At 35.2% G+C, this 64,889-nt stretch overlaps 2 protein-coding genes, 3 non-coding genes and 19 pseudogenes across 6 annotated transcripts; 2 read left to right on the forward strand and 22 right to left on the reverse strand.

Moving 5' to 3' along the window:
• Window positions 1–21,179: 21,179 nt before the first annotated feature.
• Window positions 21,180–21,305, reverse strand: LOC128859426 (5S ribosomal RNA; annotated as a pseudogene).
• A 2,331-nt stretch (window positions 21,306–23,636) lies between these two features.
• Window positions 23,637–23,762, reverse strand: LOC128859427 (5S ribosomal RNA; annotated as a pseudogene).
• A 1,574-nt stretch (window positions 23,763–25,336) lies between these two features.
• Window positions 25,337–25,462, reverse strand: LOC128859428 (5S ribosomal RNA; annotated as a pseudogene).
• A 2,830-nt stretch (window positions 25,463–28,292) lies between these two features.
• LOC128859429 (5S ribosomal RNA) lies at window positions 28,293–28,418 on the reverse strand (annotated as a pseudogene).
• Window positions 28,419–29,853: 1,435 nt separating this feature from the next.
• LOC128859430 (5S ribosomal RNA) lies at window positions 29,854–29,979 on the reverse strand (annotated as a pseudogene).
• Window positions 29,980–30,783: 804 nt separating this feature from the next.
• LOC128859431 (5S ribosomal RNA) lies at window positions 30,784–30,909 on the reverse strand (annotated as a pseudogene).
• Window positions 30,910–32,488: 1,579 nt separating this feature from the next.
• LOC128859457 (5S ribosomal RNA) lies at window positions 32,489–32,614 on the reverse strand (annotated as a pseudogene).
• An 804-nt stretch (window positions 32,615–33,418) lies between these two features.
• LOC128859432 (5S ribosomal RNA) lies at window positions 33,419–33,544 on the reverse strand (annotated as a pseudogene).
• An 804-nt stretch (window positions 33,545–34,348) lies between these two features.
• LOC128859442 (5S ribosomal RNA) lies at window positions 34,349–34,474 on the reverse strand (annotated as a pseudogene).
• A 1,573-nt stretch (window positions 34,475–36,047) lies between these two features.
• On the reverse strand, window positions 36,048–36,173 carry LOC128859439 (5S ribosomal RNA; annotated as a pseudogene).
• Window positions 36,174–36,977: 804 nt separating this feature from the next.
• LOC128859434 (5S ribosomal RNA) lies at window positions 36,978–37,103 on the reverse strand (annotated as a pseudogene).
• A 1,578-nt stretch (window positions 37,104–38,681) lies between these two features.
• On the reverse strand, window positions 38,682–38,807 carry LOC128859436 (5S ribosomal RNA; annotated as a pseudogene).
• Window positions 38,808–39,611: 804 nt separating this feature from the next.
• On the reverse strand, window positions 39,612–39,737 carry LOC128859437 (5S ribosomal RNA; annotated as a pseudogene).
• An 804-nt stretch (window positions 39,738–40,541) lies between these two features.
• LOC128859443 (5S ribosomal RNA) lies at window positions 40,542–40,667 on the reverse strand (annotated as a pseudogene).
• Window positions 40,668–41,475: 808 nt separating this feature from the next.
• LOC128859400 (5S ribosomal RNA) lies at window positions 41,476–41,594 on the reverse strand. Its single transcript, XR_008454144.1, has one exon. It is a non-coding gene; the product is annotated as a 5S ribosomal RNA (ribosomal RNA).
• A 1,571-nt stretch (window positions 41,595–43,165) lies between these two features.
• On the reverse strand, window positions 43,166–43,291 carry LOC128859406 (5S ribosomal RNA; annotated as a pseudogene).
• An 803-nt stretch (window positions 43,292–44,094) lies between these two features.
• LOC128859435 (5S ribosomal RNA) lies at window positions 44,095–44,213 on the reverse strand. Its single transcript, XR_008454164.1, has one exon. It is a non-coding gene; the product is annotated as a 5S ribosomal RNA (ribosomal RNA).
• Window positions 44,214–45,017: 804 nt separating this feature from the next.
• LOC128859418 (5S ribosomal RNA) lies at window positions 45,018–45,143 on the reverse strand (annotated as a pseudogene).
• Window positions 45,144–45,947: 804 nt separating this feature from the next.
• Window positions 45,948–46,073, reverse strand: LOC128859438 (5S ribosomal RNA; annotated as a pseudogene).
• Window positions 46,074–47,650: 1,577 nt separating this feature from the next.
• LOC128859446 (5S ribosomal RNA) lies at window positions 47,651–47,769 on the reverse strand (annotated as a pseudogene).
• Window positions 47,770–48,569: 800 nt separating this feature from the next.
• On the reverse strand, window positions 48,570–48,688 carry LOC128859451 (5S ribosomal RNA; annotated as a pseudogene).
• A 1,879-nt stretch (window positions 48,689–50,567) lies between these two features.
• Window positions 50,568–50,640, forward strand: Trnar-ucg (transfer RNA arginine (anticodon UCG)). Its single transcript has one exon. It is a non-coding gene; the product is annotated as a tRNA-Arg (tRNA).
• An 874-nt stretch (window positions 50,641–51,514) lies between these two features.
• LOC128858162 (gamma-tubulin complex component 2 homolog) lies at window positions 51,515–55,959 on the reverse strand. Of its 2 annotated transcripts, XM_054094196.1 has the most exons (12): window positions 55,784–55,959; window positions 55,444–55,596; window positions 55,228–55,378; window positions 54,671–55,165; window positions 54,446–54,574; window positions 54,131–54,384; window positions 53,583–54,073; window positions 53,259–53,430; window positions 52,919–53,093; window positions 52,702–52,848; window positions 52,357–52,461; window positions 51,515–52,103 (listed from the first exon to the last, which is right to left on the reverse strand). In XM_054094196.1, the coding sequence occupies exons 1-12, from the start codon at window positions 55,846–55,848 to the stop codon at window positions 51,876–51,878; spliced, it is 2,565 nt and encodes an 854-aa protein (XP_053950171.1). In that variant the 5' UTR covers window positions 55,849–55,959; the 3' UTR covers window positions 51,515–51,875. The 2 variants fall into 2 exon arrangements, with proteins under 2 accessions (XP_053950171.1, XP_053950172.1); XM_054094197.1 differs by lacking the exon at window positions 52,357–52,461 and having other exon boundaries at window positions 55,784–55,958.
• A 2,721-nt stretch (window positions 55,960–58,680) lies between these two features.
• On the forward strand, window positions 58,681–60,745 carry LOC128856531 (vacuolar protein sorting-associated protein 33A). The gene is made up of 3 exons (XM_054091835.1): window positions 58,681–60,047; window positions 60,111–60,242; window positions 60,303–60,745. Exons 1-3 carry the CDS (start codon window positions 58,785–58,787, stop codon window positions 60,705–60,707), a joined length of 1,800 nt encoding a protein of 599 aa, XP_053947810.1. The 5' UTR covers window positions 58,681–58,784; the 3' UTR covers window positions 60,708–60,745.
• The last annotated feature ends 4,144 nt before the right edge of the window (window positions 60,746–64,889 follow it).

The raw sequence follows: 64,889 nt of genomic DNA on the forward strand, positions 1-64,889 counted from the left end.
AAGGAGCTATTGAAGCCTTTAAGCAGTTCGTTTTGGAGGTATATACTTCTGAGTGGCAAAAGTGCTTTGAAAATTGGTACAAGTGAATGAAGAAGTGTATTGACTTTCCACTGAAAATTTTTGAAAAAACAATAGAGCCATTTTCAAGACTCCAAATGAAATTTTGTTCATTTCGATTAGAAACAGTAGTCAAAACGGAGTACAAATTTGTTATGTGCTGCACTGTATTATTGACCTTGACTATTAAATATAGACAATTAGGACTCTTTGAAAAAAGAAATAGTCACAGAAAATAGAATCAATCAAGCATTTTTTCACTCATTTCTACTGTACATAAAACATACATACATTTCGAAGATCCGATTACCATTTCTAATGCATGTAAATATGTCAGATTACTTACATCCGTAGCTGCAAATCCTCCAAAATTCTACAAATACTATGATAACAATTAGAAGCTGATCATAAAGCCCAACCACATTGGCGCGAACGCTAGTTTTTAAAGCGGGGTTGAATCGAGCGAAACTAATGCACGAGAGGACACCACAAATCTTCAATGCACATTGACTTAATCAGGGTTGTTTGTGTCGACAGCATTAAATTCAAGTACGCATGTACTCGTACTTGTTACATTGGAGAGTTTTCAGCAAAATGTAAGCATACGACACAATAGTAATTATTGCCTAAATAATTGCAAATGATTGCTAACCCATTTCCATTTCTATTTTCAGTCGAGCCCTTGCGTCGGCCCACAGTGGGTGGGATGCTGGCTGGAAGTAGTACTGTAAGGCACACCATGCGACAAGTGTGTGTACACTTCAGCTACTGCCTGCGTCAGTAAGCCATATGCGATGGAATAAATATGTACGTTCATGCGCTTTCACTTCAAATGACGAAGGTACAGTGGTAGACGGATTTGTCAGAGGAAACCAACAAAACACCAGCCGACTTTTGGGCTTGCCCTTTTATCCTCCCCTCATTACAATCATTCCAAGTGACTGCCAACACCTTGGGGTGTCGCACTAAAACGCACAGTTGTTCAGCAGCGATCACCGCAAGGACGAACTGCTGACAACTATGCAAGTTACGATAGGCATACAGCCATTAAGTTGAATGGACAATTGAGTGCTGTATATGGAATTTTGCAACGTTTGTAATTTGAGAAAGCAATAGCAAACATACGTACATTTGTATGCAAGTATGCGTATTTATAATCAATTTCGGGGTATGCATATGCTTATAGATTTCCCAGCACACCAAATTGCCACAGCTCTGTACTGTTAACTCTTAAAGCAATTTAATAGAAACGAATGCAATTCTTTTTTTGCATTATTATTTTTATTTCTATTATCTAGTTTTCAAATAATTTCTAACTACTGCACACTGGGCAACTTTAATAGCTAAAACATCAAGGACTAGAGCTTTAAATGGTGTGACGTGTTAGCAAAGCCACGTATGTTCGAGGGGTTAGGGGTAGTCAGAGGCCCGAAAAAATGATGATTTTCAATAATTTTTTTGCTAGTCAATTGCTTTATTTTACAAAAATAAAAACATAGCATTAATACATCATGTTTCGACTTGACTTAAGCAAAATTAAAAAAAAAATTAATATATGTAAAAGGCATCGCTGTTTGTGTCGAGCCCGTTTCTCCAGAAGTCCCTTACGGTGAGCATCACAAGTCCTTGGAGATTCATCTCAAATCAATCGGACAAGAGAAATTAGTTTTATTAATAGATAATCTTGTGCTGATCGAAGCTGTTTGTTTTCAAAATTAACAATATGGCTGCCTCAGGAAATATTTTTCAGATTTTCGAGAAAACAACCGGCAATTAATTGTTTAAAAAAATCGAAATTTTTGAAAAACAAAATAACCTTCGATCAGGCACGAGTTTTTTACGTTTTTCAAAAGCAGTATAAATTTTATTGAAATCTACCAAGCGGTTTTTAAGTTACAGTGATCACTTTCATATGTGCAGCTCCAAGCTACTTGCTCTCGAACGCTCCAGAGCGCCCGAGCGCCCTTTGTTAGTTGTTGAACAACTCGAAAAGTATTTGTCGGATTCACTTCAAATTTGCACACAATATTTTTAATATATTATATCATACTTTAAGAAAATGTAAAAAAAAACACATTTTTTTTTAATTCTGACTACCCCTAACCCCTTTCAGAATCTAAGAATCGATTTCTACGTACCTAGAGTACTATTATCCCAATGTCCAAACAGCAGACATCTCGTAGCGACACATATTAGAGACTCTTGGGCGTTATTGCAACTAGTGACTACTGTCTGAATACTAGCGGTAACGTTTTTAACCAAAAAAAGTATTTAGGTGTCTGAAAAGAATTACCAACTTTCATCATAAATATATACATTCATATTGCGTAGAGAAAAAAGTGTATTTTTAATTCTGTATGATTTACAATAATAATTGTTTGTTGTTACACATAGTTCCAAATAATTATACAGGATGTTAAAAAATTATGTAAAATAAAGGGTTTTCCGATAACAGGTGTTAAAGGTGAATGGATTGCGCTATCGAGAGATGATTAACGATTAATTATCTGGACAACGTTTATTTTCAACAAGACGGCGCTCCGTGCCACACAAGCAACGAAACCCTTGTTCTTTTACGGGAAAAGTTTCCAGACTGTGTTATCTCTCGATTGGCCACCGAGATCTTGTGAGCTAACACTTTGTGGTATTTTTCTTTGGGGTCACGTGAAAGAGAAGGTCTACGCCAACAGCCCAGGGTCGATTCAAGACCTCAAAGATGGAATTCTTGAGGCTATCGGGGGCATAGAGCAGCCACTTTGCAATTCCGTTATGGAAAATTTCATGACAAGGATATTGTCCTGTAAGCGTGGTCGGGGTGGTTATTTGCCTGATATTATTTTCCACTATTAACGGTATACTTTCCTCTTTATAATGAGATAAACATCCGATAATTTATATTAAAAAAATAGCATATTTCTTTGAATATCAAAATAACACCTCTTCTTAAAAAACCCTTTATTTAAGGAGGAAATCGTAGGGACCAAAATAAGCAAAAAAGTCTCAATGCACATGGGCCCGCAAATTAACGGTTTTGGAGACATGGCAAGTTATTCTTTTTATAGCTCCTTTGTTACTTGAATGATTTTATTACTCATTTTTTTACTAGAATATTCTTATCATATTTAACTGATACTTTGTTAAATTATTCGCATGAGCTTAAAGAAAAGTATCCGTGTTTTTAACACCCTGTATATACATATATTCGGTTCGTAAAATGATAGGCCAACTTTACTTTCCCTTTCAGCGCTACAATTATGATTAAACGGCATTTAACGCCTTAACAACCTTTTGGCTTGCTGGGTTAGTAGGTCTCCGTAGTACAGCATTTGGGTGCATTTGCTGACAAACGAAATGACAAACCACTGCGTCAATTTACAATTCACTAGGCACCGTAGCTGGTACCAACGACAAATTTGTAACTCTAGATCAAAAAACAATGCTCTGCTGTGCAACAACAAGTATAACACGGACGACAACAATAATGACACAAATGAATTGTTGAACAGAGCCACAATATTTGAAATCAATTTATTGTCATGAATAGGCCGAGTAACAGCAACAAAAACAAATTTTACTTATACGAGTAATTGTGTGAGTGGATCTGCATGTAGTGAAACAAATTTCTACTTCAAAACTAGTGTTACTTAGGCAATTGCGAACCTGTCAACTAGTCAAAAGGACTTCAGCTGTTGAAATTAGTACGAAAAAAACTTAAACTAAAAAAAATTGTTTGTATTGGGAGCATAAATAAAAATTCGCTGTTTAAGAATGTTAGTTTGCTTATGTTCATTTTTTTTTTTAATTGAAAATATGTCAATACAGCGAATTTTGTACTGCAGAAGCATATTTCTGAAGAAATTTATATAATATTATATTATTTTTCATAAAAAAATTTTGCTGCCGGAGAAATCTTATTCCAGTTGAAGTTTACGGAGTTACTAGGGATATTATTATATCTGTGAGAACTTGCAGAAAAGGACTTCAGTGCTGGAAAGATGATAATTTTAGTATTGAAGACAAAAAATTTACCATTTAAGTCAACTGAAGGTAGCAAATACATTTGTCTAAAGTATCCATTGCCAGAGATACCCCAAGCTTTTTTTTCTTTTTAAATCATAAAATAAATGTTTCACATGCAACAAATCAAAAATGGCTCAACTGATTGGAGTACTATTTTTTTTTCTGTAAAACATTGAAATATTATATTTACCACCATTCTACATTAATCAAATCACCCAATTATTTCTAATTACTATTTTTTTAAGTAAAATATTGTTTATATGCAAGGCGAATTGAATACTGAAGGTGGCGTCTTCCAAAAGTAGGTACTTTATTTTTCGCGATTTTGATAAGTCTGACGTCAGGCTCCTTTCCAACACAAAGCAAACGAACAAAATAAACAAAAAGAGGAGAAATTGCATGTTTGTGAAAATTCAGTGAATGGCTTGGCAATATTGTGATTTGTGAGACTTAAACTGAACAAACGAATGAAAACGAAGTGCTGCATGTTAAATTGTGAAAGCGCAAATGAATATAAAGACTCCACATGAAGTTTTCTTACATTTTTATGAAGACGCCGTGGCCGGAAAGTGTGTGTGCGTGTATATATATATTTTATTGTGTTTGGTTGTTTCCATTGCTTTCGCCTACTCTTCCTCGACCTAAACAAGTTAGAGATCTCCGTTTTGTTTGTTTATTCATGGACCCTGTCGACACAGCGAACTGGGAAGACGCAACCTTGTATTCTATAATTCTTGGTTTGTATGTGTATATTGGCCATTTGTGGAACTCCATTAATCGACATAAGCGGGTATAAGCAGGCCAAGGAAATATGAAGAGTATATCATCTCACACTTCTATATTTGCTGATTTGTTTTTGTGTTTCTCTCTACTCTGTCGTATATAATACTTTGCAGAGCAGGACATGCCAGATGCTTACTAGTTTTCAAAATAAAAACATTTCATTTTATAGATAAATCCTCACTTCTGGAAACACTAGTAGCCGCATCAAGGCGTTTACAGAGTCTGGCACTCGAAGTGTATCCAATTAAAAAGGCCATAAATCTAGTTTGGAAAATTACTTTAATTCAATTCAAAGTAAAAAATGTGTGAAATGTTCGTCTGGCCACGGCTTCAAAGCAACCTTCAGAATACTTTACCGATAACATTTCGCATTTACCTTGACGCCAGGCTCGATGAAAATGATCGGAGAGCGCCCATCTGCGGTTACAGCGGCCCAAATCATTACCTGTGGCGGGTGCTGCCTCCTGTGGCCAATCGATGATTCAAATTCTCGTATGAACGGTAGGTCAAATAAACCCTATCGTTTTGGGAATAGACCGGAAATGTTCGGAAATAGACCGAGCGGGCGGCCAAGTGAAGCAACTCTTTCGCTCTCTCAAGTCTGGCATTTTGCTGCTTTGGTGTGAGATCATACACCTTTTCGATCTTATAAGGCTTGACTTTAAGATCATTTTTCAGTATGCGGCGGATGCAACGGTCAGATATTTTCAGTTCTTTCGCCATTTGATTGGCACTTCGTCGGATATTTCGCTCAAGCCGCTTCTTCACTTCTTGAACCATTTCACGCGACGTTGCAGTCTTTTGATGACCACCTCCATGACGTTTTGCGATGCTAACAGTATCAATGTAACGAGTAATGGCGCGATAAACAAAAACTTTATTTACTTTAAGGTGCTCGAACTCTCGAACAATCGCTGGTTATGTGTGGTCCAGCCAAATATAATGCAATCACACTATTACGTTTGAAATCCATTACTGTTCGTGTCATTTAGATGCTCGTGCATCAGCTGCGTGAGCGGTCTGAAGTAGGTTACACTTCGAGTGCCGGACCCTGTACATAAATCCTCACTTCTGGCAACACTAATAGCCACATCAAAGCGTTTAATGCTATTCAGAAGGATTGAAAACAAGAAATCGTTACTCATCAGCCGATAGCCCGAAATAAAAGCACTCATTCACTTGTGAACAGCAACTACAAAACCGGAAAAGAAAGGAGGTTTTGTATCGAATCGTCACTGAAGGTCATTACAGCTCCATAGTAACACCAAGTGCGAATACTTGGTATTGTGCATTCGATGGAATCGGAGTGCTATCATATGTTATTGTATACCACGTTAAAATTAAATGAAACTTTACTCTCTAGTGACTAAAGCAGATTCATATTGACAGTGCGAGTACACAACACTAGCGCTCGTGAAATAACTCATTCTAATTAATGGATTTTCGTAAATTATAATCGGTTTCATCAGTAATGGATTCCACCCGTGCATTACCCAATTTTAAAAATATGTTGCTTAGTAATTCCAATTGAAATATGGAAACTTATATTACGTTGGTGAATGGATTTGTACAAATTCTGCAGATAGCCTAATAAAACTTCAGACCAGGTCGTTTTAATGATTCGAATTAAATCTTTTTTCTCTTCAAATTATTGCCCATTCTCATAAACCTTACGAGCAAGTAATAGCCATAGATTTTCAATTATGTTCAGGTCTGGGGAATACGGTGGCCATGCTAGAATTTCAACGTTTTGGGACGCAATCCAAGTTTCGACCACACTTGAAGTGTTTACAGACATCATCCTTTTGAAAGATCCAATTAATAGGTTCAAATGTTTTAGAGCTTTATAGCTGTTTCCACGTCATTTTGTAGTCTACAATTTCCAATGCGAACGCGCCATAGTACAATAGAGCTCTCCATGATTGAATCCAAATTGAACTTCTTTTCGCACCAACCATTGAAAAAAATTCTCATTTCATAGTTATATACCTGATAAATACTACTTTTTTCCATTCACCGGGATTGTTATCCGCAAAAGACCTCCAAGCCATGTGGTCCCGTACAAAATCGAGGCTACGTTCTTTGCAAAATTTATTCAAAGGTGGTTCTTTCGTAATTTTTATGCTTCAGATGTGCCGCTTTTAGTAATATACAACCCTTCGAACAGTGGATTTGCTGGTTGCAACCTTTGCCATTACTTTGATTTTTGCTATTAGAAGGGCGGAATTTGACGCAATCCTAAATTTTGCGGTTTTCATTCAGTGTCAAAGCCATCACATTTCTGCCCTTGTAGTTCTTACCATAGGAGGCATCTGGTTTCACGTAAAGATCCCCAACGTTTGGACTTCGACCAAGTTTTTGGCAATTTACCGATTTGAAAACCCCTCTGAGGTCAAGATATCGATTAGTCCTTTTTTGCAATGTTTTAAACCTTTTTGCTTTCGCATTTTATTACAATAGAATTAAGAAATATTCGATCAAACACAATGAATGCTTAAACAAACGATTCATTAACCTACACAACAGCTTTAAGGGGGTATTCTAGTCTAGAAATTTGAAAAAATCGAAATTTTTTTTTCAAAATTCCATAGTTTAAGTATTCAAAAATATCTCCCTAAAAGGATTTTTCAAAATTCGAATTATTTTCGAAGTTACAACTATTTTAGTGACGCGACAGCTAGACTGGTTTGAGCGGACGGCGTACGCATTTGAGTTTTTCTCGAAACTACTTACTTCGACACGGTCGGCACGATATCTCAAGTTCTAATCAAGTGCTTTGCTTGAAATTTATCATGAATATTCTATCGTCTCTATCGCATGACGCACGAAAAACTGGAAATTTCAATTTTTTAATATGTGTAAACAATTCGAGAAATCTTACAAATTAGGGAAAAATCGACCTCAATTTTTGAGTAGCCGCAATTTTATGAAAAAAAAATGTTCCCCTTTTTTCTGCGCCATGCGATAATGGCATTGATATTAATTAAGAAGTTGGCATCTTTTTTTTGAAATGACCACAAAGGTAGAAATCGTGACGACAAGGACACTGCCATTTGTTTTCCCCTTCCACTTCAAGGACGCATAATTCCATGAATTTTTTTTTTTTTAATTCATTTTGTGTGCTCTTAATATATAAATAAATAAATGATAAAAAAATGGATAGTAAAAATATCTAAAGCTTTTTTTTTTAATCACCGTCAAAAAATGCTCGAAGTTCGGACCTCTAGACTAGAATACCCTCTTAATGCGCAAATAATGTAGGAAAACTGAGTGCATCTACTCAAGTGAACCAATAAATCAAGCACAGTATTACAACTACTTCGAAATAGCGTTGGATGGAATAATATTTTGATGCATATTTATTTCGTGCAAAGTACAGTCTTCACTTGAACCTTTTGTTACTAGATCAAATACAGTTGATTTAATAACAATTTTATTTCATAAAAATTATTGCCTCTAATCTAGTGAACAGGATTGTAGGAACACTACTTCAAATCGTTTTTCATACGCGGAACTCATGTTGTAAAAACAACGTGCGATTTCAAAATTTTTCACAAAACTAACAATTTTCATAACGCGTATTGCAAAAAGGAGACGCCTATTTAGCGTAAATTTTTTTTTTTTATTATCGAACTCTAAGTTTGAATATTACCGGTCACGCTCCTATTAGAAAAATTGTAAATATAAAAAAGTGCGGATTAAAGGCAACAAGATGGCATTTAATTAAACAATGCTATTAAAAAATAATATAAACACAATAAGCCACATGGCTCATTCAATAAACCTCCTTGAATACTCGCATACAAACATACAAACTACATACATATGTATGCGCACATTCATTCACTCGCCATTAAAGGTGAAATATAGGCGTCAATGTGGACTAAACTAACAATGATGCGACAAATTGGAGGTAACACCTACTCGCCGACTGTCAATTGTATGGCGAAATGACGTTTGAATAGCAACCCGTAGTGCAAAATTAGGAAGCTCTGTGGAGTGCGCTTGTGGTACTTTGGCTACCATCACATTGTAGGTACAAGTACATTCATTCGTACATATAGTAAATATGTACATAGGTATGTGTGTGTATGGATGTGTTACATTCACCCGGTTGGCCAACAAAAGGCTGAACAAACAGTGACAGAGGCAGAGACAGAGGCACGTGACGACACACTTTATAACTGGTGACGTTTTGACTTACCAACAAACCACGTATTAATTTGCTCTTTCCGCTACAAGCACATGCACACATAGACAATGAAGCAAAGAGCAGACACGTGTCCTTATTAACTATTATTTACAAAAATACTACTTGAATAAAATGGTTTGCAAATCATGTGAACGCGTTCATTCAACTTCAATTTACGAACTTTTAACAGCACTTATAAATATCAAAATATTTGCGCTTTTTATATATGTAGGTATGTATGTATTTACATATAATAACTTTGTATGAATATTTGTAAGTACATATGTACTATACAAGCGTGGATTTACTTATATACTGGCTGTCCAAGCGGACGACATAATTACAGGCAGGAGTGGTAGGGAGAAATACATACCAATGCATCCATAAAATTTCTGTATTTGCCGATGGTACTGCGGCCAGCGTTTCATATCTACATATGTATGTGTGGATGAATATTTATAATTAATGTTCTTCTAAATAACAAAATAATAATAATAAAAATTAGTATTTTACATTATACAGGAACACAAAAGAAATTCATCAAGCATAAAAAAGTAGTTGCATATTTAAGGGGACATATTCGCCTTTTTTATTTCCTGTTTACTTTTACGTTCTTTGAATGAAGATTTTGTCTGAGAATACCCCTACTGAAATTTTCCGTAGATTAAGTTTGTAGAACAAATTATCCCTCTAGCGTCCTTATAAGTGGCACTTTATTTAGGCTTTCCAAAAAATAAAGGTCTAAAAGACCCTTTTGTGAAAGAGCTAATGGGTTAAAATGTTATACCAAGTTATTCCTTGTGAAATTTTACAATATTTAAATTTAAACCTTTTTCCACTTATTCAAAAAAACATTCAGTAAAAAAATTGCAGACTTAATATGGTCATATAAAATAAACTGACTTTATTTGAACTAGGCCTTTCATATTAAGTAGGAATCATTCCGCCGCCAAAAGTGCTGTTGCACTGTGTAATTCAACGTCCCCTTAAGTCGAAATTTCAAAAAATTGGTTTTTTTTTCGAAAGTATAGTATCTTATGGCGGCCCCCGTAGCTGAATGGGTTGGTGCGTGATCGCCATTCGGAATTCACATAGAGAACGTAGGTTCGAATCTCGGTGAAACACCAAAATTAAGAAAATCATTTTTCTAATAGCGGTTGCCCCTTGGCAGGAAATGGCAAACCTCTGATAGTGTATTTCTGCCACGAAAAAGCTCCTCATAAGAATATCTGCCACTCGGAGTCGGCTTGAAACTGTAGGTTCCTTCATTTGTGGAATAACATCAAGACGCACACCACAAATACGAGGACGAGCTCGGCCAAACACCCAAAAAGGGGGTACGCGCCAATTATATATATATTATATATACAGTATCTTAAGAATATACTGAGAAATTTTCATGCGGAAATTCCCAATATTATAGCTTCTACATCCCATTAATTAGGTAGAGGCGGTCCGCGCGCTCCTGTACCTCAGGAGCCTAAGCTCATTTATCTCGAAACGACTTTTTTCCGCCTGGTGTTGTCAAAAAAAAAAATTCAACCGAATCGTCTGAAATTTTATACGTGGCTCATTTTCACATCTCTAGGCACGTAAGCAAACCAAACACTTTGTTTAAGGCAACCGCAGGTTCTCAAGTCTTCTATTAGACAAAACTCTGTATAAAAAAAGTGACTGTAAGATGCGCTGTTTGCACCAAATATGTGATTGGGCACACCTTTTTTGAAGACGACAAAGGAAGCCCGGTGGCCAGCACTGATGAATGGTACCGGATCATGGGTTGGATGTGACCATGGGTCAAAGTACTTTCTTAAAAATAACATTCGCCAAAAATCAACAATCTAAACCGGAAATCTTCGCATGAACTTTGATGGAGGACATACGAATATATATGTATCTATATAAAATATTAAGCAAATAATTCAAAACAAATATTAATTTTTTTATTTATTTAACTACGTTTTTCTGTAATATCTAGAATTACAACAAAAACAAATCAGCTGACACTTTTTGCGCCCTCTGGTAATACTTAGATGACCAGCGCACTTGAAATTGAAGTTTGAAAAACGCGAGCCAAGAAGCACCGAGAGATTGGCAACTCCTATAACACTCAGGCGCTAAAAAGCCTATGTTATTCAAAGCCCTGGAAAGTAAAACGGTAGATAGTCAAGGAGGAAAAGCGAGAAAATAACAAAAAGAAAGACATATGATGGAATAGAGACAGAGACAGAGATAGCTAGTCCTGGGAGAATTTTCCAGATTCTTTGGAAAATCTGAATATAGCCTCCAGTTTGAGACAACGAAATATTCGTTCTCATTCTCATGACATCGGGACCCAAAATTCCTAGCCTTGCACTAGCAAAGCTAGGACACCACATAGAAAATGCTCAGTGCTATCTGCCTCCTCTAAGCATGTTAGGCAAGCCCAATCCTCAATGGTTCCAATCATAGTCATATGCTGACTCTATGGGCAATATACTGTAATAATACCGACCATCAACCGAACGTCTTTTCTTCAAAGTTTCAGAAGAAAGTTTGACAAATTTCTGTTCGAGCTTGTCACGAAACTCTTCGCAGTTCTACAGCAGTCTAGTCCAGACCATCGCTCTATATTTGAATTGCATACATAATCGCTGATCCAATTAACGATTCCTGTAGAACTGATTCCGATTATTAGCTCTGGTCCCTGTGGCGTAACCGCAGATCAGCAGTTGGCCAAGGTACATAGGTGCTATTTCAAAATAAAATTGCTTTTAAAAATCACTCTTAACCCGGCGATAAGTACTTACTAAGTACTTCAAATAAAAAATAAATAGTTGGCGCGTACACTTCTGTTAGGTGACTGGCCGAGGTCCTCCTCCTACAGTTTTTAAACCGACTCCGAACGGTACATTGCTGAAACTAAGAGCACCACTTTGTTCTTTTTTGGGGCGCATGACATCTCTTTTTAATATTTTTGAAACCCAAAAGGAAACTATGATTTTATTCTGTAATAAAAGGTGAAATTTCAGTTGAATCATTCTTCAAAGTGTCAAGTCTATGTAGCTGGAAGCTTAGAATAAAAGCAATACAACTTCATTTGGGAACAATAATATTTTTTAGCTGGTAGGTGGAGGGGTTTACTCTGATAAACTTGGAGTTAGCCAATCTATTCGGAAGCCACTGCCATAAAAGAGGTAATAAGGTAATAAAAACGAGATTATTATCGACAAATGAAGTCTTCATGTACTCGGACAGTCAAGCAGCAATAAAAGCGCTAGAATTCAAAACACACTCATCAAAAACAGTGATAGAATGTTTAAACTTCTAAATGACGTATCAAAATACTACAAAGTACACCAGGCCACAAAAATATAGCAGGGAACTGCAAGGCAGATGAACTTGCTCGAATCGGTACAACGATCGACCTCCAAGTGGATAAGACGCTGATACCCATGCATTTAGCCACTTGTAAACTACAGATAGATAGGGAAACCATCAATAAGGGAAATACAAGTTGTCAAAACCTCTCAACATGAGAACTAAGCAGGCAGACATGGCCGAAATGGAACAGCGGTCGATCAAAAAGCTTGTTAAGATTTAACAGAGAAAATATAAGAAAAATGATATTAACTGGTCATTGTCTGGTAAGCAGCCACGCTAGAAGGTTAGAACTCCCGTACTTCGATTTCTGTAGAAGCAGTCTAAATACAGAAGAAGAGGAAACAGGCACCTTTTATGTGAGTGTGAAATATTAGCGACAAGGAGGCTCCGCACTCTTGACATGGCATTTTTAATTGATGTAGCTGACATAGCGCATCTAAAACTATCGAAGCTGTGCTCGTTTATTAATGCTACCGAATGGTTTGAAAAGGAACACATAGGGTAAGGATAAGTTCCAGTGGTATCACAATGGACCTACGAAAGGTCTAAGTGTGTCATTGCGACAGTTTGGGGAAAAAGAAATCAGTTATTTTCTCAATTTTCACAATTCAAGGTTAATGCTCGTTGTCTAGGTGACATTTCACACGAAAAAGATCGTTTGCTGTTTTTTGTTTGTTCCATTAAATTGTGAGTTACAGGGTGTTAACAATGGAAATCAAAAAAGAGAAAATTCTGTACATTTTACAGTTTTTTTTTATAAAGGCAAAAATGCAAGCCAGCCCCTGAATTAAGAATGGTGTTTAAGATGCGCATACTGTAACACTTAATTACGTGCAATTTTGGTTTCGTCGATTCCGTTCAATTATTTTTGATGTTAAAGAAACTGTCGAAAATGTCGATAAAATCACAGAAATAATCGAAGTTGGCTGGCATATCAGTAGACGTAGCATCGTTCAGGAGCTAGAGATCGACCGTTAAACCATTTGCGAAAAAATTTTACGCAAAAATAATGGATCTATTTTTCCTCAATCTAATATTATCAGGTCAATTTGATGCAATTCTCGAACAAATTTTGGAGTCATAAATATGGTTATTGTATGACTTTGGCATTTAACTAGCTTTGTGTGCTGGGTATAAAAAGTTCTGTTTCGCACGAGCTTAGACTCTTCTTTACTTATTTTTGATTATTTTTCAATACAGAGCGGGATTCCCTGCTGATAGCAGTAATAATAATAACACCTAATGATGCATTTAACCTTAGTAGGTACAAACCACGCGCTAGAATGTCGCCAATTATAGTGTTCGTCTCATAATAAATGCACCCCTCTTCTATTGGATAATTTATATATACTCCGTTTAAAATTCATAACCAACTGGTAATGCATGTATATGTACACACATACATACATATGTATAGACACTTCATAAAAATACTACATACAACGCCGCTCTTGGATGGGCAAATGGAAAATGCTCTCTACATACATATACATATGTATATATCTCGTGTACTTATACTACTATATGTAGAGTGGGTGAGCAGACACGTCGATTACTGCCAAAATGAAATGGGAATGGCGAATGGGGAATGGCATCAAAGAGAATATCATGCAGGGACATTTATGAAATGATACTTGTATCAAGCTGCTGGCGACTAGCAGAGTTGACTGAGGTTCTCGTTAAATTGGCAATTTGCGTTTGGATGAATTATCGAAAATCAATTACGACAAATAAACGTGTACTCGGAACTTTGTTGTTGTACACTTTTAATGCCTCAAGAGAGGCCGCATGAAGAGATCGATATAAAAAAAACACGTTTGCATAAGCATTTGCGTACAATATTTGATCATGCACTTAAATACTTATGTACCATGTACGAGTATGCGTGTATGTATGTAAATATATGGGTATACGAACTTGCATAAAATATATGTATTCGTGATATTTTATTTTCAATTCACTGCATTGGCATCGGCACATGTTTGCTATCAGATATGTGCATGCGTGCATAAGTATTTAAATGTTTAAAATATAATTTTTGAAAAACAAAGCATTATTATTCAGTAAATTTGAGCCTCCGTAGCCGAAAGGGTTGGTGCCAGACTACCATTCGGAATTCAGTGAGAACGTAAGTCGAATCTCGGTGAAAGACCAAAATGAAGAAAAAAGTTGTTTCCAATAGCGGTACCGCTCCGCGACAATGGCGACCCTCGGCTGGCAATGGCAAACCTCCGAGTTTATTTCTGCCATGAAAAAACTTCTCATAAAAAATATCTGCTGTTCGGAGTCGGCTTGAAACTGTAGGTCCCTCCATTTGTCGAACAACATCAAAACGCAAGGAGGAGCTCGTCCAAACACCCAAAAAGGGTGTACCAATTATACAAGGTGAAGTCCAAAGTAAACAAGACTGGCGTCATAAAAATGTTTTTGATGGCGCTATCTTTTTAATGAGTTAGTGCGGTGAAAGTTACATCCCTCGCTGACTTCCAGTGAAAGCTTGGTGACATTCGGTTCAGTAGAAGCGAAGAAATTGCGTTTGAAGTGTCGGTATGTTTGAGTCATCGGCACAAAAATGAGTTTCGAACAAAGAGCTAATATCAAATTTTGTTTTAAAATCGGTAAAACGTTTACCCAAACATTTGAATTGATGAAAAAAGTTTATGGCGATGATTGTTTATCTCGTGCCAGAGTTCATGAGTGGTTTACACGTTTCAGAGATGGTTGTGAGGACATAAATGACAATGAACAAACGGGGCGGCCAAAATCAGTAATCACCAAAAACTACATCGAAATTGTTCGTCAATTTATCAAAAATGAACCGAAATCATCGTTGAAATTCATGGAATCGGAGTTGAATATCTCCAAAATATCAATTTATCGCATTTTAACTGACGATTTGGGCTTACGAAAGGTCTGTGCACGTTTCATTCCGCACAAGTTGACTGAGGAGCAAAACTTGTTCAGAATTCAACATTAGAAAGACCTCATTAAAAGGGCGAGAAAATACGAGAACTTCGTGTACAACATTGTAACTGGTAATGACACGCGGTGTTTTCAATATTAACCTGAAACTAAGTGTAAAACTACCGAATGGAAGGCCCCAGACGAGCCACCACCCGAGCCAAAAACCGCGTTTGGAGAAGTCAAAAATCAAGTCGATGATCATTTGTTTTTACAATTCCAAGGGAGTTGTTCACAAGTAATTCGTGCCAACGGTTCAAAGCGTCAATGCCTAGAATTGACTAGAAATCGCATTTTGATATGGCGCCCTGTGACTTCTATCTAAAACGTCCGTAGAGGCCATTCAAAAGGCTTGTACCGACATCCTGAAGGACATTTCGGTCAATTACTGAAACACTCTTTCGAAAAGCTTTTAGATCGCGCAAATCAGTGTATCGAGGCCAGAGGGGACTATTTTGAATAAATAAACTCGAAGTTTCAGAACTAAGCTCCTGTCGTTTGTATTTTATCTCAGTCTTGTTTATTTTGGACTTCACCTTGTATATATATATAAAAATGTGATTCAAGTGTTTGTTAATTTACTATTTTTTAGTATGTTTTTAAATTAAAAAATTCCACTGTTTCTTTTCTAAACTATACAATGCCTAAAATAATGTAGCACAGGGGCTTATTGAAAAATTTTAACAAATTCATTTGTTTCCTTCATTTCAATATTAACTTCTTTATTTATTCATAAATATTGCATCTTACATTGCAATAATTTATACAATCATTCATTTAAATATATAAATATATAAAGAAGTAAAAAGTACGGCCGCCGTAGCTGAATGGGTTGGTGCGTGATTACCATTCGGAATTCATAGAGAGAACGTTGGTTCGAATCTCGGTGAAACCAAAATTAATAAAAACATTTTTCTAATAGCGGTCGCCCCTCGGCAGGCAATGGCAAACCTCCGAGTGTATTTCTGCCATGAAAAAGCTCCTCATAAAAATATCTGCCGTTCGGAGTCGGCTTGAAACTGTAGGTCCCTCCATTTGTGGAACAACATCAAGGCGCACACTACAAATAGGAGGAGGAGCTCGGCCAAACACCCAAAAAGGGTGTACGCGCCAATTATATATTATATATTAAATAATAAATTTGTGGCAATAACAATGTTTTCTATGACAGCTCAAAAATTAATAAATAATTAAACTCTGCAACAAGAAATTCTCTCGCGCGTAAGGCTGAGTATATAAAACAAGTTAGTCTTTTTCCAATTGCGACCGTTAAATATATCTATTATTTCTGCTTCATATAGCTTCGCTGCGTCTAAGTATCTTGTTCCGATTTCTTTCAGTACCGGATAATTTCCTAAGAAGTGCTGCATGCCTTTTTCTTCTTGTAAATTGCAAATGGTCCAAATTCTCTGAGCATTTCCATACGTAGCAGCATTTAGCTTTAGTAAACCACATCTTTCTTTGAAAATTGTTGAAAAATTTACAGCTTATCTTCTTTAATATATGAGTCCCCTTTTGAGGAGTCTAAGTGTTTGTAAATTCGCTTCGCTGCTTCTTGCTTTGCCATGTTTAGATCTTTTAACTTCATTTTGGTAAGAAGCTGCACACAGCGATCTTTCAGACTGATGTTTTCTGCAAACTTTAGGCAGAACCATTCCCATGTCGTTCAGATGCCTAAGCCAAAACACATTTTTATTTAAGATGCCTTGTGTTCGTTTTCGTGAGAGTCTGTTGCAATTGTATTTATAGATGGTTTTCTAAATATACTTTATGTGTAGCTCTAAAGAATATATGTATGTGGCTACCTTTTACGTTAGATTCTAGTGATACTGCATTTAAGCTCCCCGACCACTGCAGTATCTTTCAAGCAAAAGTCTTTGCTGTAGGTAAGTTTGCGGAAATAGCATTCGCAAAGACATCAAGCAACGCCAAAATAAATATATACGTTGACAGCCAAGAGGCGATAAAAGCAATAAACTTATATGAAATTTAATGTAAAAATGTTCTAAACAGCAGGTAAACCATAGAGCGACTAGTCGCAGACAGACGGTTTACATCTATTGGGTGTAGATGAGATTGCCTAGAGCGCTGTTTACAAACCGTTTGTACCAGTAAATGACATACAGAAACATTTAAATACGATATACAATGACATCGCTGCGGACATGAAAGTACGGATAGACAGGAGGTGGAATAACCTAGCCACTTGCAAAACCGCGAAAATCATGTGTACACAGAATGCAGATAAATACGTCCGTTTCGTACTACCTGCATTAGCTAGAACCTAAATGAAATCCTAAACAATATGAGAGGTTAGAATGTCTCTCGGGGTTAGAGCTTCAGAGTTTACTTAGATTCGCAAAAGACGCAGACGTATTACAAAATGTCTACTACAAAGAAACGTAATGGTCCAGCTTCATTTGGTAATACTAAGGACCAATGGGTCTATGTGATAGCTTTCAGCCTGCCAGGTCAACCTAACCTTACCTAATTCCTTTTAACCCCTTGCCGTGCTTTAACGAGTCTAACTCGTGATGAAAATGTTGGTCCAAACATGAATATGACGAGCCGTGCTCGTGAATAGATCGTCGGATCCAACATAAACATCACGAGCCTGGGTCGTGATTGAATTTTAGTTTCTATCTGTACGCCACCAGAGTTCGTGAAGAGTCTCATAATTGCTGTTACAAAGTAGTTTATAGTATTCTGATCTGTTTATCATGCGTTGACGCGTAACACTTGGGCCCAAGTTTCGTCAAGCTAAATGGCACGACAAGGCGATATGATGAGGATGAGGTATAGCCCCAAACTTGAGCGGCGTAAGTTTGTAAAGCTGTGCAAATAACTTGGAACAGTTCCCCTTTTTGATTGTAATGAGATTAATGGTTTCGCTAAGAAATTGCTCCATGTGCAAATAATACTAACTTTTGCTGAAGTATTTCTGGCTTCTAAGTGCTTGCCAAACGCCATTTTCGGTGTGAGAATGGCATCAAGATATTTATATTCTGCCACCTTTACTTTCTCCACCTTGATACCACCATTTTTCTGCCTGAGAAAGTCGTCCACCTATCCTATAGACCCTCATCTCTAATTTATTTGGGTTTACTTCCATATTCCATTCAGCGCAGTATTTCTCCAGATTATTAATCATGGATTGCATTGATTTTTGTCAATTTTTCTGGCCGACGGCTTTGGATTTTTTCCTCGATTTAAAAATTTTGAATATTCGTTGTTGGGAGAGGACACCCCGAACCGCCAGCTAAAAAAGAAAAGCCACAATTCAACGTGATTTTTCAGCCACTTCAATCTTTCACCTTATTATACCAAAATCCAAAGAGCTATGAAACTTTTCGATTATTTTTCGTTTAATTTGAATAAAGTTTAAAACGATGATTTGTGTGGTTTCATAAAAAATTACTAAAGTTAAATAAGAACCAAATACATCGTCAAAATTTGTCAACAATTAAGCTACTTATGGTGAAAAGTGCAAGGTATTGGAAAAGGGAACAACGAAAGCTAAGATAATGAAATTTGTTACAGTTACACAGATTGCCAACACCAAAAGTCAAATCTCATATCGTGTGTACAAAATAAATGAATCGACGGAAATTTCAAAATCTTTCAACATTTTTTATGGATCGCTAAAAGGGTTGGGGAAAAAAATTAACATAATTTATCACATTGTATAGTTCAATTGAAATTATTTTATCCATAATAGTTTTTATTTATTTTATACTTACAGTGAGAATTCTAAAACCACAAGAAACATTAGTACCTTTTATTAGCTGTCGAAATTTCAAAGTGGCCGAATTTCTCCTCCAATTTGTGGCGCGCTGGTGTTTTGATGTTTGCCTAGAAAACGAGCGTCTTACAGTTTTATGCAGCAACCGAATGGTTGATTGTTATTTACGAGAAGAGATGCACTTGCAGATTTGAGACTGTTTGCCGTTTGGCGACCGCTGCTGGAAAACTATTTTTCTTTAACTTGGTGTTCCATTTCCACAGTGGGTTCCAAACCGCACCCACCGAAGAGAAATCATACGCTTCTCTTTATGATTTGCTATTAATTTAAGAACATCTGTGATTCACCTGGTAAAATTTTGAAACAATTTTTTATATATAACCAATCACCTGGTATAAGATCACTTCAATAAAACTTGATTTGAAATTGAGTACCAATAAACAATACTACAAAAAATTAATCACCATATGGGTAGATTTCGAATTTTTGCAACCATTGTAGCCTTCCACCATACTACAGAGGCGAATGTAACCATGTCTTGCCAAAGGTTCTCTTGCACTTCTTGAAGACTTTTAGTGTTCGAGAAACCTTCTGCTCGACGTTCTTCTTCCAGGTAAGCTTACTATCTAGGATTACTCCTAAGTATTTAACTTCAGAAGACAGTTGCAGTGTTACCTCTTTCAATGTGGGTAGTAACAAGTATTAGTAGTAACATATTGCGTTTCCTAGTGTATAGCTCTAAGGTACTTCTTAAAGGATTCACCGAAAGACCATGCAATTCGCATCAATGCTTAATCTTATTTAGAGCTACCTGCTTTTAATTGCATATAGCTTCAAGTGATCATCCTGAGATTAATACGCATACATCGTCCGCGTATGCTTGGATGTGTCCAATTTCCTGCAGATAATTAAGAAGACAGCCCACAACAAATCACCAAAGTAGGAAAAAGAGTACACCGTTTTGTGGGCAACCCTTCTTAACCTCAACTTTGATTCCTTCATCGCTTTCTCTATCCATGGTACGCAGTCTTTTGGATAGAATAGAGTGAATCCATCTGACAACGATTTCTTCTACTCCATAACTTCTGATAGAAGAGCACATAGAGTCAAAGGTAGCATTGCCAAAAGCTCCTTCAATGTCAACAAACACACCAAGAGTGAACTCTCTTGTTTCAAGCCCTTTTTCGATTATGCTGGCACGCTTAATTTCGGTGATCGGACGAGAACCGATGTCTTCAGCGTGGTATGGTCGTTGACAATTTAAATCACCACCAGTACACTCACTTCAAACAAACCAAATATGAATACCAACTATTTTAATGATACCTATGCACATAACGAGACCCTAAAACAATCAGATACATATGTATATACATATAAGAATTATTTCAATGAGTGTATAACGATTTAATACATATCCCTACCATTTTCCAATTGTTAATTTATGCTTAAATATTGGGTTGGCATCTTTTCGCTATCTTCATGTATACACATATGGTACTATATACATATTATTTCTAAATTTGGTAGCAATGCTTAAATGGGATAGTGGTAGTTATTTTCGCTCTGCAACTACTGTCCTTCTAGTGAAATTGTCTGCTCTCATATACGTTTTCTTCTTTAAGAAACAATAAAAAACACCGCCTATGACACCAAAACTCAAAATAAACCGTTATTCCTATTGTGGTGTACTCATTAATTGCGAATTTCTCAGTTATTCCAGTTGTAAGTGTTTGCTTGTTGTATGTAGTTTTTGGGTGGCTGTTGCAAGCTCTTTCTATTCGGCTTGAATTTTATGCATAAAACATTTTATAAAATATAAAATTAATTCTTTAACTAAATAAAGTAAACTCGAAAACATTAAAGGAGTGATTACATAAATAAACGAATTAAATAATTTTACTAACCAAATGGAGTAAAAACGAGTAAAGAAATTCATTGAAATATAAATAGCAAACGTTAATATAAGAGCAGAGTATAAAATTATGATTTCAAAGAAATATTATATTACTAAGAAATGCAAAAATAAAATAAAGAAAAAAGAAGGAAAAAATTGTTGGATGTCAACAACACGCGGTGTTCCCAAGCGGTCCCCCATCCAAGTACTAACCGCGCCCGATACCCGACGCTGCTTAATTTCGGTGATCGGACGAGAACCGATGTTTTCAGCGTGGTATGGTCGTTGACAATTTAAATCCCCACCAGTACACTCACTTCAAACAAACCAAATATGAATACCAACTATTTTAATGATACCTATGCACATAACGAGACCCTAAAACAATCAGATACATATGTATATACATATAAGAATTATTTCAATGAGTGTATAACGATTTAATACATATCCCTACCATTTTCCAATTGTTAATTTATGCTTAAATATTGGGTTGGCATCTTTTCGCTATCTTCATGTATACACATATGGTACCTATACATGATGCAAAGAATAATGAGATGGCGCCCATCGTGGTCCCGTTACTTTGCGCTCAGCGAATTTGACAACTAGTTACGTGATTTTAGCTCCAGTATGGCCAGATTACCATTTTCGTAACTTGATTTATGATTTTTTTTTTTGTTATTTTTATTATTTTGTGTCTCGGAGTTTTAGTTCTTTCTTCATGACATTTTTCTAGTTGTTCTAATTAAAATGTCATGTTTATAATTTTGTAAAATATGCATTTTTTAATAATTATTTAAATAATTCACTCAGTTTTATTTAGCTTTACTTTTTTTTAACATCTGGTGGCATTGCCCGCGAGTGCAGGTGTTGTTGGTGTTCTTCTGCTTTCGGCAGTCAAATCTCTCTCTCGCTACTGCAGTGTTGCCTAGCTTTGGATATAAAAACGCATTAAAATGCCCATTCAAAGAAAATAACCCAACAAATTTTTATTGAATCACTTAAAGAACTTTGTATGCGTGACAAATTGTCTTTAAAATGTGCGTTTTTTTAAATAAATATGTCATGCTTATGTACAATTTAATTTATGAGGTTTTTCTTAAACGAGACTCTTTTGTTAAGGGAACGGCTTTTTTGCTATATTTGAAGTTATGTAACTAGATAAGGTACTCTTTTTGTAAAAATGTCAGTATGGTTTCTTTAGTATTTTCTGGTAGTTTGTGGCTTATTTTTACAATGAATACAACTCTTAATGTCCTATGTCTCACTAAAGATTTATGACCGGAAGAAACAATTACACCTCTAAGGTTTTAATTCGCATTCAATAAATTCAAAGGCTTTTTAAAATGTGTAAAAAGGTTTTCAATCTTAAGAAGAGTTGGGAGCGGGGCAAATAATATTTTTGCATAACCTTAAATGGAGCCAAAAATTAAATTTGCACTTTCAAATTATCAAATTTTATAAGAGTAAAAAAATTTTCATTAGCACTAAAATCTTCTCAGAGATCTGGTCACATTGCCCATGATTGCGGTTATTGTTGATGTTTATGAATATTCGTTTCTTATTTGAAATGTGCGTTAATAAGAACAAACGGTAACAAACGTTTTAGTGAATATTTACGCAAAAATAAGATATTTCGTGAAAGTGTACTCGTATAAGTGAAAAATAAGAAAACATGAAATGTGCAGTGAAAAATTGTGCAAGTAAGAACCTCAATAAAGCGTGTGATATAAGCTTTTTTATATTATATTTCCAAAGGATGAGGCGCTCTGCAAACAGTGGATGCATTTCTGCCGGCGAGGAAATGCCTTCAATCGAAAAACGAGCTTTATATGTATGAAGCATTTTACTAGTGATAGCATTGAAGCATTCGGTAGCTTTAAATTAAACGCAAAAAGAAACAAACACGAAACTTCAAAATTTTCGAATTTTCGGTATAAAAAAGCACTAAATTTATTGCGAAGAGCAAATGGTTGGCAATACTGCACAACTCAGCAAACGTGACGACACGTACGCTCTGATGGGCGCAATCTTGTTTATATCATTCTTGGTACCTATATACATATTATTTCTAAATTTGGTAGCAATGCTTAAATGGGATAGTGGTAGATATTTTCGCTCTGTAACTACTGTCCTTCTAGTGAAATTGTCTGCTCTCATATACGTTTTCTTCTTTAAGAAACAATAAAAAACACCGCCTATGACACCAAAACTCAAAATAAACCGTTATTCCTATTGTGGTGTACTCATTTATTGAGAATTTCTCAATTATTCCAGTTGTAAGTGTTTGCTTGTTGTATGTAGTTTTTGGGTGGCTGTTGCAAGCTCTTTTTATTCGGCTTGAATTTTATGCATAAAACATTTTATAAAAAAATAAAAAATTAATTCTTTAACTAAATAAAGTAAACTCGAAAACATTAAAGGAGTGATTACATAAATAAACGAATTAAATAATTTTACTAACCAAATGGAGTAAAAATGAGTAAAGAAATTCATTGAAATATAAATAGCAAACGTTAATATAAGAGCAGAGTATAAAATTATGATTTCAAAGAAATATTATATTAATAAGAAATGCAAAAATAAAATGAAGAAAAAAGAAGGAAAAAATTGTTGGATGTCAACAACACGCGGTGTTCCCAAGCGGTCCCCCATCCAAGTACTAACCGCGCCCGATACCCGACGCTGCTTAATTTCGGTGATCGGACGAGAACCGATGTTTTCAGCGTGGTATGGTCGTTGACCATTTAAATCCCCACCAGTACACTCACTTCAAACAAACCAAATATGAATACCAACTATTTTAATGATACCTATGCACATAACGAGACCCCAAAAAAATCATATACATATACATGTATATATACGAATAAAGAAATTCATTGAAATACAAATAGCAAACGTTAATATCAGAGAAGAGTTTCAAATTATAATTTCAAATAAATACAGGGTGGCGCACGAATCGTGCTACAAAAACAAAACGTAATAACTTTTTTTCTGTGTGAGTAATCGGCTTTTTTTTTTTTTATTTTGCAGATTAGTATTTAGATTTACAAAAAATGGAGGCTTGGGATACCGAAAAGAGGATTTGGATAGTGCAGCGGTACCATGCTTTGCAGTCCATCATTTCCGTCCAAAGGGAATTTAGGCGGGAGTTTGGCGGCACTCCCCCGAGCAGATGGACCATTATGAGGCTGGTGAACATGTTTGCTGAATCTGGAAGCATCGCACGCAGACCGTACCATCGAGATCCCCATGTTCGGGTCGAAGCCGCAATCGCGGCTGTAGCATCGTCAATTCAGGCAAATCCAAGAGTTCCGACTCGTAACTTGTCGGCGCAAATTGGAGTTACCAGACGGTCATTGCAGCGGATAGTTCATGATGACTTAAACTTGTTTCCGTACAAAGTTCAAATCACAAGCAAATTAAACCCTCTGGATTTGCCTATTCGCCTGGAATTTTGCCAAAAAATTATTGAAATGGCCGAAGAAGACAACAACTTCATAAATTGCTTGTTTATGTCTGATGAGGCCCATTTTGATCTAAACGGCAATGTAAACAAGCAAAATTGCCGTATATGGAGTCAATCAAATCCGCAAATACTCCATGAGATGGAACTGCACCCAGAACGAGTCACAGTGTGGTGCGCAGTTTCATCAAGGTGCATTGTCGGGCCATACTTCTTCGAAGAAAACGGTGTAACAGCGACTGTAAATGGGGGCCGTTATTTAAACATGTTGAAGGAGTTTTTTTATCCAGAACTGCGGCGAAGACGTATCCCTTTTAACAGCATTTGGTTCCAACAAGATGGAGCAACTGCACATATAGCCAGACCGGTTATGGAGGAGCTCCAACGAAAATTTAGAAATAAATTGATATCCAGAAATTCCACTTTCCGCTGGCCCCCAAGGTCACCTGACCTCACTGCACCAGATTTTTTTTTATGGGGTTATCTCAAACAAGAGGTGTGTAAAACAAAACCAAGTAATTTGACTGAATTGAAGCAGTCCATCACAACAATAATTGAGGCGATCCCGACTTCAACCCTTCAGTGCGCAATGAACAATTTTCTCATCAGGTGTCGCATATGCGTGAATGAGCATGGAGGTCATTTACGTTCTATTATTTTCAAAACTAATTAGTTACATAAAATAAAATTGAATTATCTATACAATAAAAAAACAAAAAGTTAAATACATTGATTAGAAAGAAAGTTATTACGTTTTGTTTTTGTAGCACGATTCGTGCGCCACCCTGTATTATGTTAATAAGAAATGCAAAAATAAAATGAAGAAAAAAGAAGGAAAAAATTGTTGGATGTCAACAACACGCGGTGTTCCCAAGCGGTCCCCCATCCAAGTACTAACCGCGCCCGATACCCGACGCTGCTTAATTTCGGTGATCGGACGAGAACCGATGTTTTCAGCGTGGTATGGTCGTTGACAATTTAAATCCCCACCAGTACACTCACTTCAAACAAACCAAATATGAATACCAACTATTTTAATGATACCTATGCACATAACGAGACCCTAAATCAATCAGATACATATGTATATACATATAAGAATTATTTCAATGAGTGTATAACGATTTAATACACATCCCTACCATTTTCCAATTGTTAATTTATGCTTAAATATTGGGTTGGCATCTTTTCGCTATCTTCATGTATACACATATGGTACTACAGTCGAACTTCTCTACAGTGAACTTCCATATAATGAAGCTCTCCTTATAATGAACTGGTTTCGAAGACACTGCTTTTTCGTTCTACTTTCGGTGTATTTTTGTCTCCTTATAATGAATTTCTATATAGTGAAGTTTTCTATATAATGAACAAATTTTACAGCTGGAAATTCAAGCGTCCTAAGTTTTTGTCTCCATATAGTGAATTTTTTCAAAAGTTTTCTGTTGCAAAAAATTACAGTTAGATGTGGAAATTAAAACAGAAAGAGCTGAGCTATTACAGTTTTATTCCGTGATTGAAGTTAAAATGATGCATCGAAGCAGCATTTCGCTTGAAAAAAAGTTATTAATGATTAACAAAGTTAATGAAGGAAAGAAAAAAAAAAGATATTGCCAATGAATTCGGAGTTCTTCCCAGCACTTTATCAAATATTTTAAAAAATAAGGAAGTGATTTTAAAAAATGCGGAGGATTTGGCAGTAAATACCAAACGCAAAAGACTTCGACCTTGCCATTTTGAGGATATTGACGAAGCAATGCTGAAATGGTTACTCGTTGCACGTGGTAAGAATCTCCCTTTATCTGGACCATTATTGAAGCAAAAGGCCAAAGATTTTGCGGAAGCACTAGGACACCACGAATTTGAGGCAAGTACAGGTTGGTTAGACAAGTTCAAAAGTCGGCATGGCATTATTCAAAAGACATTATGTGGGGAAAGTGCTGACACCAACATAGAAAACCGTGATGAATGGGTGACGAACGTCTTACCGAAATTAATTGAAAATTACAACATTAACGACATTTTTAATGCCGACGAGACTGCTTTGTTTTTCAAATGCTTGCCAACTAAAACACTGGCATTCAAAAATGAAAAATGCTTTGGTGGGAAGCAAAGCAAGGAGAGAATAACTGTCCTGGTGGGAAGCAATATGACTGGATCAGAAAAGCTAAAATTGCTGGTAATCGGAAAGGCCAAAAATCCGAGGTACTTCAAGGGAATAAAATCTTTAGGTGTCGATTATGAGTTTAACAAAAAAGCATGGATGACCAGTGAGATTTTTACGAAATGGATTGTAAAACTCGACAAAAAATTTTGTGATCAAAACAGAAAGGTGTTGTTTTTTGTTGATAACTGCACTGCCCACCCTAAAGATGTAAGAGACAAGTTGAGAAACATTCATCTCGCTTATTTTCCTCCCAACATGACTTCGTTACTGCAACCAATGGACCAAGGCATTATCTACAACATGAAACAACATTACAGAAAACGAATTTTAACGAATATATTGACTCAAGTGGATGAGGGAAATTCTGTTATGGCCATAGACTTGCTGCAAGCAGTTCGAAATCTTAGCAATATATGGAATGTCTATGTTAAACCAGAAACAGTTGCCAACTGTTTTAAAAAGGCTGGATTTTCAAAAGATGTTATGCAGATTCCATTTGAGCATTGGGATGAAGAGGACCTTCTTTTAATATCGGATTAGGCCGCTTTACAGTCTTCATTTAAAAAAGTAGCAAATATCGAAGCATCGTTTGATGACTACGTAAATGTTGATAATGGTGTGCAGACTTGGGACAAACCATCCGAAGAAGATATTCTCAACAGCATTTTTGAAAGTCGCGGAGTTCCAGCTGAACCTGGTAAGCATTTATCTTTTTATAGTCAAACAAAAATTTAATATGTAAATATTATTTCAGATAACGATGAACACGATTTGACCGTTGAAGAATTGGCAGAAACTGAGGAGGCATTACCTACGTTGATACAAGCTGCTTCATCCATTAGCGTAATTAGAGCCTTTGTGGAAATGAGGAGTGACGTGCCGATTAATGTTTTCAACTCTCTACATGATTTGGAAGCTTTTATTGAAAATGAAAAATGGAAGACTGTAATTCAAACCAAACTCACTGATTATTTTAAAAAAAATTACATAAAAAATCAATGTTTCTTTATAATGAAGTTTCTATATAGTGAAGTGATTTTCAGGTCCCGTGCGAATTCACTATATGGAAGTTCGACTGTATATACATATTATTTCTAATTTTGGTAGCAATGCTTAAATGGGATAGTGGTAGTTATTTTCGCTCTGCAACTACTGTCCTTCTAGTGAAATTGTCTGCTCTCATATACGTTTTCTTCTTTAAGAAACAATAAAAAACACCGCCTATGACACCAAAACTCAAAATAAACCGTTATTCCTATTGTGGTGTACTCATTTATTGCGAATTTCTCAGTTATTCCAGTTGTAAGTGTTTGCTTGTTGTATGTAGTTTTTGGGTGGCTGTTGCAAGCTCTTTCTATTCGGCTTGAATTTTATGCATAAAACATTTTATAAAATAGAAAATTAATTCTTTAACTAAATAAAGTAAACTCGAAAACATTAAAGGAGTGATTACATAAATAAACGAATTAAATAATTTTACTAACCAAATGGAGTAAAAATGAGTAAAGAAATTCATTGAAATATAAATAGCAAACGTTAATATAAGAGCAGAGTATAAAATTATGATTTCAAAGAAATATTATATTAATAAGAAATGCAAAAATAAAATGAAGAAAAAAGAAGGAAAAAATTGTTGGATGTCAACAACACGCGGTGTTCCCAAGCGGTCCCCCATCCAAGTACTAACCGCGCCCGATACCCGACGCTGCTTAATTTCGGTGATCGGACGAGAACCGATGTTTTCAGCGTGGTATGGTCGTTGACCATTTAAATCCCCACCAGTACACTCACTTCAAACAAACCAAATATGAATACCAACTATTTTAATGATACCTATGCACATAACGAGACCCCAAAAAAATCATATACATATACATGTATATATACGAATAAAGAAATTCATTGAAATACAAATAGCAAACGTTAATATCAGAGAAGAGTTTCAAATTATAATTTCAAATAAATACAGGGTGGCGCACGAATCGTGCTACAAAAACAAAACGTAATAACTTTTTTTCTGTGTGAGTAATCGGCTTTTTTTTTTTTTATTTTGCAGATTAGTATTTAGATTTACAAAAAATGGAGGCTTGGGATACCGAAAAGAGGATTTGGATAGTGCAGCGGTACCATGCTTTGCAGTCCATCATTTCCGTCCAAAGGGAATTTAGGCGGGAGTTTGACGGCACTCCCCCGAGCAGATGGACCATTATGAGGCTGGTGAACATGTTTGCTGAATCTGGAAGCATCGCACGCAGACCGTACCATCGAGATCCCCATGTTCGCATCACAAGCAAATTAAACCCTCTGGATTTGCCTATTCGCCTGGAATTTTGCCAAAAAATTATTGAAATGGCCGAAGAAGACAACAACTTCATAAATTGCTTGTTTATGTCTGATGAGGCCCATTTTGATCTAAACGGCAATGTAAACAAGCAAAATTGCCGTATATGGAGTCAATCAAATCCGCAAATACTCCATACATACTAAAACAATCAGATACATATGTATATACATATAAGAATTATTTCAATGAGTGTATAACGATTTAATACATATCCCTACCATTTTCCAATTGTTAATTTATGCTTAAATATTGGGTTGGCATCTTTTCGCTATCTTCATGTATACACATATGGTACTATATACATATTATTTCTAAATTTGGTAGCAATGCTTAAATGGGATAGTGGTAGTTATTTTCGCTCTGCAACTACTGTCCTTCTAGTGAAATTGTCTGCTCTCATATACGTTTTCTTCTTTAAGAAACAATAAAAAACACCGCCTATGACACCAAAACTCAAAATAAACCGTTACTCCTATTGTGGTGTACTCATTAATTGCGAATTTCTCAGTTATTCCAGTTGTAAGTGTTTGCTTGTTGTATGTAGTTTTTGGGTGGCTGTTGCAAGCTCTTTCTATTCGGCTTGAATTTTATGCATAAAACATTTTATAAAATATAAAATTAATTCTTTAACTAAATAAAGTAAACTCGAAAACATTAAAGGAGTGATTACATAAATAAACGAATTAAATAATTTTACTAACCAAATGGAGTAAAAACGAGTAAAGAAATTATTTGAAATTTAAATAGCAAACGTTAATATAAGAGCAGAGTATAAAATTATGATTTCAAAGAAATATTATATTAATAAGAAATGCAAAAATAAAACGAAGAAAAAAGAAGGAAAAAATTGTTGGATGTCAACAACACGCGGTGTTCCCAAGCGGTCCCCCATCCAAGTACTAACCGCGCCCGATACCCGACGCTGCTTAATTTCGGTGATCGGACGAGAACCGATGTTTTCAGCGTGGTATGGTCGTTGACCATTTAAATCACCACCAGTACACTCACTTCAAACAAACCAAATATGAATACCAACTATTTTAATGATACCTATGCACATAACGAGACCCTAAAACAATCAGATACATATGTATATACATATAAGAATTATTTCAATGAGTGTATAACGATTTAATACACATCCCTACCATTTTCCAATTGTTAATTTATGCTTAAATATTGGGTTGGCATCTTTTCGCTATCTTCATGTATACACATATGGTACTATATACATATTATTTCTAAATTTGGTAGCAATGCTTAAATGGGATAGTGGTAGTTATTTTCGCTCTGCAACTACTGTCCTTCTAGTGAAATTGTCTGCTCTCATATACGTTTTCTTCTTTAAGAAACAATAAAAAACACCGCCTATGACACCAAAACTCAAAATAAACCGTTATTCCTATTGTGGTGTACTCATTTATTGCGAATTTCTCAGTTATTCCAGTTGTAAGTGTTTGCTTGTTGTATGTAGTTTTTGGGTGGCTGTTGCAAGCTCTTTCTATTCGGCTTGAATTTTATGCATAAAACATTTTATAAAATATAAAATTAATTCTTTAACTAAATAAAGCAAACTCGAAAACATTAAAGGAGTGATTACATAAATAAACGAATTAAATAATTTTACTAACCAAATGGAGTAAAAATGAGTAAAGAAATTCATTGAAATATAAATAGCAAACGTTAATATAAGAGCAGAGTATAAAATTATGATTTCAAAGAAATATTATATTAATAAGAAATGCAAAAATAAAATGAAGAAAAAAGAAGGAAAAAATTGTTGGATGTCAACAACACGCGGTGTTCCCAAGCGGTCCCCCATCCAAGTACTAACCGCGCCCGATACCCGACGCTGCTTAATTTCGGTGATCGGACGAGAACCGATGTTTTCAGCGTGGTATGGTCGTTGACCATTTAAATCCCCACCAGTACACTCACTTCAAACAAACCAAATATGAATACCAACTATTTTAATGATACCTATGCACATAACGAGACCCCAAAAAAATCATATACATATACATGTATATATACGAATAAAGAAATTCATTGAAATACAAATAGCAAACGTTAATATCAGAGAAGAGTTTCAAATTATAATTTCAAATAAATACAGGGTGGCGCACGAATCGTGCTACAAAAACAAAACGTAATAACTTTTTTTCTGTGTGAGTAATCGGCTTTTTTTTTTTTTTTGTTATTTTGCAGATTAGTATTTAGATTTACAAAAAATGGAGGCTTGGGATACCGAAAAGAGGATTTGGATAGTGCAGCGGTACCATGCTTTGCAGTCCATCATTTCCGTCCAAAGGGAATTTAGGCGGGAGTTTGGCGGCACTCCCCCGAGCAGATGGACCATTATGAGGCTGGTGAACATGTTTGCTGAATCTGGAAGCATCGCACGCAGACCGTACCATCGAGATCCCCATGTTCGGGTCGAAGCCACAATCGCGGCTGTAGCATCGTCAATTCAGGCAAATCCAAGAGTTTCGACTCGTAACTTGTCGGCGCAAATTGGAGTTAGCAGACGGTCATTGCAGCGGATAGTTCATGATGACTTAAACTTGTTTCCGTACAAAGTTCAAATCACAAGCAAATTAAACCCTCTGGATTTGCCTATTCGCCTGGAATTTTGCCAAAAAATTATTGAAATGGCCGAAGAAGACAACAACTTCATAAATTGCTTGTTTATGTCTGATGAGGCCCATTTTGATCTAAACGGCAATGTAAACAAGCAAAATTGCCGTATATGGAGTCAATCAAATCCGCAAATACTCCATGAGATGGAACTGCACCCAGAACGAGTCACAGTGTGGTGCGCAGTTTCATCAAGGTGCATTGTCGGGCCATACTTCTTCGAAGAAAACGGTGTAACAGCGACTGTAAATGGGGGCCGTTATTTAAACATGTTGAAGGAGTTTTTTTATCCAGAACTGCGGCGAAGACGTATCCCTTTTAACAGCATTTGGTTCCAACAAGATGGAGCAACTGCACATATAGCCAGACCGGTTATGGAGGAGCTCCAACGAAAATTTAGAAATAAATTGATATCCAGAAATTCCACTTTCCGCTGGCCCCCAAGGTCACCTGACCTCACTGCACCAGATTTTTTTTTATGGGGTTATCTCAAACAAGAGGTGTGTAAAACAAAACCAAGTAATTTGACTGAATTGAAGCAGTCCATCACAACAATAATTGAGGCGATCCCGACTTCAACCCTTCAGTGCGCAATGAACAATTTTCTCATCAGGTGTCGCATATGCGTGAATGAGCATGGAGGTCATTTACGTTCTATTATTTTCAAAACTAATTAGTTACATAAAATAAAATTGAATTATCTATACAATAAAAAAACAAAAAGTTAAATACATTGATTAGAAAGAAAGTTATTACGTTTTGTTTTTGTAGCACGATTCGTGCGCCACCCTGTATTATGTTAATAAGAAATGCAAAAATAAAATGAAGAAAAAAGAAGGAAAAAATTGTTGGATGTCAACAACACGCGGTGTTCCCAAGCGGTCCCCCATCCAAGTACTAACCGCGCCCGACACCCGACGCTGCTTAATTTCGGTGATCGGACGAGAACCGATGTTTTCAGCGTGGTATGGTCGTTGACCATTTAAATCACCACCAGTACACTCACTTCAAACAAACCAAATATGAATACCAACTATTTTAATGATACCTATGCACATAACGAGACCCTAAAACAATCAGATACATATGTATATACATATAAGAATTATTTCAATGAGTGTATAACGATTTAATACACATCCCTACCATTTTCCAATTGTTAATTTATGCTTAAATATTGGGTTGGCATCTTTTCGCTATCTTCATGTATACACATATGGTACTATATACATATTATTTCTAAATTTGGTAGCAATGCTTAAATGGGATAGTGGTAGTTATTTTCGCTCTGCAACTACTGTCCTTCTAGTGAAATTGTCTGCTCTCATATACGTTTTCTTCTTTAAGAAACAATAAAAAACACCGCCTATGACACCAAAACTCAAAATAAACCGTTATTCCTATTGTGGTGTACTCATTTATTGCGAATTTCTCAGTTATTCCAGTTGTAAGTGTTTGCTTGTTGTATGTAGTTTTTGGGTGGCTGTTGCAAGCTCTTTTTATTCGGCTTGAATTTTATGCATAAAACATTTTATAAAATATAAAATTAATTCTTTAACTAAATAAAGCAAACTCGAAAACATTAAAGGAGTGATTACATAAATAAACGAATTAAATAATTTTACTAACCAAATGGAGTAAAAACGAGTAAAGAAATTCATTGAAATATAAATAGCAAACGTTAATATAAGAGCAGAGTATAAAATTATGATTTCAAAGAAATATTATATTAATAAGAAATGCAAAAATAAAATGAAGAAAAAAGAAGGAAAAAATTGTTGGATGTCAACAACACGCGGTGTTCCCAAGCGGTCCCCCATCCAAGTACTAACCGCGCCCGATACCCGACGCTGCTTAATTTCGGTGATCGGACGAGAACCGATGTTTTCAGCGTGGTATGGTCGTTGACCATTTAAATCCCCACCAGTACACTCACTTCAAACAAACCAAATATGAATACCAACTATTTTAATGATACCTATGCACATAACGAGACCCTAAAACAATCAGATACATATGTATATACATATAAGAATTATTTCAATGAGTGTATAACGATTTAATACACATCCCTACCATTTTCCAATTGTTAATTTATGCTTAAATATTGGGTTGGCATCTTTTCGCTATCTTCATGTATACACATATGGTACTATATACATATTATTTCTAAATTTGGTAGCAATGCTTAAATGGGATAGTGGTAGTTATTTTCGCTCTGCAACTACTGTCCTTCTAGTGAAATTGTCTGCTCTCATATACGTTTTCTTCTTTAAGAAACAATAAAAAACACCGCCTATGACACCAAAACTCAAAATAAACCGTTATTCCTATTGTGGTGTACTCATTTATTGCGAATTTCTCAGTTATTCCAGTTGTAAGTGTTTGCTTGTTGTATGTAGTTTTTGGGTGGCTGTTGCAAGCTCTTTCTATTCGGCTTGAATTTTATGCATAAAACATTTTATAAAATATAAAATTAATTCTTTAACTAAATAAAGTAAACTCGAAAACATTAAAGGAGTGATTACATAAATAAACGAATTAAATAATTTTACTAACCAAATGGAGTAAAAACGAGTAAAGAAATTCATTGAAATATAAATAGCAAACGTTAATATAAGAGCAGAGTATAAAATTATGATTTCAAAGAAATATTATATTAATAAGAAATGCAAAAATAAAATGAAGAAAAAAGAAGGAAAAAATTGTTGGATGTCAACAACACGCGGTGTTCCCAAGCGCTCCCCCATCCAAGTACTAACCGCGCCCGATACCCGACGCTGCTTAATTTCGGTGATCGGACGAGAACCGATGTTTTCAGCGTGGTATGGTCGTTGACAATTTAAATCCCCACCAGTACACTCACTTCAAACAAACCAAATATGAATACCAACTATTTTAATGATACCTATGCACATAACGAGACCCCAAAAAAATCATATACATATACATGTATATATACGAATAAAGAAATTCATTGAAATACAAATAGCAAACGTTAATATCAGAGAAGAGTTTCAAATTATAATTTCAAATAAATACAGGGTGGCGCACGAATCGTGCTACAAAAACAAAACGTAATAATTTTTTTCTGTGTGAGTAATCGGCTTTTTTTTTTTTTATTTTGCAGATTAGTATTTAGATTTACAAAAAATGGAGGCTTGGGATACCGAAAAGAGGATTTGGATAGTGCAGCGGTACCATGCTTTGCAGTCCATCATTTCCGTCCAAAGGGAATTTAGGCGGGAGTTTGGCGGCACTCCCCCGAGCAGATGGACCATTATGAGGCTGGTGAACATGTTTGCTGAATCTGGAAGCATCGCACGCAGACCGTACCATCGAGATCCCCATGTTCGGGTCGAAGCCACAATCGCGGCTGTAGCATCGTCAATTCAGGCAAATCCAAGAGTTTCGACTCGTAACTTGTCGGCGCAAATTGGAGTTAGCAGACGGTCATTGCAGCGGATAGTTCATGATGACTTAAACTTGTTTCCGTACAAAGTTCAAATCACAAGCAAATTAAACCCTCTGGATTTGCCTATTCGCCTGGAATTTTGCCAAAAAATTATTGAAATGGCCGAAGAAGACAACAACTTCATAAATTGCTTGTTTATGTCTGATGAGGCCCATTTTGATCTAAACGGCAATGTAAACAAGCAAAATTGCCGTATATGGAGTCAATCAAATCCGCAAATACTCCATGAGATGGAACTGCACCCAGAACGAGTCACAGTGTGGTGCGCAGTTTCATCAAGGTGCATTGTCGGGCCATACTTCTTCGAAGAAAACGGTGTAACAGCGACTGTAAATGGGGGCCGTTATTTAAACATGTTGAAGGAGTTTTTTTATCCAGAACTGCGGCGAAGACGTATCCCTTTTAACAGCATTTGGTTCCAGCAAGATGGAGCAACTGCACATATAGCCAGACCGGTTATGGGGGAGCTCCAACGAAAATTTAGAAATAAATTGATATCCAGAAATTCCACTTTCCGCTGGCCCCCAAGGTCACCTGACCTCACTGCACCAGATTTTTTTTTATGGGGTTATCTCAAACAAGAGGTGTGTAAAACAAAACCAAGTAATTTGACTGAATTGAAGCAGTCCATCACAACAATAATTGAGGCGATCCCGACTTCAACCCTTCAGTGCGCAATGAACAATTTTCTCATCAGGTGTCGCATATGCGTGAATGAGCATGGAGGTCATTTACGTTCTATTATTTTCAAAACTAATTAGTTACATAAAATAAAATTGAATTATCTATACAATAAAAAAACAAAAAGTTAAATACATTGATTAGAAAGAAAGTTATTACGTTTTGTTTTTGTAGCACGATTCGTGCGCCACCCTGTATTATGTTAATAAGAAATGCACAAATAAAATGAAGAAAAAAGAAGGAAAAAATTGTTGGATGTCAACAACACGCGGTGTTCCCAAGCGGTCCCCCATCCAAGTACTAACCGCGCCCGATACCCGACGCTGCTTAATTTCGGTGATCGTACGAGAACCGATGTTTTCAGCGTGGTATGGTCGTTGACCATTTAAATCACCACCAGTACACTCACTTCAAACAAACCAAATATGAATACCAACTATTTTAATGATACCTATGCACATAACGAGACCCTAAAACAATCAGATACATATGTATATACACATAAGAATTATTTCAATGAGTGTATAACGATTTAATACACATCCCTACCATTTTCCAATTGTTAATTTATGCTTAAATATTGGGTTGGCATCTTTTCGCTATCTTCATGTATACACATATGGTACTATATACATATTATTTCTAAATTTGGTAGCAATGCTTAAATGGGATAGTGGTAGTTATTTTCGCTCTGCAACTACTGTCCTTCTAGTGAAATTGTCTGCTCTCATATACGTTTTCTTCTTTAAGAAACAATAAAAAACACCGCCTATGACACCAAAACTCAAAATAAACCGTTATTCCTATTGTGGTGTACTCATTTATTGCGAATTTCTCAGTTATTCCAGTTGTAAGTGTTTGCTTGTTGTATGTAGTTTTTGGGTGGCTGTTGCAAGCTCTTTCTATTCGGCTTGAATTTTATGCATAAAACATTTTATAAAATATAAAATTAATTCTTTAACTAAATAAAGCAAACTCGAAAACATTAAAGGAGTGATTACATAAATAAACGAATTAAATAATTTTACTAACCAAATGGAGTAAAAACGAGTAAAGAAATTCATTGAAATATAAATAGCAAACGTTAATATAAGAGCAGAGTATAAAATTATGATTTCAAAGAAATATTATATTAATAAGAAATGCAAAAATAAAATGAAGAAAAAAGAAGGAAAAAATTGTTGGATGTCAACAACACGCGGTGTTCCCAAGCGGTCCCCCATCCAAGTACTAACCGCGCCCGATACCCGACGCTGCTTAATTTCGGTGATCGGACGAGAACCGATGTTTTCAGCGTGGTATGGTCGTTGACCATTTAAATCCCCACCAGTACACTCACTTCAAACAAACCAAATATGAATACCAACTATTTTAATGATACCTATGCACATAACGAGACCCCAAAAAAATCATATACATATACATGTATATATACGAATAAAGAAATTCATTGAAATACAAATAGCAAACGTTAATATCAGAGAAGAGTTTCAAATTATAATTTCAAATAAATACAGGGTGGCGCACGAATCGTGCTACAAAAACAAAACGTAATAACTTTTTTTCTGTGTGAGTAATCGGCTTTTTTTTTTTTTTGTTATTTTGCAGATTAGTATTTAGATTTACAAAAAATGGAGGCTTGGGATACCGAAAAGAGGATTTGGATAGTGCAGCGGTACCATGCTTTGCAGTCCATCATTTCCGTCCAAAGGGAATTTAGGCGGGAGTTTGGCGGCACTCCCCCGAGCAGATGGACCATTATGAGGCTGGTGAACATGTTTGCTGAATCTGGAAGCATCGCACGCAGACCGTACCATCGAGATCCCCATGTTCGGGTCGAAGCCACAATCGCGGCTGTAGCATCGTCAATTCAGGCAAATCCAAGAGTTTCGACTCGTAACTTGTCGGCGCAAATTGGAGTTAGCAGACGGTCATTGCAGCGGATAGTTCATGATGACTTAAACTTGTTTCCGTACAAAGTTCAAATCACAAGCAAATTAAACCCTCTGGATTTGCCTATTCGCCTGGAATTTTGCCAAAAAATTATTGAAATGGCCGAAGAAGACAACAACTTCATAAATTGCTTGTTTATGTCTGATGAGGCCCATTTTGATCTAAACGGCAATGTAAACAAGCAAAATTGCCGTATATGGAGTCAATCAAATCCGCAAATACTCCATGAGATGGAACTGCACCCAGAACGAGTCACAGTGTGGTGCGCAGTTTCATCAAGGTGCATTGTCGGGCCATACTTCTTCGAAGAAAACGGTGTAACAGCGACTGTAAATGGGGGCCGTTATTTAAACATGTTGAAGGAGTTTTTTTATCCAGAACTGCGGCGAAGACGTATCCCTTTTAACAGCATTTGGTTCCAACAAGATGGAGCAACTGCACATATAGCCAGACCGGTTATGGAGGAGCTCCAACGAAAATTTAGAAATAAATTGATATCCAGAAATTCCACTTTCCGCTGGCCCCCAAGGTCACCTGACCTCACTGCACCAGATTTTTTTTTATGGGGTTATCTCAAACAAGAGGTGTGTAAAACAAAACCAAGTAATTTGACTGAATTGAAGCAGTCCATCACAACAATAATTGAGGCGATCCCGACTTCAACCCTTCAGTGCGCAATGAACAATTTTCTCATCAGGTGTCGCATATGCGTGAATGAGCATGGAGGTCATTTACGTTCTATTATTTTCAAAACTAATTAGTTACATAAAATAAAATTGAATTATCTATACAATAAAAAAACAAAAAGTTAAATACATTGATTAGAAAGAAAGTTATTACGTTTTGTTTTTGTAGCACGATTCGTGCGCCACCCTGTATTATGTTAATAAGAAATGCAAAAATAAAATGAAGAAAAAAGAAGGAAAAAATTGTTGGATGTCAACAACACGCGGTGTTCCCAAGCGGTCCCCCATCCAAGTACTAACCGCGCCCGATACCCGACGCTGCTTAATTTCGGTGATCGGACGAGAACCGATGTTTTCAGCGTGGTATGGTCGTTGACAATTTAAATCCCCACCAGTACACTCACTTCAAACAAACCAAATATGAATACCAACTATTTTAATGATACCTATGCACATAACGAGACCCTAAATCAATCAGATACATATGTATATACATATAAGAATTATTTCAATGAGTGTATAACGATTTAATACACATCCCTACCATTTTCCAATTGTTAATTTATGCTTAAATATTGGGTTGGCATCTTTTCGCTATCTTCATGTATACACATATGGTACTATATACATATTATTTCTAAATTTGGTAGCAATGCTTAAATGGGATAGTGGTAGTTATTTTCGCTCTGCAACTACTGTCCTTCTAGTGAAATTGTCTGCTCTCATATACGTTTTCTTCTTTAAGAAACAATAAAAAACACCGCCTATGACACCAAAACTCAAAATAAACCGTTATTCCTATTGTGGTGTACTCATTTATTGCGAATTTCTCAGTTATTCCAGTTGTAAGTGTTTGCTTGTTGTATGTAGTTTTTGGGTGGCTGTTGCAAGCTCTTTCTATTCGGCTTGAATTTTATGCATAAAACATTTTATAAAATATAAAATTAATTCTTTAACTAAATAAAGCAAACTCGAAAACATTAAAGGAGTGATTACATAAATAAACGAATTAAATAATTTTACTAACCAAATGGAGTAAAAACGAGTAAAGAAATTCATTGAAATATAAATAGCAAACGTTAATATAAGAGCAGAGTATAAAATTATGATTTCAAAGAAATATTATATTAATAAGAAATGCAAAAATAAAATGAAGAAAAAAGAAGGAAAAAATTGTTGGATGTCAACAACACGCGGTGTTCCCAAGCGGTCCCCCATCCAAGTACTAACCGCGCCCGATACCCGACGCTGCTTAATTTCGGTGATCGGACGAGAACCGATGTTTTCAGCGTGGTATGGTCGTTGACAATTTAAATCTCCACCAGTACACTCACTTCAAACAAACCAAATATGAATACCAACTATTTTAATGATACCTATGCACATAACGAGACCCTAAAACAATCAGATACATACATATGTATATACATATAAGAATTATTTCAATGAGTGTATAACGATTTAATACACATCCCTACCATTTTCCAATTGTTAATTTATGCTTAAATATTGGGTTGGCATCTTTTCGCTATCTTCATGTATACACATATGGTACTATATATTATTTCTAAATTTGGTAGCAATGCTTAAATGGGATAGTGGTAGTTATTTTCGCTCTGCAACTACTGTCCTTCTAGTGAAATTGTCTGCTCTCATATACGTTTTCTTCTTTAAGAAACAATAAAAAACACCGCCTATGACACCAAAACTCAAAATAAACCGTTACTCCTATTGTGGTGTACTCATTAATTGCGAATTTCTCAGTTATTCCAGTTGTAAGTGTTTGCTTGTTGTATGTAGTTTTTGGGTGGCTGTTGCAAGCTCTTTCTATTCGGCTTGAATTTTATGCATAAAACATTTTATAAAATATAAAATTAATTCTTTAACTAAATAAAGTAAACTCGAAAACATTAAAGGAGTGATTACATAAATAAACGAATTAAATAATTTTACTAACCAAATGGAGTAAAAGCGAGTAAAGAAATTCATTGAAATATAAATAGCAAACGTTAATATAAGAGCAGAGTATAAAATTATGATTTCAAAGAAATATTATATTAATAAGAAATGCAAAAATAAAATGAAGAAAAAAGAAGGAAAAAATTGTTGGATGTCAACAACACGCGGTGTTCCCAAGCGCTCCCCCATCCAAGTACTAACCGCGCCCGATACCCGACGCTGCTTAATTTCGGTGATCGGACGAGAACCGATGTTTTCAGCGTGGTATGGTCGTTGACAATTTAAATCACCACCAGTACACTCACTTCAAACAAACCAAATATGAATACCAACTATTTTAATGATACCTATGCACATAACGAGACCCTAAAACAATCAGATACATACATATGTATATACATATAAGAATTATTTCAATGAGTGTATAACGATTTAATACATATCCCTACCATTTTCCAATTGTTAATTTATGCTTAAATATTGGGTTGGCATCTTTTCGCTATCTTCATGTATACACATATGGTACTATATACATATTATTTCTAAATTTGGTAGCAATGCTTAAATGGGATAGTGGTAGATATTTTCGCTCTGTAACTACTGTCCTTCTAGTGAAATTGTCTGCTCTCATATACGTTTTCTTCTTTAAGAAACAATAAAAAACACCGCCTATAACACCAAAACTCAAAATAAACCGTTATTCCTATTGTGGTGTACTCATTTATTGCGAATTTCTCAGTTATTCCAGTTGTAAGTGTTTGCTTGTTGTATGTAGTTTTTGGGTGGCTGTTGCAAGCTCTTTTTATTCGGCTTGAATTTTATGCATAAAACATTTTATAAAATATAAAATTAATTCTTTAACTAAATAAAGTAAACTCGAAAACATTAAAGGAGTGATTACATAAATAAACGAATTAAATAATTTTACTAACCAAATGGAGTAAAAACGAGTAAAGAAATTCATTGAAATATAAATAGCAAACGTTAATATAAGAGCAGAGTATAAAATTATGATTTCAAAGAAATATTATATTAATAAGAAATGCAAAAATAAAATGAAGAAAAAAGAAGGAAAAAATTGTTGGATGTCAACAACACGCGGTGTTCCCAAGCGGTCCCCCATCCAAGTACTAACCGCGCCCGACGCTGCCTAATTTCGGTGATCGGACGAGAACCGATGTTTTCAGCGTGGTATGGTCGTTGACAATTTAAATCCCCACCGTACACTCACTTCAAACAAACCAAATATGAATACCAACTATTTTAATGATACCTATGCACATAACGAGACCCCAAAAAAATCATATACATATACATATATATATACGAATAAAGAAATTCATTGAAATACAAATAGCAAACGTTAATATCAGAGAAGAGTTTCAAATTATAATTTCAAATAAATACAGGGTGGCGCACGAATCGTGCTACAAAAACAAAACGTAATAACTTTTTTTCTGTGTGAGTAATCGGTTTTTTTTTTTTTATTTTGCAGATTAGTATTTAGATTTACAAAAAATGGAGACTTGGGATATCGAAAAGAGGATTTGGATAGTGCAGCGGTACCATGCTTTGCAGTCCATCATTTCCGTCCAAAGGGAATTTAGGCGGGAGTTTGGCGGCACTCCCCCGAGCAGATGGACCATTATGAGGCTGGTGAACATGTTTGCTGAATCTGGAAGCATCGCACGCAGACCGTACCATCGAGATCCCCATGTTCGGGTCGAAGCCACAATCGCGGCTGTAGCATCGTCAATTCAGGCAAATCCAAGAGTTTCGACTCGTAACTTGTCGGCGCAAATTGGAGTTAGCAGACGGTCATTGCAGCGGATAGTTCATGATGACTTAAACTTGTTTCCGTACAAAGTTCAAATCACAAGCAAATTAAACCCTCTGGATTTGCCTATTCGCCTGGAATTTTGCCAAAAAATTATTGAAATGGCCGAAGAAGACAACAACTTCATAAATTGCTTGTTTATGTCTGATGAGGCCCATTTTGATCTAAACGGCAATGTAAACAAGCAAAATTGCCGTATATGGAGTCAATCAAATCCGCAAATACTCCATGAGATGGAACTGCACCCAGAACGAGTCACAGTGTGGTGCGCAGTTTCATCAAGGTGCATTGTCGGGCCATACTTCTTCGAAGAAAACGGTGTAACAGCGACTGTAAATGGGGGCCGTTATTTAAACATGTTGAAGGAGTTTTTTTATCCAGAACTGCGGCGAAGACGTATCCCTTTTAACAGCATTTGGTTCCAGCAAGATGGAGCAACTGCACATATAGCCAGACCGGTTATGGAGGAGCTCCAACGAAAATTTAGAAATAAATTGATATCCAGAAATTCCACTTTCCGCTGGCCCCCAAGGTCACCTGACCTCACTGCACCAGATTTTTTTAATGGGGTTATCTCAAACAAGAGGTGTGTAAAACAAAACCAAGTAATTTGACTGAATTGAAGCAGTTCATCACAACAATAATTGAGGCGATCCCGACTTCAACCCTTCAGTGCGCAATGAACAATTTTCTCATCAGGTGTCGCATATGCGTGAATGAGCATGGAGGTCATTTACGTTCTATTATTTTCAAAACTAATTAGTTACATAAAATAAAATTGAATTATCTATACAATAAAAAAACAAAAAGTTAAATACATTGATTAGAAAGAAAGTTATTACGTTTTGTTTTTGTAGCACGATTCGTGCGCCACCCTGTATTATGTTAATAAGAAATGCAAAAATAAAATGAAGAAAAAAGAAGGAAAAAATTGTTGGATGTCAACAACACGCGGTGTTCCCAAGCGGTCCCCCATCCAAGTACTAACCGCGCCCGACACCCGACGCTGCTTAATTTCGGTGATCGGACGAGAACCGATGTTTTCAGCGTGGTATGGTCGTTGACAATTTAAATCCCCACCAGTACACTCACTTCAAACAAACCAAATATGAATACCAACTATTTTAATGATACCTATGCACATAACGAGACCCTAAAACAATCAGATACATATGTATATACATATAAGAATTATTTCAATGAGTGTATAACGATTTAATACACATCCCTACCATTTTCCAATTGTTAATTTATGCTTAAATATTGGGTTGGCATCTTTTCGCTATCTTCATGTATACACATATGGTACTATATACATATTATTTCTAAATTTGGTAGCAATGCTTAAATGGGATAGTGGTAGATATTTTCGCTCTGTAACTACTGTCCTTCTAGTGAAATTGTCTGCTCTCATATACGTTTTCTTCTTTAAGAAACAATAAAAAACACCGCCTATGACACCAAAACTCAAAATAAACCGTTTTCCTACTGTGGTGTACTCATTTATTGCGAATTTCTCAGTTATTCCAGTTGTAAGTGTTTGCTTGTTGTATGTAGTTTTTGGGTGGCTGTTGCAAGCTCTTTTTATTCGGCTTGAATTTTATGCATAAAACATTTTATAAAATATAAAATTAATTTTTTAACTAAATAAAGTAAACTCGAAAACATTAAAGGAGTGATTACATAAATAAACGAATTAAATAATTTTATTAACCAAATGGAGTAAAAACGAGTAAAGAAATTCATTGAAATATAAATAGCAAACGTTAATATAAGAGCAGAGTATAAAATTATGATTTCAAAGAAATATTATATTAATAAGAAATGCAAAAATAAAATGAAGAAAAAAGAAGGAAAAAATTGTTGGATGTCAACAACACGCGGTGTTCCCAAGCGGTCCCCCATCCAAGTACTAACCGCGCCCGACGCTGCCTAATTTCGGTGATCGGACGAGAACCGATGTTTTCAGCGTGGTATGGTCGTTGACAATTTAAATCTCCACCAGTACACTCACTTCAAACAAACCAAATATGAATACCAACTATTTTAATGATACCTATGCACATAACGAGACCCTAAAACAATCAGATACATACATATGTATATACATATAAGAATTATTTCAATGAGTGTATAACGATTTAATACATATCCCTACCATTTTCCAATTGTTAATTTATGCTTAAATATTGGGTTGGCATCTTTTCGCTATCTTCATGTATACACATATGGTACTATATATTATTTCTAAATTTGGTAGCAATGCTTAAATGGGATAGTGGTAGTTATTTTCGCTCTGCAACTACTGTCCTTCTAGTGAAATTGTCTGCTCTCATATACGTTTTCTTCTTTAAGAAACAATAAAAAACACCGCCTATGACACCAAAACTCAAAATAAACCGTTATTCCTATTGTGGTGTACTCATTTATTGCGAATTTCTCAGTTATTCCAGTTGTAAGTGTTTGCTTGTTGTATGTAGTTTTTGGGTGGCTGTTGCAAGCTCTTTTTATTCGGCTTGAATTTTATGCATAAAACATTTTATAAAATATAAAATTAATTCTTTAACTAAATAAAGTAAACTCGAAAACATTAAAGGAGTGATTACATAAATAAACGAATTAAATAATTTTACTAACCAAATGGAGTAAAAACGAGTAAAGAAATTCATTGAAATATAAATAGCAAACGTTAATATAAGAGCAGAGTATAAAATTATGATTTCAATGAAATATTATATTAATAAGAAATGCAAAAATAAAATGAAGAAAAAAGAAGGAAAAAATTGTTGGATGTCAACAACACGCGGTGTTCCCAAGCGGTCCCCCATCCAAGTACTAACCGCGCCCGACACCCGACGCTGCTTAATTTCGGTGATCGGACGAGAACCGATGTTTTCAGCGTGGTATGGTCGTTGACAATTTAAATCCCCACCAGTACACTCACTTCAAACAAACCAAATATGAATACCAACTATTTTAATGATACCTATGCACATAACGAGACCCTAAAACAATCAGATACATATGTATATACATATAAGAATTATTTCAATGAGTGTATAACGATTTAATACATATCCCTACCATTTTCCAATTGTTAATTTATGCTTAAATATTGGGTTGGCATCTTTTCGCTATCTTCATGTATACACATATGGTACTATATACATATTATTTCTAAATTTGGTAGCAATGCTTAAATGGGATAGTGGTAGATATTTTCGCTCTGTAACTACTGTCCTTCTAGTGAAATTGTCTGCTCTCATATACGTTTTCTTCTTTAAGAAACAATAAAAAACACCGCCTATGACACCAAAACTCAAAATAAACCGTTATTCCTATTGTGGTGTACTCATTTATTGCGAATTTCTCAGTTATTCCAGTTGTAAGTGTTTGCTTGTTGTATGTAGTTTTTGGGTGGCTGTTGCAAGCTCTTTCTATTCGGCTTGAATTTTATGCATAAAACATTTTATAAAATATAAAATTAATTCTTTAACTAAATAAAGCAAACTCGAAAACATTAAAGGAGTGATTACATAAATAAACGAATTAAATAATTTTACTAACCAAATGGAGTAAAAACGAGTAAAGAAATTCATTGAAATATAAATAGCAAACGTTAATATAAGAGCAGAGTATAAAATTATGATTTCAAAGAAATATTATATTAATAAGAAATGCAAAAATAAAATGAAGAAAAAAGAAGGAAAAAATTGTTGGATGTCAACAACACGCGGTGTTCCCAAGCGGTCCCCCATCCAAGTACTAACCGCGCCCGATACCCGACGCTGCTTAATTTCGGTGATCGGACGAGAACCGATGTTTTCAGCGTGGTATGGTCGTTGACCATTTAAATCCCCACCAGTACACTCACTTCAAACAAACCAAATATGAATACCAACTATTTTAATGATACCTATGCACATAACGAGACCCCAAAAAAATCATATACATATACATGTATATATACGAATAAAGAAATTCATTGAAATACAAATAGCAAACGTTAATATCAGAGAAGAGTTTCAAATTATAATTTCAAATAAATACAGGGTGGCGCACGAATCGTGCTACAAAAACAAAACGTAATAACTTTTTTTCTGTGTGAGTAATCGGCTTTTTTTTTTTTTTGTTATTTTGCAGATTAGTATTTAGATTTACAAAAAATGGAGGCTTGGGATACCGAAAAGAGGATTTGGATAGTGCAGCGGTACCATGCTTTGCAGTCCATCATTTCCGTCCAAAGGGAATTTAGGCGGGAGTTTGGCGGCACTCCCCCGAGCAGATGGACCATTATGAGGCTGGTGAACATGTTTGCTGAATCTGGAAGCATCGCACGCAGACCGTACCATCGAGATCCCCATGTTCGGGTCGAAGCCACAATCGCGGCTGTAGCATCGTCAATTCAGGCAAATCCAAGAGTTTCGACTCGTAACTTGTCGGCGCAAATTGGAGTTAGCAGACGGTCATTGCAGCGGATAGTTCATGATGACTTAAACTTGTTTCCGTACAAAGTTCAAATCACAAGCAAATTAAACCCTCTGGATTTGCCTATTCGCCTGGAATTTTGCCAAAAAATTATTGAAATGGCCGAAGAAGACAACAACTTCATAAATTGCTTGTTTATGTCTGATGAGGCCCATTTTGATCTAAACGGCAATGTAAACAAGCAAAATTGCCGTATATGGAGTCAATCAAATCCGCAAATACTCCATGAGATGGAACTGCACCCAGAACGAGTCACAGTGTGGTGCGCAGTTTCATCAAGGTGCATTGTCGGGCCATACTTCTTCGAAGAAAACGGTGTAACAGCGACTGTAAATGGGGGCCGTTATTTAAACATGTTGAAGGAGTTTTTTTATCCAGAACTGCGGCGAAGACGTATCCCTTTTAACAGCATTTGGTTCCAACAAGATGGAGCAACTGCACATATAGCCAGACCGGTTATGGAGGAGCTCCAACGAAAATTTAGAAATAAATTGATATCCAGAAATTCCACTTTCCGCTGGCCCCCAAGGTCACCTGACCTCACTGCACCAGATTTTTTTAATGGGGTTATCTCAAACAAGAGGTGTGTAAAACAAAACCAAGTAATTTGACTGAATTGAAGCAGTTCATCACAACAATAATTGAGGCGATCCCGACTTCAACCCTTCAGTGCGCAATGAACAATTTTCTCATCAGGTGTCGCATATGCGTGAATGAGCATGGAGGTCATTTACGTTCTATTATTTTCAAAACTAATTAGTTACATAAAATAAAATTGAATTATCTATACAAAAAAAAAACAAAAAGTTAAATACATTGATTAGAAAGAAAGTTATTACGTTTTGTTTTTGTAGCACGATTCGTGCGCCACCCTGTATTATGTTAATAAGAAATGCAAAAATAAAATGAAGAAAAAAGAAGGAAAAAATTGTTGGATGTCAACAACACGCGGTGTTCCCAAGCGGTCCCCCATCCAAGTACTAACCGCGCCCGACGCTGCCTAATTTCGGTGATTGGACGAGAACCGATGTTTTCAGCGTGGTATGGTCGTTGACCATTTAAATCCCCACCAGTACACTCACTTCAAACAAACCAAATATGAATACCAACTATTTTAATGATACCTATGCACATAACGAGACCCTAAAACAATCAGATACATATGTATATACATATAAGAATTATTTCAATGAGTGTATAACGATTTAATACATATCCCTACCATTTTCCAATTGTTAATTTATGCTTAAATATTGGGTTGGCATCTTTTCGCTATCTTCATGTATACACATATGGTACTATATATTATTTCTAAATTTGGTAGCAATGCTTAAATGGGATAGTGGTAGTTATTTTCGCTCTGCAACTACTGTCCTTCTAGTGAAATTGTCTGCTCTCATATACGTTTTCTTCTTTAAGAAACAATAAAAAACACCGCCTATGACACCAAAACTCAAAATAAACCGTTATTCCTATTGTGGTGTACTCATTTATTGCGAATTTCTCAGTTATTCCAGTTGTAAGTGTTTGCTTGTTGTATGTAGTTTTTGGGTGGCTGTTGCAAGCTCTTTTTATTCGGCTTGAATTTTATGTATAAAACATTTTATAAAATATAAAATTAATTCTTTAACTAATTAAAGTAAACTCGAAAACATTAAAGGAGTGATTACATAAATAAACGAATTAAATAATTTTACTAACCAAATGGAGTAAAAACGAGTAAAGAAATTCATTGAAATATAAATAGCAAACGTTAATATAAGAGCAGAGTATAAAATTATGATTTCAAAGAAATATTATATTAATAAGAAATGCAAAAATAAAATGAAGAAAAAAGAAGGAAAAAATTGTTGGATGTCAACAACACGCGGTGTTCCCAAGCGGTCCCCCATCCAAGTACTAACCGCGCCCGACGCTGCCTAATTTCGGTGATTGGACGAGAACCGATGTTTTCAGCGTGGTATGGTCGTTGACCATTTAAATCCCCACCAGTACACTCACTTCAAACAAACCAAATATGAATACCAACTATTTTAATGATACCTATGCACATAACGAGACCCTAAAACAATCAGATACATATGTATATACATATAAGAATTATTTCAATGAGTGTATAACGATTTAATACATATCCCTACCATTTTCCAATTGTTAATTTATGCTTAAATATTGGGTTGGCATCTTTTCGCTATCTTCATGTATACACATATGGTACTATATATTATTTTTAAATTTGGTAGCAATGCTTAAATGGGATAGTGGTAGTTATTTTCGCTCTGCAACTACAGTCCTTCTAGTGAAATTGTCTGCTCTCATATACGTTTTCTTCTTTAAGAAACAATAAAAACCACCGCCTATGACACCAAAACTCAAAATAAACCGTTATTCCTATTGTGGTGTACTCATTTATTGCAGTTTGCTTCACTTTCATAACCTTCTGTACATAGGTAGTTGCCAATAGAATGATTGTAATATTTACTATATCAAGCATCACACGCTTTTAACTCTAATTTGAATTATTCTATTCGTATCTTAATTTTTGTTATAATTCTGTTCTGAGGTAGTTGACTATGACTGATCGTTCGATTTGCTATTACTTCATTATAGGTATCTTTGTCATTAAAATTTATTTTCTACTTTTTAGTTCGATTGGCAATAAAAGCGTGTTATTTAGTTTTTTTAAACTATTTTTATTTTAACTTGTTTTGTTTGTTTTAGTTATTGGATCACTTAGAAATACATTAAAACCGAGCAATGAGTTTTTAAATCTAAATCTAATTTGACTATTGGCTCGTCGAGTGCGCTCTTTTTGATATACTTATCTCTGCTAATCTTCATTTAACGCGGGACGATCTCTTTGTGGCAAACGTGATATGTCAATTGTGGGTTTGAGAGCAATAACAATAGATTTCGAGTGAGTCTGTAAATTTTATACCCATGCGCACTTGCACACAAGGGTATACGCTATGTCACACTCATTTAGATCCCATGGTGAAAAGTCTGTTAGAGGGGCGCTGGATAACAGATCGCTATTCGCCTCTGAGCGAAGTTTACAGAATTAGCTAATGGGCTGACGTCACTTAGGATATGTTTATCAAAAACCTATCATTCTTGTTTAGATCCGACATTTATATTGAGATTTCATAAGAACTACGCTCACTTTTCGTACGTTAAGACTAAAAATCCGTCCGTATTTCTGATGTTACAAACTATAAGCGGACAAAAAATTTAAATTAGTGCAAAAATATTAATGTCGAAATTTGATTAAATAAGTTTACTTATTTGTGTTATTTAATAGAAAATAATTTATGTTATGTTATTTAATAATTTTTGCAAATGGCATCGTACGTCAATCATATTGGACACTTGTGAATCAGAAAGATGCAGTATACAAACAAACAAGGAGTGGAACGTGTAAAAAACAAAATAAAGATTGTTATCACACAAAATCTTTTTTTTTGTTGATTTTTTTTTAGTAAGAAAGTTATTGATAACCAAATGTGAATTATATATACACACATATAAATATGTATGTACATATATGTTATTTTAAGCCGAAAAACTAAGATCTCCGTATGTGATTACCTGAAGTTTATACTTATTTACTTAATATATTTTTCTTTTATGAGTATGTATTTTTACGGAAATTTTTATATTGTTTCATAAAAGCAATAAATTAAAAATTTTAATTCATAAGCATATTTTTATTTAGCCATAAGTTTTTTGTTAGCTATTAATAACATTCCAACTATGGCTTTCAAACTGTTCTGGCAACTCGTCTGCAAGTAATAAAAGAACAGATGTGTAGTGCATTCGTATGTATTGACCGTTTAGCAGATTTGTTTTAACTGGCCGTGTGGCCTAATGGATAAGGCGTCGGACTTCGGATCCGAAGATTGCAGGTTCGAGTCCTGTCACGGTCGTAGATATGTGGTCGATTATTTTATTTCTCCAATTAATAAAACTGATGTATTTAAATCAATCCCACCGACAAAAAAACCTATCAAGCCATAAGAATTGGATTTTGATATATATTTTCCTACGTACCACCATTAATTTAATAATAATACAAAGTGTTAGGGTATATTCAGAAACGCATTATAATGCGCAACGTACTTTTGCAGTGTTGGCAATGCGTTCAGAAATGCAAATATGGCAGTACTGCAAATGCACCGCGTTCCAAAACGCCATTTTTGTATCAAACGTCACGCATTATTTGCAGGAAAAATTTTAATACTGCCGCTGATTACGCTAATATGATGTCTTATGAAAAGTGAGTATAAAACTAATTTTTTTAGCTTTTAATGCAAAGATATATTAAATATACGTTATTAAAACAATATTTTATTACATTTTTCTTGATTTTAGCGATTATCTAAGTACATCGGAAGTAAAGTTGCTTCTCAGAGTCCGACTGAGCATGGAAAGTGAATTTGCTTCAGGGAGGAGGAAAAAGAGTGTTTTGTGGAATAAGGTGGCGGAAGAAATAAAAAAAGTGAAAAAGATTTCAAAATAGACGGGCAAATCGCGCAGCGAAAATTTTCTAATTGTTTCAAAAAAAGATTTTTTTTTTTTTTTTTTTGAAAATTGGAAAAGTAATGAAGTACAATCACAATAAATTAAAAAGCATTAGCGACTAGGAAAAAAAGATTTATTTTTTGGGAATTTTTCGTTTTAATGAACATCTTACTATATGTGATCTTCTTTTAAGCTTGACACTTCTTTTTTTCTTAAATTTAGCAAAAAACTATCACTTTTTACTTCAAATATATCGTCAACAACTAAACTCAATAATCCTTCCATTTTAGTGTAAAACGCGTTCATAAATGCAACAAATCTTTTTGCAAATCGTTAACAAATCTATCAATTGCATCACTTGTCACATTGGCAGTGTTGCCAGCGCTGCAAGTACTGCGCATTTATAATGCGTTTCTGAATATACCCTTACTTAATACAAACACCTTTTTAACAAAGAAAGAGTATTATTTATTTTAAATGACACAGGTTTTTGCGAAATTTCAGGAATGGTTAACAAACATACATGAATACTTATTGTAAAATATTAAAAAAAGATATGCAAAAAAAATATTTAATTGCTAAACAGAATAATTATGTGGAAATACTGCAGAAATTGATTGAGCAATCACTCTATATGTATTTACTGGTGTGACATCATCGAGTCCTTGGCACATAATTTGTCCATTTGCTGATTATAAAATGAATTGAAGTTGATGCGATGCACTAGGTTAATAAAACGATCCGACGGGTTGTCCGATGCCACATCATTAATCTGTTTTAAGAGTCCAATTAATAATCCAGTGAATTCAAGATCAAAACGTTTTACGCGTTCCGAAAAAGTATCGTTTGGTGCCAAAGATGACTCGGACTTAAAAAGATATTTATTAAAAATTATGAAAATAAATTTTGCATCATAAATTACATATACAGTTGACCAACAAATTAAATATTTGTTATTTACAAAATCGAAAAACAAATTTATGAAGAAAATATATTAATAAATAAAAAAATCAGCACAGGTGTAAGTTTAAAAGTTTGAGAGCATTTGTTAATAAATGTACAGAAGCAAGATATATAATATATATATATATACATATGTCACAACTTAGATTCGTGTGTACCTGCTTCTGACTCGAAAAATCAACCTCCGAATCAGAATTTTCCTCATCGTTACTGTCGCAGACCATTGACTTGAGCTCAGCGTCAAGAAAAAAACGTTGGGATTTCTTTTCAAGCAATAGGAAAACAAGATTATGAAGGAAAAAAATTGCAGATATACAAGTTAAATAACAGTAATTAAAGAAATCTATGCATATCTGGAGTATTAATGAAAATTATGAGAATGAAAAGCGGAAAGAACTTTGAAATTTGCCAATTCTTCAATATTCCACAAGTAATGCTTTTTAGAAGTACATTTGACGGTAATCGAGTGAACTCTCTAAACGGGAAAATATTTTCTTATTTACCTGTATGAATTCACAGAACTTTAGGCAAATGTTGCACAACTTGAAAATTGAACGATTCAGCAACGTTGTATCGGTCAGCATGCAATTCTTCAAGCAGGAATCCAGAAAGTCTTGATGAAATGAAAGCACTTCATCTACATTTTCAATCTAAAATTAAAAAGGTTATGCACTTTTTTTCTACATCCAGAAAGGCGTGTGCGTATATGTATGTACTTACCTTATTCATATTCTGTATGAAGATATGCCAATTAGGTTCGATAACTTCAATCATCATGTAATATTCAAGATTTTGTACGGCATTCATCATACGCTGGCGTAAAGTAAATGCGGAACGATAGAGTTCTGCTGCTTGTGGTGAAAATTTCTTGGCTATAGAATTTTCCTTCCAAATTCTAAAAGAGTAAATGATAATGTTAAAGCATATATATGTATATAGCGAAAACGAGTTGCATAGAAAAAACTAATTTTGAAATGCGTTACTGAGTTCATAACTCTCACTGTGGCTATCGTAGTAAAAAAAAATTTATAAGCTACTAATGATAATTTTTTTAACTTACTTGCACAATTGTCGTTCAACATGTTTGCAATAAAAAAGCTGCCTGAAAAGCATTTGATATTTGGAAATTGCTATATGATTCAACACCAAAGAAACAGGCCATTTCACTTCGTATCTAAAGGCAAAGCATTCCAAACCATTTAAATCCAGTCGATCGTGCGTTTGCCAATACTCTGCAGTAAAAACAAAAGCAAAAACAATAAAGATCCTTTCTTTACCTATAACTTTGTTACGCATGTATATGTATAGTTTAATTGAATTGAATTTTTTGCTATAATAGCTGTATATACATATACACTTGTACTATAGTTGATAATATACACACCCTCTTCGTTATTCATAATTTTCGACATTTGAGTTACTAGATCGTAAGTTAACAGTTCACAGTGAACATCATCTTTATACGGGTCATGTTTAGCAGACGATAAACGTAATGTGAGTCCGAGCAAGTTTTCCAACGTCATTGGCAATACTTTATCAACATTTTTAGTAAGCTCATCCTCACATGCATCCATAAACTGTGTGATAAAGTCACCTTGATGTAACAATAAATAGCGTTTGACAGACATGAGGTGTCCCATCAAATCATTTTCCTTGAGCAGCACTTCTAAGAGATTCTTTGAAGCGAATCGATATGCATTTTGAATGACATTAATGTAATTTTGATTTGTGGGTGAAAATTGCAAATTCATTGATTGAGGCGGTGTCACTTTTTTGCCACACTGGCGGATAACATTTAAGTACTTGCCAGTACATAATATTATATCTGAAACTTTTTCAAGGAAACATGGGATACGTTCACGACGTATTGTGTACCTGCCAAACAAATATATGAATTAATGTAGAAATTGCAAATATATTTTGTGATATTACCGCTTCTCCCAGTAATCCGCTGAATAATGTTCAGGTAACTCTTCACGGCGAATAACTTCATTGTCTTCGACTAAAAATTCTTGCTGCGGATCGCAAATAACACCTTTTTGCACCCACAGCTGCAAAATTTCCATGTAAGGCACCGCCGCTAATTTTGTTAATTGTATGACAAACTTTTGTGATTCCTCATCACCAGTCAAAGCGCTGATTTTATTAAAGAGAAGTGTTAAAACTTGCCCGCCACGTAGTTCGTTCTGTCAGTGGAGAAGATAAAATATTTTGAAGGCATCACAATGGGTATTTAGTAAATCTTACCACCAAAATGTCCGATACTGCACCTGCCAAAACTTCCATTGTATTTAGAGTGGGTCGTACATAAAATAGCATTTTATGGACCGTTAAATTACCGGCATTCAACTCTGATTCCAACTGAGCCAAGAGCAACTTGTTGATACAATAATAATATTAATATATAAAAATATTATAGTACACAAAATATCAGACGATAGCATGGCCAGTTCAACCAGAAAAAGTACTTACATAATAATCGTGTAATATAGTTCTTAGCGCTTCACTCAAAGCTTGTAGTACTTGGCCACAGTCTGTGAAGCTCGCGTTTTGTATGAATTGTTCTACACATGTATAATATGAGGCTAGAGGGAGCATCTCTTGTGCGATGTCTCTTAGTGAACTGTGGATCTGATCAGATATCTTGAATTTAAGACCACCGCTGTGTCTACTGGTTACACTTTCTTCTGGTGTTATGTATGAACCATGCATGCCTGTTAAACAGTATATAAGATCGTACAAGAGTAACGTCTCTTGGCTACTAATTGGTATCGCACTGATATTGCTTTGTTGAAATTGAAGGTTATCAATTGTATGGTAGTCCCACGGTGTATCAGTTCGTTGTTTGTTACATGTAGTAAAATGCAAGGAACTTGCGGAATGTCCCCCGACCACATTTGTCATAGAACTATTTTGCCCCGTACGTGTTAGCCCTCCAGTAGCTGCTTGCACCACCCTCTCTTTGATCTAAAAAATAATAGTAATTCCTCCAGAATGGTTTCCTTCAATAAAATAGATGTGTTACTTACGTCGGATACACTGTCTGGAGTAACTGTTTCAAACATTTTTTTGCTCAATAATGGGGTTGATGTAGATATATCCTTTTTCCGCATTGACTGCATGATGTTTGTCTCAGAATAATGATTCAAAAAACTCAGCAAACAATAGAATGGGTCTTTTCTGAAGGTGATACGAAACGCATTAATAGCGCTAAATTGACAGAAATAAAGCAATTCTCTATATACTTCTCCAGTAACTTGGCTGCTTCCAGCAAATGTTCTTCCGCTTGTGGTTGATTTTTTGAAATTATTTCTAATATTTTCAATAACTTTCGATTGGAACGCTTCTCCTTTGTCGTACGAAATTCTCTCAGCACATCGTCCGCGCTAAAAGTAGCACTGCAAATAAAATAAATGCGTTATTACTCGAAATCAGATTCGACCATTTTAATGCGTTTGAAAACCCGCTACTTCTTGAATGATTAACAAAAAGCAATAAATAACATTATGTTAAAATATTACTACTAGCATTTACAACAAAAAGGCTTAGAACAGCTGTCACAAACACAACCCCTTAAAGACTCACTTTGAATGCCGAATAAGCATTTTCAACGCTGTACGCATTGGATCATTTGAAGAAACCGCTTCCATTGTGGTAATTTCTTCGAGATACGCGTTATTTATTAAACTATTTTTTAATAACAATGCATTAAACAAAATACGGATGTTTCTTTAGTAGTCATTCAAGAATTGATTCACGAATATGTAGCATAAGAGATACGAAAAATATTAATAAGTAGTATGCACTAGCGATTATCGTATAAAGCGTCTCATGCAACTGGATTATAACTTAAGAGTTAAAGTACGCTCCCATATGCATTTATTAGCAATGAATCCACAAAATTAATCTACCCGTTCACATATGGCAGATTATCTGCAACATTGACAATCAGCTATCAAGACTGTTTTGAAAGATTTTTCTTCATAGAAATTGCTTTGGTGGAATTTTTATTTTTTTAAGTTTGGTTATTATTATTATATTTATTATTGTTTTAAATATGGTTATTATATAGGATTATTTTATAATCTCAGACTTTGGAAGAGGAATTGTGTATGGGAAATCTCACTTTTTATTTACGGATTGGCAGTTAAGCACGAAAAAGTAGACCATTTCCTAATATGTGATATTTATTTATTACAACACGCATAATAAATTCGGTTTACTGGTCATTCATATGTATGATGTTAAAAATTATAAGACCGATCATATCAGACTTTTATTGGGTCTTACTTCTAGCTAAGGCTCATTAAAAACAGAGCAGCAGTAGAGTAAAAACTACTAGACCAAATGTATTTTGTTTTTGTTTTGGTACATAGAATGTCAAAATCTATAAACAAAAAATTTACAGTTTAGAGTAGCTTTAACAAAATTTGACAGTTTAGAAACCAAATAAATAGAAAACGTCAAAAGTGTAACCCTACTGCTACTACCTGTGCCTTGCTTTTAGCAAATAACGTTTTCTATGAAACTTGTATATGAAAACTGTAGTCCTATACAAGGTGGCGCAAAATGAATCATCCAATTTTGTTTTTGAATACTAATTATTGTAAAAACAAACATTTTTTTAAATGATGGAAATCTTTATTGTGACCTTACGCTTTCCATTTCTTGTCTGTAGCTGTCTAGTTCACAAGTATCAAATATGACTGAAGTACAACGACACTTGCAAAAATTATAAGTCATTCAAAAGGTAATTAAATGTGTGTCCTTTGTACAAACAAGTTAAAGAACATAACGAGAAAAGTAAACTATTTTTAGTTAAATTAATTTTTTGAGCTTCTTTACCTTTAATGACTTCAGAAATCCTTTTACTTATACCTCAAACTAAATTTTAACAAATAAGAGTCCAACTAGTCTCAAAGTTCCTTCGGAATTTTCAAATAGTCTTTTATTTCTTTATATAAATATATGAATGGTCGCATTTTCTTGTTTTATATCCAATTTACTCATAGTTGACGACGAGAACTGCTACTTTTGCAACACTGTTTTACTCTGAAAATGACAGTTTGGAGCAACTCATACTGAATTACCTGAAGCTCGTCATATTTCTCTTGTTGTTGTTGTTGTTGTTTTAACAGCATAGTTTGCCCTGTCCGTGTAGGTATATCATCTGTCGTCTCCGTCTAGCTCATCTAGGGGTAGGCCCAGGAAACATGCTGTTTCGACGGGTTGGGTCCAGAGGGAGAGGGGGGTTAGATGAGTCTGATTAAGGGGGCATGTGAAGAGGTGGTTAGTGTCGTGCGGGGTACCTTCACATGCCGGACATGTGTTTGGTATGTCGGGGTCAGTTCTGGATAAGTAGGAGTTTAACCTGCTACAATATCCAGAACGTAATTGTGCCAATGTTACACGAGTCTCACGGGGAAGCTGGAGCTCTTCATCTGCAATGGGTGGTGGTTGGACTCCGATTACGGCATTCACGGGACGGGAGTTCATGAAGGTGGTAACGGACTCCCGGTGAATGTCGTTTATTGACTGTTTGAATACTGTCCGGTCCAGTAGGTCTCGGTCAGTTTTGTCCTGGAGTTCGTCAGCGTAGTCGAGGAGGTGTCTCCTGACGTGCCTGGGAGGCGGCTCAGGCTCAAGCAGGTGTCTGCAGGGGTGAAACCTGCGGTAACACCCCAGCAGGAACTGCTTGCTGAGCAATTTGTTGTGCTCCGCGACTGGGAGCATTTGTGCCTCGTTGTGCAGGTGTTGTATGGGTGACATCAGGAGGCACCCGGTCGCTGTCCGAATGGCGGTATTCTGACATGTCTGAAGCTTTATCCACTGCGAATCACTAGTACCAGGCGACCAGACAGGCGCAGCATAGTTTAGAACCGGCCGGCCAATTGCCTTAAATGTCGAAAGCAACAGTTCTTTGTCCTTGCCCCAAGTGCTGCCGGCCAGCGATTTGAGGACCTTGTTGCGATTTTGGACTTTAGTCATATTTCTCTTTTATCATGCGGTTTGTGAATCTTTCATTTTAGTCTAAGTTTTTTTGTGGGTACCGTAAGTCTTCAGTTATTCAAGTATTGAAAATCTGTTTATTCTCGAATTCCGTCAACGTTCTTCAAGCATTATATAATTTAATGAATATTCATCACCCTAAATGCAAACTAATCCTGCAATTAAGCCAATAATATTAAGAAAAAGCTATAACATAAAACTATTTTTAAGGAACTTTATTTTCATACCGTAATGTTTTATGTTTTCGAAAAATTAACTCAACTCAAATTAACTCTATTTATCATTTATTTATTCATCAAACGTCATATTTTATTACAGGCAACAATTTTTTTTTTCTCATAAAATTTAAAATTAGAATTAGGGCAAATGTTAGATCCAGTAAAACGCATTATGTTCTAAAGAAAACTTTGAAGTATTTCTCGTACATTTTTTCACAGCACTACTCGTATTGAAATTATTGTGAATGATGTGCACTTCATAAAGATGATGATATCAGCTGTTAATTGGCCACAATCAGACGCCCTTTATTTTTGATATCAACAGAGTAAAAATAAAGTATTTTCAGTATTACCTTCAGATGTTTCATTATTTGCAGAGTCACCGTGTAAATATTCAGTTGCTGCAGGAGTCCGCTTGTAGGGAGATTGTAAATCTTCTACAGCTAATTGACGGTTCCAAACAGCTGCTTTTAGATGAAGAAATACTGGGACCTCTGGGTTTGGTGGCCTCTCCATCCCTATTTTCAGACCGGAACGTAAAGCTACTAAAGCTAAACGTAGACACACAACTACCACGCGATGCCTCTAATATCGTTTACATAGTTCGGACAAAACTGCGGCTCATGGATATAGTAGCTGAACATGTAAAAAGGAATCGAGATAAAAAGCGGCAGTTCCACATATATTTTGTACCACGAAAATCTTGTCTGTGCATTAAACACTTAGAGAATTTAAAAGTTTATGATAACTTTACCCAAATTAAAGAGTTGGAATGGAATTTCCTTCCCATAGACAATGATATCGTTTCAATGGAAATGCCGTTTGCATTCCATGATGTTGAAGTTGATGGTGATCCGACAGTCTTGTATCAGGCAGCTGTTGGATTGGTACAACTACAACGTCTCTATGGACGTATACCAAAAATCTATGGGAAAGGTGGTAATTCACAAAGAGTTTGGGAGCATGCAAAACAACTGGGTACGGAAGAAAAGATGTGGAACAGTGACAAAGGCTTGATAGATCAAATTATACTTCTTGACCGTTCAATTGACATTCTAAGTGCGGTGGCTACGCAACTTACATATGAAGGTTTAATCGATGAATTTTTCGGTATCAAAAATAACCAAATTTTATTGCCTGCTGAATTGTTCACATCACGTAACGAAGAACAAAGCCCATCTCAGCCTCAACTTGTAGCAGAAAAAAAAACTATATTTTTGAACTCAGGAGAAAAATTGTACGCAGAATTGAGAAATAAGAATTTTAACGAAGTTGGAAAAATTTTATCTCGTAATGCTCGAGAAATTAGTGCCCAAATGAACGCGAATGCACAGGATGCATCGGTACAGGATATGAAACGCTTTGTAGACAAGTTGCCAGCGTTGTTGGCGCAAAAACAATCTGTGGCAGTGCATACCACGATAGCGGAATTGATTCGAAAACAATTGGATGTGTTCGAATTTTCCGATGACCTCGCAGCCGAGCAAGAGTTTATGATGTGTGAGGACATAGACAAGGCCAGTGCCTATATTGAAGGTCTAATTGCCAAAAAAAGCGATATTCGAAATGTGCTACGTCTTCTGTCAATGCAATGTGCCGCGGCTTCCGGATTCAAGGAAAAAGTTAATAAATCTAAACAATTAATGATATCTATCTTACTTAATCGCATATTTTGTTTGTCGTAGGTTTTGAATTATTATAAACGCGAATTGGTGCATGTATACGGTCTTGATGTTTTACTTAAAATAAGTAATTTGGAAAAGGCAGGCCTACTCTACACTCAATCAGAAGCGCGAGCATATGCAGTATTGCGAAAGGTCAGTATGAATTAAATTGCAAATCGTTAAAAGTAATAGCATTGTAACATTCATTTACAGACCCTGAATTTGACTGTGGACGACGTCGTTGAAGTGGAGCCAAAAGATATAAGTTATGTACATAGTTTTTATGCACCGTTGACTGCACGAATCGTGGAACAGACACTCAAACCTCTGGGTTGGCAATCATTGAAAAGCCAAATCAATAATTTACCTGGTCCAACTTTTGAAGATTTTCAAGCACAGTTAACTGGTATCGGTGGTCGCCACAATTCAACTACACCGATCGAAGGTTCAGCTCTCAACATTCCACGTGTCATTATGATATTTTTCATAGGTGGCTGTACATTTGCGGAGATCGCAGCGCTAAGATTTCTTTCTCAGCAGGAAGATAATAACGTTGAATTCATTATAGCCACTACAAAAATTATAAATAAACATAGTTTTATAGATTGCTTAATGTAATAAAAATTTGATTTTTTATGACTCCTGTAAAAACAACATTGAAAGTTATAATTTACTATAAAATGGCATCTTTATATACATACTCAGTCTTTTCGTCTAGAAAAGATTAATCCAAACTAATGTTTCCTTAAATTTCCAATTTTTAATTTTTTATAATGAATAGAAATTTTATTATTTTAAAAACCAAAAGCGCCGATGATTTACCGACTCTTGAGTATACATACAACCGACCATGGGCAAAACAGAGCTTCTCCAGGATTACTCCACATACGTCTAATGCTTAGCATTGCAATTTATTAATCGTAATTGCGAATGCTAGGCGAACTGGAAACTAGCCACGTTTAAACTGAAGGGCCAAATCGGTTGAAATCAACGCTAGTGGCAGAATCAATAGTATTCTCATGTTTTTTTTTCTTGTTCACTCCTCTCGGGAGCATAGGAACACCTATTATTAGCGTTACTTTAATCACATATTTGTGGTCAACTTGAAAGTTTTAACATACATAGCTGTTTCCACAAATCGATGACTTCAAGCAAACATTTATTTTTATTATTTGAATCAGTTGATCTTTTAATGATTGACAGTGCTTGGCGAAAAGTCGCCGGCCAGCAGTATCAATCTATCACAAAAGATGTTCAGGTCGTTGCACAAATTTTTCAACTTTCGATTGTGTTTCCAATGCTCATTTGTATGACATCGTACACTTGTCCCAATTGACGCAGTACTACTTTTGCCATTGAAGATTTTTTTAGAAATGTTGTATGGTGTTTCATTTATCGTTTGCAAATTCAGAGGTAGTTTAAACGCTGTCCGTCAATGAGGAACCCAAAGATCAATTAACTTTGTGTCAATTACGTTCTGGATATTGTAACAGGTTAAACTTCTACTTATGCAGAATTAACCGGGCCATAGTCGATATATGTCCAGCATGGGAAGACACACCGCACGATACTAACCACATAATCACATCCCCTCTCCCTCTGGACCCAACCTGCCGAAACAGCACGTTTCCTGAGTCCACCGTTAGATGATGACGATCGGTTACTACACTGCACCAGCAGGGTTTAGTAACATTTACAACAACAACAACAACATCGGGGAAGAATTCTTTCGATGAAATCGACCAATATTTCGTACGCTGCTTTCTGCTGTTGATTCAAAAGAGGAGCATTTGTTTGAATGATATTAATTGACTCAAGGCATCATGATCGTATGGCCGTTCTCAATTAAATGCACTATCGATTCGAGAAAATAGGGTTTTCACTTTGCAGCTGTTTTTGTAGACTGACTTCTACTGTGTTTCTAATGTTATATTTATTATGCATTGTTTAATATTTATTTACATTTTCCCACTTTTTTCCGTTTTTATTTGAAGCAGTTTAAATTTTGACACAATTCACACCACTTAGAACTGTGTGAAAAAATTCAGAATTCAGCTGTTTCGAAGTTCGAATTTTCTACACTCAATATTTTTTAAGAAAAAATGTTATCCCCAGGAGTTCAAAATTGGAGAATTTTTTCTAGAGAGAAAATAAATCCGCTAGAACACAACTACCCGAGAATATCGTATTTTGTGATTGAGTTGACAAAGTAAAACTATTTAATTATATAATTTTCGTCGTCTTTATTGTTTATAGACGTATTAATTTTGTTATTTCATGTTTTTTTATTATAATATCTAGCATAAAAATAAAATAAATTTGATTTCATTATTTTAAACATAAAATGGTTTTTAAAGTTTATCTTATGATCTTTTTAATACGTTTTTAAGTTTTCTTTTAATATATGTATGTATGTATATGCATGTATATGTGTGTATTGTTACAAATTTTAAGTTACTACAAAACTAAACTACTAAAATTGTGGTTTGGATCTGTTTTGCTTCTTTAATTTTAACATTTATGATTGGTTTGTTTTTGCTGGCGTGGAAACTATTCTACATATTTTATATGTGGCGTTCTCTGTTGCAATCAACATTGCATCTTTATAGCTCTTACTTAAAATAAATATCAATTGAAATGGAGGAAAGGAACAACGATATAAATTGCTTTAAAGCCAAAATAATAATTTTACAAAATATGCATTTCAAACATTTTTTTGTTACTACGAAAAATATTGTTGGAGTCTTTAATTTTTCGGTTATTTTCATTAAGTAGAATTAAATGGAGTTAAAATTTGAAATCGACTTTGTCATCCGTTTTTGAATATAAATAATACTCTGTTGTGTTGTTCTTATAAACTTTGAGGTTATTTATTTCATTTACTTTGCTCACTTCGAAATTATTATCCTTCCCTTCCCTCCATCAACATAACACAATATTACATTTATATTTTTTTGTATTAAAGTACTGTACACTATTTATGCCTGTATGGGCATTTTCACACCGCGCTCAAGTATCCAAACCAAAGCATTGCATTATGCGTTGCTTTCTTTTCCCGCAGCTGCATGTGTTTGGCAATGCAACGAATACGGCGAGACCAGCCCTCATGTTTTTTTTATATTTATTTATTGGAAATTAATATTATAAAATTGTAGTATTGTGTGTGTAATTATACATTTTTAATATATTTATTTTAATTTCCGAACAAAACTGAACCGTTAGCATACGAAACGAACTATTAATCGGTGGCCTAGAGAAAAGCTGTACAACAAACATTTTCTCGCGTGCACAGCTCAACAACAAAAAAGTTAAAAACATGAACAAATATACAATATTAAGTTGTTTACTAAAATTATATTATATTAACACAACATTTTAGCTAATTGTAAAATTTTTAAAAATTATTTTTCTTTTAAATATCCTAATTTCCCTTTCCAATTTATAATTAATAGAATTTCTGATATAGTCCTTACTTTCATGCAATTTCTTTATATTCATATTTGTTATAAAAATATTAGCAGCTCGAAATAGTAGTGCGAAAGCGTAATTCCAGTCATATACGAGCACGATATCCATTCAATGGCCAATATGACAACAAGATCGCTCTAGTATTAAACGGGCTGTAATTTTATAGCATGTGAATTTTCTATGACCTCTTAACATTCAGATTCTGATTCATTTAAGATACTGTGGTACGTTTGTACGGCCGTATTCAAAACTAAAGAATAATACTCAGGATGACTGACGCTCTGTAATAACAATGAACAGAAAACCGATACTTTCCTTAGGATACTCAGTTTGCGTTCAGTTCAGTTTGGCTTTAATTACAGCAGCAAAAATGTTCGCGCTGCTACCACAATGGGCTTGAACTGTGTATAACTTGTTGATTTTTAAGATTGTTGGTGGCTGCAAAGTGCCACTTGAAAATTTTAATTTGCTACGAAAGTTTTCCCGCCGCATAAGCGTAGCACGGCCAAACGTTATTTAATTGGAATGTTAGCAAAATTGTTTACTGATTTACTGAGTTTCCTGGGAAAGAAGATGCATGTCTATAAAACGTTTCAGCCAGCACTAAATTGCTTTCCGAAATGTACGATAGATACACAACAATTTTCTAACATAATTGACAATTTTTGTAAATTGTACATTGTAAATAATGCAAGCCGCTTGCTTAAAATCTATTTAATTGCCACATTAAAATGGTTTAAAAAACAAACAAGCTTGGCATAGTATAATTGCACCAATTCCAACCATCTATAACCGAAAATCTAAAAGCCAAAAACAATAGTATGTGTCGCTAAAATAACTCGCAAATGCGCGTACAATCGTTGTGCTTTTGTAAAAACTATAAAATATCCCTTATACATTTAAAGGGCCTATGCAAGTTCGGACGTCAAAAATAAAAATCATTTGTTTGAAATGCAAATATTTAATTACGCCAACTTTATACCGGTATTCATAAAAAAGTCATCAGCCAGTCGCTATTAGTGACCACTAATCTGCAAAACGGTTACTGTCCGCTACTCCGTATATTCGTAAACCATCTATATTTGTGCTAAAGTCTTATGCTTTGGTAAAAAAGTGTGATTTTTTTTTATAAAAAGCTATGTATTACCTATAATAAAAATTAGTTTTTAGTAAGGAGGCTTCTTTTACTCACTTACCCTTACTGTTTTTTAGACATTTTTTTGTAGTTAAAAATATTTAGTAAGACTTTTCACAAATATTTATGCTTAAATTTTTTTTACACAAGCATTTAGAAAGCAGTCATTAGCCGCGGTAATCATAATAACCACTGTC

This window comes from Anastrepha ludens, chromosome 3 (assembly GCF_028408465.1).
Source record: "Anastrepha ludens isolate Willacy chromosome 3, idAnaLude1.1, whole genome shotgun sequence".
In the NCBI taxonomy this organism is placed as follows: Eukaryota; Metazoa; Arthropoda; class Insecta; order Diptera; family Tephritidae; genus Anastrepha; species Anastrepha ludens.

Excerpts from the sequence above, each read along its gene's own strand:
- LOC128858162 (XM_054094196.1), bottom strand. The coding sequence starts at position 55,848 with ATGGAAGCGGTTTCTTCAAATGATCCAATGCGTACAGCGTTGAAAATG. Across the intron at positions 55,166-55,227 it reads CTCCAGACAGTGTATCCGAC|ATCAAAGAGAGGGTGGTGCA; the intron begins GTAAGTAACACA and ends ATTATTTTTTAG. Across the intron at positions 52,104-52,356 it reads ATTTTTCGAGTCAGAAGCAG|TCCGAGTCATCTTTGGCACC; the intron begins GTACACACGAAT and ends TATCTTTTTAAG.
- LOC128856531 (XM_054091835.1), top strand. The coding sequence starts at position 58,785 with ATGTTTCATTATTTGCAGAGTCACCGTGTAAATATTCAGTTGCTGCAG. Across the intron at positions 60,048-60,110 it reads CTTCCGGATTCAAGGAAAAA|GTTTTGAATTATTATAAACG; the intron begins GTTAATAAATCT and ends TGTTTGTCGTAG. Across the intron at positions 60,243-60,302 it reads CATATGCAGTATTGCGAAAG|ACCCTGAATTTGACTGTGGA; the intron begins GTCAGTATGAAT and ends ATTCATTTACAG.